This window comes from Netta rufina, assembly GCF_964035555.1.
Source record: "Netta rufina genome assembly, chromosome: 8".
In the NCBI taxonomy this organism is placed as follows: domain Eukaryota; kingdom Metazoa; phylum Chordata; class Aves; order Anseriformes; family Anatidae; genus Netta; species Netta rufina.
The window spans coordinates 2,546,670-2,618,599 of NC_140131.1; the positions used below are offsets into that span (position 1 = coordinate 2,546,670).

Below are 71,930 nucleotides of genomic sequence, written 5' to 3' on the forward strand. Positions count from 1 at the left end.
GATGCACAGCCTCGTGCAGCAGCTGGGATAATCTGCGGCGTGGTAGATGGCAGAACGCTGCAGGACAGAGACAGACTACACAAGACAGTTTGTGCCATAAAACAATTCAGCAAGACAACTCCAAGTTGCCACTTAATATTTAGCACTTAACCTGTATTTCTTTGAATTGTTTGTGTTTCTTATGCTGGGAAATGTAGAAGCTTAACACTAACACAACAGCTTGCTGTTTTGCTAGAAGAGTCAGGGATTTTAGCGTTAATTCAAAATTTGGTCCTTTATTGGGTATTTCAGGCTTACAAATGGCAACAAGTATTACAATTCTGAAGAAAACACACCAACTTACATTTCCAAGTAAAAATACTTCTTCAAAGTACTTCGCCTTTAAAACAGCCTTTACACATATTTAAACAAAACGATGAGTGTGTTTTCTGATTTTCATTAGATCACAGGAATTGTATTACATCACAAACGAGTTCACCTGCAAGGCCAGACACTGTTCACTGAAAATACTGTCCTGTCACAGTTTAGTCCTTGATCTTCACAGATTAACTGACTTTCTTCTGACTCCTACTATTCTTTGAGTCCCATAGTATAATAATATTAAAATATGCCAAAAAGAATAAAAAGTGTAAGCAAGAGATACTGGACACCAATACGGGGAATAAATCCGGCAGCCTCTGTGGAGGACGCACTGTAGCACTCATCAGAGACAGGACGCCCATCAGGGTTACAGAAAGCAGGAACTGTAAGACACAGAATGATGTATTAGCTAGTATTGATTTAACACCTCAAATGAGTAAGCTGCTACTTTCGTTACTTGTGTGCTCTGTATTCTTCAAACTATATACAGATGACATCACAGAAAAAAATTATGGCGTACCTCTGTACTGAGGCAGCATGGCTTTGCCTGTATGAGAATTTATTCAGAGTTACGGATGTCAAACTGGTTTATGCAAGCATTACAGTACCACAAAGAGCTCCAAGTAAGAGTTAGAGGAAATAAAGTTACTTACCAGACTCCTGACAATCCTGGGAAATGACTTAAACCACGAAATGTATCTCTTCAGGAAAAGGGAGAATGGTTTCAGCTGCAGGTCCTCTACTGAGGTCTTTTCAAATATTGAGAAGGAAGCCACGCAGGCCAACAGGAATGCCAGCATGGTCACAGTGTAGGCCAACATCAGGCCATCTTTCAGAAGAAGAGGCAACATACTGTTAAAGCAGAATTACCCAGAAGTGAGTGAGTGCACATTGAGTTACATTCTAAAGTGTATAAAAGAGTAGCAAAAGAATGAATTTATACTTACTAGGATCGGGGAAGAACATATAAAACAACATTTATGGTGTCTGACTCACCTGAAGGTTGATACAAGTAAGAACCACGTGGCCATAAAAGGGATTTCATTTAGGATTAAGCAGACTGGTCTAAAAGGTAGAAGAATAAAAACTGATACACAAACACAGAAGTGACAGCACTTTGTCATCTCAGCCTTTCACGTGGATGCTACGTGCACCATTAACAAGGGCTCAGAAAGCCCCAGACAGGCAGCATCTAAAGTGTTGTGTACGCTGCCCAGGCGCCCTGCTTCCCCCTGCTCCCCTCTGAAGGCTGGGGACACCCTGCCCGGCATGAGGGTCTGCAGCTGGAGATGCAGTGCCAAACCCTCGCAGCACACACCAGCAGCATGCGTGGGGAGCCTGATTAGTGCCTGTTCAACAACAAGACTTCGTGCAGGCTTTGAGGAGCACCTATACTGCAACATCTACGCAACTGCCTGCAGAGATAACAGCAGTTTTCTAACTACTGGTTCAGGCTTCCTTTCAGGCGTGAGCAGGAAGTGTTAAGAGGGCTGCCTCTCCAAATCTGCCTTCAGACACTCCTTCCAGGCGCAGGGGAGACAACCACACACAAGACTATGTGTCTGTTGATTATGGCAGCACACCTTGTCTTTAGAATGGCGCAGGAAAGGCCAGCATGGCTGTATTTATATATTTTCATTTACAAGTTATTCAGAAAAGAAAGCGTGTAGAGTATTTAACATCAGATATATTTGTAAGTGAGAAAGCAGCATGCAACAAGATGAGGAAAAGAAGATCAGAATATATGTACAGAAAAATAATTTACTTACACTGACACTAGAAGAATAGATTTTTCATGTACTTGAAAGGAGAACAGGAAAAATGACAACGCACAACTAACCTTAGAAAAGAAATCAGAGATGTATTAACATATGTGACTGCAATTCAAAGCACTGTTCTAGTTTCTCTGCTGGCACAGTCTTTGCATGAATGTATGAGCTAAATGATGTGATTTTTCTAATTAACTGCTACATTTACTCCAGTGCAATTTGCAAATACACTGAGCTGCTTCTGTAACCACCTATACACACAAAGAAAACCACATTGTTTGAAAGTTTACCCAGAATTACTCATAAAACACTTTCTGTAAAGAGTCCCCAGTCTTGCTTAGTTTTACTGTCAAGAGCATCCCCACTAGCTATGCCCAATATTCACGTACAGTAGCATTCGCAAACTTTGGTAACAGAGAGAACTCATTTTTTTTTGACAAATTCTGTTTGTCATCATGAACAGCCAATACCCCAAAGGAAACAAACTTTTTTTTTCCTGCCAAACAGAAACACACTGGAAGACATGCACCAATTCTTAGAAAGGCCAAATGTTAGCTTTAGGTAATATTGTGATCAATTCTTAAGCACCACTTATGTAAAATTAAAAATAGAAAACTGTGTTATAACTCTTGAGACCTTAGCACTGGCTCCAAACAATTTTGATTTCAAAGCAAAATGATTTTGCTTTTAAGTAACGTGGATGTAAATGTTAATTAATTCAAAGATATAAGGAGACTAAGCAAACGTAAACATTTGAGAAAATAGCATCATTTTCTTTTGGAGGCACTAATGAGCTTACAAAGTCCACCACTGAGCCTTTTTATTGAATTTTGCAGCCAACACATTAAGCAAAAAATAGCACTTTGGAAATTAAACAAAAAGAGGGGAAAACAGGAAAAAAAATCAACTCCATATTAAGTTCTGTTGTGTAAGAAGTCTTCTAAGAACTCTCCAGAGGAAAATAATAAAAATACAACATTAATTTAAAAAAAGGCTAAGGTAAGAAGTCTGGATTTAAAAGGCCAGTCAGACCCTCCTGGATATCTCTGACAGCAAAACAGTTTTAAACCAATCTCTTCAGCAGAAGCAACACGGCATTTAATGCTACACACATCTCTGCACATTGTAGAAACCAAGTAGAATGGTTAGTCACACACCAGCACTCAGGGTGGATGTAAAATAGGGAACAATTAAAAATATACACTTACCAAAGCTAATTTAAATCCTCGTAGAGATGGCTGGACAGTTAGTTTTATACAAGTAGGAAGCAGGCTCAGGAATGTTACAGCAAAACTAAAAAAACATGCAAGAAAAACAGTGTGAATACTTCGTTGATCATACAATCACTTTTGAAATCTCTGTGAAAGTTACAAATTTAATTGTAATTTTCAGAAGTACAAAATCCCTCAAGCAGACTCAATTACAGAAGAACAGCACTGAATGGTCTCTGCCGACATAAGTGCTTTTGAAAAAAGAATAAAGCACTTCCATTACTATTTCAGATGCTGTAAACCTAAACTTGAATGGTTCGCTTATTTGAAAAAAACATGAACTCCCATTTTTAAGAGCATTAAAAAATGTAATTATTCCTCCAAGAGGAGAGTATGTGAATTTTAATTCAGTCTCAACCAACTACATAGTTCAAGTCACTACATAAACAAGCAGAAAATTTTGTAGTCATAAGTATTCCTAACAGTATTTGGGGAAACCCTTATCACTTGGAAGAAGAATACAGTATAAAGAAAGCATTTTTTGAAGATTTTAAATGCCCCTTCCCATAATTCTTCAACAAAAATGACTGATGTTGTGAAAACCCCTGCAGACAAAAAGCTACCTAGCACTTCAGCTATGTCTTACCTGAGTTTGAGCTGAGTCTGAGGTGATACTACATTCTTTATCTTTATAAGGACACTTAAACTGCACCAAATATTGGCTACTTTATCCTGGGGAAGAAAAACAAACAGATAATTAGTCATTAATTGCATTGTTTAAGCTTATATTAGTGACAGCAAGTTGGGGGGAATAGTTGGGTTCTTCTAGCACTGCAAAAAGACTATCGCCAGTGTGTATCATATTCTGAGATGTAATTTAAATGATTCTCATCTTCAATCAAATATGGAAAGTTCCAGGAGACTCAGCTACAAGTCCTGATGAGAAACAGCTCTTTAGTGCAAGAGACTATGCCTTAACTCATGAGACCACGCATTTTGAGAGAGTAAGGCTCTGAAACCACCAGTCCCTAGGAAATCTCTGATTAAACAATGGCAAAATACGAGCCTTTGTTCAAATGTGAAGGCATTCTATATACTGTCACATTTCATTACATACCTGAAAGTATTTAGCTGTGCTTACTGCTTGCTAGCAATGACAGAGTTAACCACTAATAAATCAAGAAGTCTAAAGACATTAGCAGTTGTGCTAGGATCACTTTCAAAATTAAATTTGTAACTACAGCTATCATGCTCATGAAACTCATCCCTAAACAGCTGCTTGAATCACAGCTGTGTAGACATAACAGCAAGAAAGCTACTAGCACCAGCAACTGAGCCATCTTCCTCACATGCTCACTAGCAATACAGAATATGCACTTCAAATCTGCTGAGGATTACAAGTGAACAGAGGGTTTGGCAGCACCAGCAAACACACAAGACGCCTACTTAATAGCTAATATGATTTTACAACCATCAGCATTTGTTACTGCTTCTGTAAATGGGAACCAATTCAAAGAACCTGTTACACGCACCCCAGTATAAATTTACTGCGCGTTGCTTACGTGGACAATTTCTCATTTTATCTACATTAGCATCCAGCAAGTCACTCCCCTGATCAACTTAGAAAATATTTGGGCTAATATTAGACTAAAATCCTTAAGCTTTGTCAGACTCGATGGTTATTGTTTCTTACAGATTTTCAGCTTCGCACTGGATGAAAAGTGTGGTGACCAAAACTATTGATTTATAAAATTTCAGATAATTCCTAAGGAATAGGGTCATTGGTTTTCAGGGAGGTGGGGAGGCTTTTTGTGCATTTGGTTCTTAAAGATTAAAAAAATTTAAGATTAATCAAAACATATATTTGCTTAAATCCGTGTGACATCAATAATTAAAAATTTGAAGTTACATTTCAGTGGTTGTACTTGAAGTCGAGAATTTGCCTTTAAAAGTGCGATACTGAGATTCATGCCTGACTAAGCAAAACACCTACAAATCACTGCTACTTTGGAAATGAGCACCCTTTGTTTTATCAGTGAGGTAAGCGAGTAATTGCTTTACTGTACTCAGGCCGCAGTACTCAGCACCTTGCAGTATGCAAATGTCAGCAGCCTGAGGAAAGGTAAAAGCAGAACTGCCTAAGACTTGGAACATACCGAGGAAACTTGCACTGAAAATACAAGCTAGGTCGATAAGGAAGAACTAGTCTGCACCCAAAATGCTTTTTATATGATTAAACATGTCAAAAAAAGCTGAGCACAAGCAGAGATAGAGACCGAATCTATTAACTTTTAAGGTTTTATCTTCTGACACTGTCAATTACTATGGAATCTATGTCAATGGAAAAATGTATGGATTGAGGTATGGGTTTGATGATGGGATAAGTGTTGTCTACTCAGATAATATTCTGGAAGATGCCAGCTGAGCTGGGGTTAAATACTGGATTAAATAACTGGCAAGAAATGACTGCTGAAGAAGCCATCTCAAATTACTGGTTCTGTGGTGTGTCTCCCACATGAAATCCCTAAAGGTCATGATGAAGGTTTCTCAAGGGATCTAAGAATACAGAACATTTACAGCAGGGCGGGGGAGAAGAAAACATGCATGCCTCAAACAAGCCTCGGTCAATGGGAAAGAGTCTTCTGAGTACTTGCATCATTTGTTCCATGTCGGTACAGAACGGGAGCCAGCACACAGCAAAGGAGGCCACCACTGTCCCTGCTATTTTAGTTAACAATACCAACCTGCAATAAAGAGAAAAGCTTCCATCAGAGAAGATAAATCCAGCTACTCTTAACAAATCACAGCGAACCTAAATCTTTTTTAAAAAAGAGAACTGAAGGTTAAGAAGTCTGAACGAAAAGGGCTACCAGTGCCACAGAAAAAGTTCATCATTCCCTGATTAGTGAGAACAACACAGAGCTCCTGCTGCCCATCTAACCTAACTGCCCGTCACAGCCCACATTTAATTTAGTGGACAGAATGAATAGTGCTGAGAAAAAGACACCGTAATAGATTTTGCTATCTTTGCAGTGGAAACACTTAATGTAGATCTCAACAAGAAATGCTCATTCTACAAGAGAGGAGTGCACTGTGACAAAGCAAGTATCTTGCACTAGAAATTAATTCAAAAATGAGAACATGCAAATAAGGAGAATCACACTCAATGCCAGGCTGTGTGGGTGTATTCTTGAACAAGATAAAATGATTTAAAGCCACTTACCCCTTTCCTTTCAGTCCCTTCTTGAAGCATTTTCCAAGTAAATAGCAAAAGAAGGGCAGAGAATGGTAGAGTTCCATTTGCTTATAATTTAAGGCCAAGCAAAACGCCACTGACCCCAAAAGGTCCCAGTCATAAGACAACCAAAGTACACCCCACAAGGCAAAGCCGAGGCTCACTGAGTTGTATATGTTTTTTTAATGTTAAGGACAAGAGACACAGCTTAGTACTGGAATTAGTAACAAACGCCCTGAGGTACAAGTGTAAAGGAGCATGCAAAGTAAGTATTTCCAAGTTTGTTTTAAAAATACATTGATAGTTGTGACTATTTTCTTCGGATAAATAATTTTACTTCTATTTAAAGCCGATTTTTCAGGCTTGAAAGCTTGCATAGACAAAAAATGAGAACAGATACTGCATTTGTGTTAATTATACATGTAACATATAGACAGTCAACCAAGCTTTGATCTAAACTAGTGAGAGAACCTAGTAAGGTGCAGAGTAACCCCTTTTTTGTTTGTTTTTCAAACAACAGTATTTGAACTGTGTATTTTTTAGTTCAAAGATTGTGTTGTGGGTTTTTTTTTTTTTGAGATTATATTCCACTTGCAATACATCCATGACCAGACCCCGTAGTTGCTAATACTGTACACACAACAAATAGCCACTGAAAGCAACATCATTTCCTTCAGACTTTGAAAACAGGTTCCCTAGTTCAGTGAAGTTTGAAAAGACAAAGATACTATTAAAATGCAACAAAAGATTCGCTTTGTCATTTGCTATTGTTGTTACACAAGGAGAGAAACAACAGAAGGCTTGTATCCTCAGAAATTTCAAAATATTTTGTTTTCCTTTTGTCAGTATAAGTAGCTGTGACAACACATTCAGACTGTTGTTTTCAACCCACTCAAATTTCCCACGCAAGATCACCACATGCACTTGAGATCGCATCAATTTCACATCAACGCGTTGTTAAACCGCAAGGCTATGATCTTTAAGAGATGTGCAGCAGCAGCAAAGTAAATCTTTTGACTTCTGGGAGTCGGTCACAGACAGTAAAGTTATTCACACAGGAGTCACCAGGCTGGCAGAGACTGCACGGTACGTTTGTGCCCTTCAACAGGGTTTGCTGCGCCTGGGCAGTACCTACACAACGTTTGCTGAACCTTGCCTTAACGAATTTGACACGGGAGATTCCACAACTTCCACAGACAACCTATTCCAGCACATCATTGCAATTAAGGTTTAAAATATTTTTCCATGTATTTGAAAACCAAATATTCCCTAGGTTACTTTAGGAACATTTATTGCCCTATCCACCATAACACGCACACGCACAAAAACCCAACAGATTATCACTCTCCTCTTTGTATCTCTCTTACAAATCAAAAACCTGACCCTCAGCCTTCTACTGTCTCACCAGCTTCTCTCATCTAAGATGAACTACGTTCAATCCCAGCCCTCTTCTTGTAAATGATGGCTCCAGCCGACCTCTCTCTTTAAAGGGTGAGGCCAAAAATAGAATTTCAGAATTCCTGCACTGTAACTCCAATATCCAATAGCATTATGATTTTTTTTTTTCCCTTCCAAAGCTGCTTTCTAAGACACGTTGACTTCCAAGTTCACCACGCACTTTCTTGGAAGAAAAACACAAATTAGGAAGTTATTGGGTAATCAAAACTTGATTTAGTAGATGATGAGATTTAATATCCCCTTGAAATATTTAAGTGTCCATGTTTATCAGCTCCGAGATCACGTCCCCCTGCTATGTGGCACCAAGCAGCACTGCCTGGAATAGCCAACTAACAGCATTTACTTGCTGATGTGCAGAGTAAATGTAAGAACAGAGATTTTATTAAAAAAAAAGACCCACCTGTGAAGGTGTCTACCACCAACATTGACTACAGTTAGCTCCAACGACACAGCTTGTATTAGATGCCTAACTTTTAACTGGCTAGGCATTAAGTGAAGTGAATCCAATCTCAAGTAATTGCACAGACAAGACAGAACGGCACATTCTACAGAAACGAACATTTTACACTACTCTGCTTGACACACTCCTCTGCCATCTCAAGAAGATCTCAGGTGACTCCTTCTCCAAACACAAATCACAGGAGCACAAGCCATTACTCTTTTCACTGTTGTACTACCGTTGACGTCTTCTGCAATAAAGTGACTGACAGAAATATGAGCTGGAGGTGCAGAAAGAATGCTATTCATGTTTGGATTGATTTGTCCCAATAGCAGCTCTTTATCTCCCATATATTCTAGACTTCACGGTTTTCTCTAACACTTCTGCTTCGGGGTAGGCAGAAGCCCCTCAGATGCCTTCATGTACAAAGGTAACCTTCCCCCCAGCTAAAGGCAAGTAACAAAGAAGAGTGTTACTTCATAAATGGAAATTCCTTTCATTGCACAGCAAAACAAGGATACTGGAAGTGTCCATGGTCAATCAGAACGAGACCTGGGTAAAGCAGTATACAGAGAGCGCTGGAAACCTGGAAGGATCAAAACAGAGAGGGAAAAATAATTATTTGTAAATTAAACATCAGACATGGGAACTTATACTATTTCTCCAACAGAAAAAAATGCCCCTCCATCATGCATCCTCTCCAATTAATCTTCCGTCAGTAACATTTTAAGGAATAAAAATAGATAAGAAAATACTGAAGATGAGCCTACCCTTCACCAACCAGCTCAAAGATCACCCACACCCATCTTAAACTTCAAAAACACCCCAAAAAAATCAGAAGACAGTACCCCAGAAGAGTATTTGTTCTACCATAAGGAGTGCATGAGACAGAGCAGCTCCTAGATTCCCCCATGTCACATCACAAATCTTGCTTTTACTACCCAAGTAATAAATTCAGAAAGAAATACAATTCAGGAGTTCATGGCTACTAAACTTCAGTGCATCCTGTTATTGAAGACATTAAAATAATTGCTGTAAAATAAGTTGTTTTTTTTTTTTTGCCTGAGAAGTCTTTCATATAACGTATAGTGATCATCATCAGTTTTACTTCAACTGAAGCCATCACGATGTTCTATACATTAATTAACTCTTATCCTGTTAAATTTCTACTGTTTTAACAGTATGGGTTTTATGGTTTTTGCTTTTTAATTGCACACACATCAGATACTCACCTGCTTTTTAGTAGATGTTTCCTTTAAGGAACAACAATATAAAATAACTGCCGGAATATAAATCAGCAAATCAGCAACAAACACTGAAAAACAAAGACCACCTTTATATTAGAAATCTCCCACACACCTCTTAGTACAATTTGTGCTGCATATTTATTATTTTTTTTATTTGAATTGAAAATTTTTGCTTACAGTTTTAGCCTCCTAACACTCCACATCTTGGTTGTGTTTTGTGTAAAAACTCAGATAACTACAGTGTTGGATAACTTTTTACCTCTCTGTTGAACGTGGGCTTTGCAGCTGTATCTTGACATGAAAACTTCATTTTAGTCAATCACCTCAACCAAAGTTCAAAAGGCAGGTGGTCACAGTTTCAGCTGAATACACTTTTCCATTGTCTTATGTTACGTTACCGTAGGTACCATTATTTTAAAAGATAGCTCAGGTTTAGCAGTTACAACGAAGCTATTTTTTCCCCAGTTAATTTTGGGGAAGACAAAGGAAAAATAAAGGCAAATAAACATTAAAAATATCAGAAAGTCCTTTGTTAGAATAAACTAGGTAGTTTCACTTTAAAGGACAAAAAGAAATAGGTCTACAGAATTTGATCTCGTTAATGTTTCTAACGCTATCATTTCTGATGTCCAAAAGCTGCTGCTTCCATGTGTTCAGCTGTTTTGACTTCTGGCACAGCCTCAGTCAATAACAGAGCGTACACTAGTTCCTCACATGCCAAAACGAGAGAGGCATTCTTAATTCTCAAAAGAAATCAGCTATGAGAAGATCCATGCAAGGTTTTGATTTTTTTTTTTTTCCTTTCAACAGAATGTATAGTTCAAAGGCACAAATAATTAGCAAGTTCTAAGTTATAATCAATTTCCAACATATTTTTGTGGGAATTACCAGTGATGTGGTTAAATAGACTAAAATTATTTGGGTTTGATCATCTGTCCATAGCACATACATGTAAGAGGGTCAGTGAGAAAACAAGAGCCAGCAGGTTCACCTGCCTACAGCTATGTCAGATCCTGCTTGCGCTTAAACCACCGGGTGAATTCTTCTTGAGCATTGCCTTAATAGCTTGTGGAAAGTCTCAGATTATTTCTATAAACAGATCTCAGAAAGCGTGCTGTTATCACAAGATAAATACCCATTGCTTTTTTGGTCATGGACTTTGGAAGAAAATGTTTAAAGAAATCAGTTATTCAGTATAATGATCATTTCGTAAGCTTAAGCCACAATTAAACAAATATGGCCTAGGCATTAGCAAAACAAATACACTGATGCTTTATAAAGGTGTAACACCAACAGCTGACACTGAACATTCTGAATTATTTTAACGCGTTATTTTAATGGTTATTGTTTAAAAAGTGTTTATCATTCCTCCAAATCCATCAGTGGCTTGTCAAGTGAGTTGATTTCAAAATTAATAAAGACCATTTCAAGGATAATTAAGTTCTAGAGATTTTTTTGTTTCATTTCAATCAATTATAAGAGACCAGAGAGGTTTGGGAAGTATAGAAAAAAAGCTACTGATGAACAACAAATCCTGCCAGTGTTATCAGGAAGCATTTGTGGAACTCTATCCTGTTACATGAAGCAAAAGAGAGATTTAAAATGAAAGAAAACAGTAACAAGATAACTTGGCATCTGCCATTGCACAGAGAGCAGAATTTCACTGGATACATTGTTTGTTGTCCTACTTTAACAGCTAATGAATTAAGTTATTTACATGTTTTTAGCACTTGTTTTATACCCTTTTCTTTTGTAGAGGCAGTTCAAAATAATCAAATGGCTGGAAGAGTGACCACAAGAAAATGAGACTTAGTATAGAAGCAATAAAATACATTTTTACTTTTTGTTAACTCAGGTTTATTTCCAGAAAGTAGCAGCCATTAAAAAAAATAACATCTTTAAAATATTGAATATGTCCCTTTTTCAGGTAAGGTATAAAGCTCACAGTAAGGATCCTTCAGTGAAGGCTAGTCTATGTGTGAAATATTTTTACCATAAATAAAAAAAAAAAAGCTAAATTGAACGTAAAAAACATATCCATTGGAGTGAAAGGGAAAAGAAAATTTTAAAAAATGGTTGTAGGCTACCAAAAAAAGTAGCCTTGTTTTAGAGTTTTTACTGATTTGGCTTGGTTGAAAACTTCTCTGCACATTTAACACTATCAGCTTCACAAGTGACAGCAAGAGAGAAGAGAACAGAGGAGGTTGGTCTGTAACACGTGGACCTGGCCAAGCCACCCAACCGATCAGAAATTGGTGAAGACAGAGAAGATGCACAAAATGAAACATACTAGATTAGTAAACCAGACAAATCTGTGTAATCTTCCTAAGAAATATTTTTCCTACCTGTTGTACGCATAAATAACTTATGCAGCTGACTCTCATACCCCCGAGAAGTGTGGAGAGCAATCCAATCAGGATTTATTAACTTTGCACTGTAAAACAAAGTACAGGCACATCAAAATGTGAGATAGTTCTCATTTCCCTTTACACTCCTTTCAGCAATAAAGATGACATGCACAGGAGCATATTCCAAGAATTAAGATGAATGAGGAGAAATATTTCAAAGAGCAATAATGATCAATGAAAGGCTTTCCTCACTTCTAGACCTGCTTATACTATAGAATTCAGCGGCTAATTCACAATTAATAAAAACGTTTGAGAAAACAGAACACAGCATTTATGGGGACAAGATAACTACCTTCAGTCCAGTTCCACTGACTTTTAAAAAAACAATTGTAAATACTTCTCATGCTTAAGTATTAAATATAAACCATTTACAGTTCACATAGATGCCCCACATAACTGTGCCTGTGCACTTTAACCTACATTCTTATTCCATAAGTCTCATTCCAATAGCAGTAAAGCTCTTGTGGAAAAAGTATTCCAATAACAGAATTCTATTTACATGATATCCAGTCATCAAATGTCACTCAGGCTCCCAATACAAGAGAAGTTTCCCATGCTGCGCACTCAATTCCTACGACACTTTTTTTTTTTTTCGCTGATCCAGCAATGACTTACGTGAAAAACTAAAAGCTAAGTCACATATAAATCTGCTAAAATTTAAGGACCTAGCAGAATAATTTAACCCTTCAGTCCCCCTTACAGTAAATATGAAGCAGAAAAATAGTAGTATTAGTTTTAAGTGACAGGGATACTCAAAATTTATTTCCCTAGCTTTAAAGTAGCAAACAATACTTTCAATTTCATCAGATCAGTGATTTTTAGCTCCTAGTTTCTCTCCTCAGGCAGGAAAAAAAAAGTCAATTTGGTGTTTTCTGTTCCTCCCAGTAGTAAATACTTCAAACAATGAACTTACATGTAAGCACACAAAAAGCTGTGGTAGGCAGTAAGAGGTGGATAATCAAGGCCCCAGTACAGGAGGTTGTTATCACTTGTATTGAAGTACCTGAGAAAAAAATACATATACATGCATAAATATATTGAAGAATCTACCTTTCTAGCTTTGTTTTGGCCCAAGGAGAAGGCTGAACAGTAAACCAAATATTTTTACCAATGTACTCAAAATTCAAAAGGAAGTTTGCAACTTCTTTACCTGACTTATTTTACTTTACAAAAAAAAAACAAAAAACAAAACAAAACAAAAAAAAAAAAACAACTCAAGCAACATAACAAAAGCAAAAGGTATTCCGAATATACTCACTTGTATTTGCAGAATAGATGATTAAAAAAAAAAAAAACAAAAAAACAACAACTGTTAGAACTTACCTGAAAGGGAAAAAAATACTTTATGAGAACCACATTTGATAAAAATCCAGAGATTAATACAAAGCCTGCACAAAAGCAGTATCTACAATAACTCTAGATATTTATGCGGAAAGCTTCAGAGGTCCTCACCTCCATCTACAAACAAAACCTACATTTTAATGTCTGTCAATTACCCCAGAAGACAGCACTCAATTTGCCAATAAGGAAATAGAAATAAAGTAGTTAAATTGAAATTTTAAAAGAATGGGGATTCACTAGTTATTTTCCTTATAATCATCCTAGACTCCTTTTTTTCTGGACTTGGAAGGTATATTTAATAAGCAACAATGATTCCTGTATAGTTAAAATTTACCTGTCACTCTTTTACACTGTAGTTTACCAAGCTGTGGACTGCTGCTGTTTGAAAGACCTTAATACAAAAGTTTTGAAAAAATATCAAAGGAAGTTACGCTGCTGAAAAGCAACTAAACAGAAGTGAAAAAAGGTGACAAAGGTATTACACAGACAAACAAAAAGCAATGTAGGGGGCTAAAAAAAAGTTTCTTAGAAGCTCCAAGTTATCAGAGTTATGCCTCCTGAACTGCCAACACAAGTCATGAATCTCCACCAGTTATGTCAGCCACAACCCCTTTACCTTTTTCTACCTCAGAAGAAAACTCAGGAGGATGCGAGAGACAAAGGAGAAGGATTTTCCCATCTGTAATTCCATCGTGTCTGTATTTCTACAGAAGGCTGGCAGCAGTTAGAATTAAGTCACCTCCAAAGGAGGAACAGAAGGCTTTATCCAAGGAAAACAAAAGTTACAAAAAGAAGGCATCAGATCCGTTACACCACACAGTGAAAAAGACTGACTAGTCTATTCTACCGCCAAGGGGCACACTCTTGGCTTTTCCAGTTTCTCCCTTCAAATGTGGTGAATTTTTGACATTTATTATTGTAAATGATGTTTCTTGAATTCCTTATGAGCTGTCTGAAGTACCTTATGAACTCATGATAAATCACAGTTCTTTGAGCTACATCTCCGCGTCTTATCCTACCATTCAACATTGCTCGTGCCAAGGCAGTTCAGATTTTTCACATGGATTTTAATAGTCTGCAACTTCGTAGAAAGCTTTCCAGTTATGTTGTGGGGTGTTTATTATTTTATTTTACCTTCCATATACTTGTAGCTCCAAGAAAACCAGTAATACTTAGCAAAAAAAGCCTTCACAGTTCTAATTAGCAGTATAAGAAGAAAGGATGTCTTTTGATACATCCTCTACAAGACTCTAAAAAAATATATATTAGAACTACTTAAATTCTGGCCTCTGGCTCAGAGAAAACTCTGAAAGAAACTAAGTACCAACCATATTGTGGTTTACTCCAGCATTTAAAAAAAGTCTTTTTTTCAGGTCAACGAAACCATGCATGGGATGTGCAGCTGTATTACCTACGCAGAGCTGTTTAACAACAAAAAGTCTGTGAAAAGATCGGGAGATCCAGAGATCTTCCAGGACTACGTCCTCACAAGAAAACTGCTCTCTACATTTACCTCGACAAATCCACAGAACATGTGCTTGCTGCCTAGGCAGCTTTTCTAAGCACTAAACAAATAACACTGGAAACAGTTAGAATCTCAGCTTCAGACCTGAACGCTGTCTCTAAGTACCAGAGTATAACATCTTTTGATATTGCAAATCTGTATAACACAGGAGGCGAAAGAGATCTCAGCACTCTACCAAGTAATCCCTCCTATGTCAGCTGAAATGTTTCTTTCCAAACTCCCCAAACCAAGTACGACCTCAGCGGAGATTCAATTCCCAAAGCAGACCCAATCTGAAGAACTCCTGTTATAAATAAAACGAAGAGCTAATACAACAAGACCGAGAAGCCCAACTGGCAGCCCATAGGCTAAGCACAGCCTGCAGTACAGTTTCATCTGACCCCTGGGAATTCCTAGAAATAATGACTGCTATAACTCTTAATTTTAGGTACATACAGTTCTGCGTAGCAGAGGGGATCGAAGCTGCCAACTCTATTATTACGTCAGCTCTCCATTATCCCACCTCTGGCACAACGAGAGGTTTAGACATCCCAGAAAGAGTGAAACAAAATGGTAATACAGACACTATATTGTGACTTCAGATCATCCCGTAGAGTCATCTGCAAAGTTCCACACAGTGCCAAACTTTCAGGATTGGCCCCACATATTTACAGAAATAGTTGAATTAATATTTTCTTCTACTCTAAAGTACATCTGTTCCCCTACAGAGAACTGAGGGGAAAAAACAAAACAAAAAAAAGACTCCACAAACAGAACATAACTATACCTGCTGAAGGATTAGCCAGAGTTTCAATTTGTTCTGGGTTGCATTGTAGCATATATACGACTAAAATTTTACTGTTCCATGCAAGTTCTAAGGAACATTACAAGTAATATAAAAGTAAAGATATTGGGAATAATTTTCCTACTAAGTGATCTGTAGAAATACTTTCATTATCCTTACATCTATATTCCAAGCACCCCCAGTTTAAAATCTATATAAAGAACACAGGTGTGAACAAAGAATTCATGGGTGTAAAAAACAAACTGTGCCTCCAGCACAAGAATTCAAGCCTCTACGCTTACTGGCAGGCCCCTGCCTTTCAGCTTCAGTGAGATGAGCAGAGCTGTGGTTTCGTCAGTGCCGATAATCATGAGAGCTTCTGTGCAGCAGAGAACTGGTTGACACTCAGGAAGACAAACTGATTTCTTTTGAAACTGAGTAACGAGGCTTCTCTCATATACGCTTACTTAAAAATTGCTTCTTGATTTTTCCAGTCAATTCCAAACAAAGTTGGAGCTTCACAACAACACAGTTACCTACCAGCCAGAACGTCCCATTGTACTAGCTAATACCTAGCAAGTCCAATTCCAAATTTTAGCGTGTTTATTTTGTGAAGAAAAAAGTATTTCACTCTACGTACAGGATGATATTGTATCACCGCAAAAGGATTTTTAGAATAGTTCTGGGAACAGTAAAAGATGTTGCAGAGATCTCAGACAAATGTATATTTAAGTAAGGCATGACACAAAGTTTCATTACATTTACCCCTTTGTAACCTGAACCACAACAGCACTACTTACCACTGTCTGATGGGTAAATTGTAAGTAACTTCTTGCCAGTGTCTCTGGGCTTCATAGTCCCCATACATAGGTGGTTTTCCTGCACCTAAAAAAGAGGTTACGGTATTCATTAATGTATTCTGTTTAAACAAGTTGCTTTTCCTCAAGATATTTATTTGCATAATTACATAAGACTAATTTTATTCTCCATTCCTCTATTATGTTCGGGAATAAAACAGAGACCTCATCTGCTACACTGTCTAACAGTTAAAAAGTGTTAGACATTCTTTTGGCTTTCTGGATATTTCTGTGATAAGCATTTATCAAGATATTCCACTGTGAAGAATGGCTTCCTCATCTGACAAAAAAAAAAAAAAAATCATTACCAAGTAGAGATGAAAAATGTGGCACATTCTCTGAAATAAGAAAACATACATAATAGACATCTCACGCTGATTTTGAACAAACTCTGCTCTTTCAGTAAACAATAATTGACAATATTCCCACTTGCACTGCAGCCGTGTCATGTGGTACCTCGCTATTGTAATTAACAACCAGGCTTATTTTTAAATTTGCTTAGAACTAGCACCTGCCACAAGCCCCCAGCTCCTCTCCCTTTCCTCTGCTGCCTGCTCTGCCACTCTAGCAAGAACACGGCATATTCTGCCCCTCTCCCCGTGACTCTTAATAGAGTTAGCACAAGCCATTTCCTAAAACAGGCTGTCCGGTACACAGAATAGGTTCAAAAGAAGAAAAAAAATCTTGTAATCTACAAAACCTTCTAAATAATAACTGCTCCATTTGAGTTTACAGGAATTCTCTCTCACTTTTTTTTTTTTTTTTTTTAAACTGAGTGATTGTTATGTAGCAGTTTGCAAAGGGAATTATCTTAAAGGACACTTTTCCACACATGCATACATAAGTCTCTCAGAAAACTAAAGATTTTTTTTTTTCTTTTCTCGATGGAAAAAAGCTTTATCAATACAAGTACTTCGGATGTCTACTCAAAAACAATTCCTTAACATAAACCGAACTCCGATAAGGGCAGTTTGTTAAGCATCTTCATCACAGAGTTTATTTACTTCTATTAACCTGTGCTTATTGAGAACAGAAACTGGACTGATAGTGCTTCCAGTAAAATATTGACGCTAAAGAGACAGAGATTTAAGAGTTTCCTTAAAATACAGGGAAGCCATCTATAATTTTTTCCCTGTGATCTATGTTTGCGGGAGACACACAAGCTCCAATATCTACTATTTATTCCTGAGTAGTAGAGAGAGTAGATTACCTCCACTAATTTATTCCTGGCTAGGTGGAAGAACAGATTATCTTCACAGCGTACAACATTTAACTAAAAGTTTCCCAAATAACTGAGGTCACTGGAGAATAGGAGATTTATCAGGGTCCATTCTATAGCTAAAAATCAAGTGGAACAAAGAAACCTGTCATAGCACTGCTGAAATACAAGAAGGCGTTATCCAGGGGTACCATACACACACACAGATTTTATTTCAGCTTTATCCCTTCTCAAAAAAAAAAGAGAAGAACAAAAGAAATTGACTTCTGAATGATAAAATGAGATCTTAATCCAAAAGTTCCATTTCTAGAAGCCAAATACAGAGATTGACACACTTCAGTTAGTTTGAGAACTGGTATTTTGCTCCCTTCTGCAGCATGCATCAAGTATGTAGACAAAATAATTCAGAATTAATAAAAAATTGATTTTTTTTTTAAAGGTGTCACAAATGCTCTAAATTTACAGTTGTCTCAATCAGTTTCAGTATTAACAGGAAACAAATTTTTAAAGGTCTGAAGCTGCCTTTCAACACAGGTATTTAGCAGGAGCTTTGTAACGCGTAATAAAAAACTCAGATCTACGAAGCCTAGTTTTTCTCAATAATGAGGCAAAACCAACTAATCTAAGGTCATCACAATTAGTAACCTTGCAAAGCCAGGTATTCGTGTTCTGTTTTAGAATCATAGAATAGAACCATAGAATTTTTGGTTATCCCCATCGTGACCTTAATTCTAGAGACAGATCCTAAAGAATGCTAGATAGCAAGCAACAACAGAAGGGAAATGATACAGGAATCCAACCCTATACAGTAAATTAGGGCAGAATTAACGTCCTCACATCTGGCCATCCATGCCACACATGGTTTCAGAGTATGCTGAATCAGCATTTCTACCAGAGCCTGCGTCGGAGAGCGATGACTACTTCTGATCCTTTGCTCAATTATACTGCGCTGAACAGCCGTGAAAGCAAAAAGGGACCGTGTCCGTTTAAATGCTGCCCTGACCAATTTTTTTCTTGTCCCAGTAATTAAAGATTTATTACATCTGAAGGAAATCAAATCGGGCAGGGAGAAGGTTCTGATGTACTTCTGCATTTGACAACTCTAACATTCAGATTTGTCTTTTTTTTTCCTCCAGACAGCTAGAGCTGAAAGCCTTAATAATTTGTTCAATTGGATCAGACTTTGTTCTCCCTGTTCCAAAAGAAGTTATATGGTTGTTCTATATGAAACAAGCGTGTGAAAGAAGTGTGCGTGCACACGAAAAAAAACATTATTTTAGTTCAGGCTTTATTTTAAGACTCTTTCAGAATCTGGACTGGTTTGAAGTTTATCAGCTTAAAAAAAATAGTTCGCAATGTAAATATAAATACGTGCAGCGCAAAAATTTACTCTCTTTTGGCAAAAGAGAGGCTGTTTTTCTGTATGTGGGTGGATAGAAGAGAGCCTCAGCTATTGGTAGAACGGATCTTTTATGATGGCATTTTCAGGAAGCGAACTAAAAATAACTATTTAAGAAGGTACGCGTGCAATTTATCTTCAAGCAAACTACTTCATGTAAATAAAACCCAGGAGTAACCACTTTAAAAATCCTTAGAACAGTACTGAACTGCTCCAGCTGCACAGGGGATGAAGATCCCAATTGCCTTTAAAAAAAAAAAAAAAAAAAAAAAAGCTGAATTTGACTGAGCTTATGATTCTTTTAGCTGATGGAGACTGAATGTAACAGTGCATTAGAAAAAAAAATCCACAGAGAGCAAGCTTTGTGCAAGTCTGTGCTAAGCGTAGCACTACCACTGAGAGGTTTGAAAAAAAATTTGGTAGTTCTTTGCAAGTATTAGGAGATGGGGAGGAGAAATACTCATCTATTAAAAGAATATAGCTCCCGTTCGCGCTGTAAACAATCTGAAGCAAGTCCAGCTACGGGGCACAACATAATCACTCACTCCATGTCACCGTTGTGCCATCTTCATTACCACCAGTACAGTCTTATCTAAAAATAATTTAAGGTTAAATCTGCTACAGAACTTAAAGGATAAGATTAAACAAATATATGACAGGACTGTGGTAACACTGCAGCTACAGCCAGCTGTTCTCTTGCTACTCTTAAAACATTACTGACCCTGCCTCCACCCCTAAGTCATATTTTTTTTTCAGCATTTTGTACCAAATGACTGTGAAATTTAACATTGAACGCTCCAGAAAAATAAGAACAAGGTACTATACAAACCTTAGGGAAATAGGCCCTAAAGCACAACAACACTTGAAGTAACATACCCCTTCCTACTTGCATGATTTTACATGCAAGTTTACTTTAATTTAACACAAGCTCCACAGTTCACCTTCATGTGGTTATTTTACAGGCCACAAACAAGTATTACCTGAGTAAGAACTCAGTGATACAGTCCAGCGTACGGTAAGGGCCAGTAAAACAGTAACTGTCATTAAGCTCCACTTCTCCATTGCTGGTCTTTGTAAGAAGCCCAAAGGTACCTGAAAAAAAAAAAAAATACCAGAAACATTGCTATGACACTGTCTGTGTTTGTTTCTTAGGCATTTAATGGCAGTAGCAATGATTTCTCCCGGTTCTGAGCTATAAACTGACCAAGCATCTGACAAAGTTTCTAGAAACATACATAGGCTTCATCCTAATGAGCGCCACCAAATTTGTTACGCAAACAGCACTTTTCAACATGAAGTTGTTAAGTATCTTTAGTAGCTTGTGAACTTGTATTTGAGAAGAAAAATGTTTTCAAAGAAATGTTGAGGAACATGCAGCTTATAGTAGTGAATGAATGCCATGGTATTTGGTCAACATCACTTAATTTCTGGACTAAACACAGCGCAGCTGAGTTATGGAAAGCGTAGATGGGATTCCCTTCTGGTTTAAATTTATGCAAAAAGTTATATAAATGTTAGCTACGTGTAACAACACAAAATGTTGCTACATCCGCCACATGCAACCTTGGGACAAAGTAACAGGAAAACACCGATGTTACCCCATGCCAAAGCCACTAAGAACAGAAAACGCAAAAACTCGACCCAGAACACCAAAACTATCTCGCTCTGAGTTAGAAAAGAAGAAAAAAGACGAAGAAACAGCTCCAGGCTCGGCAGCAGAGCGCAGGGGAGCACCGCCCTGCGCTACACCTGTGCCTGAGGGGACCGGGGGGGGAGCTTATTTCCCTCAGGTAACCGCTGGCAGGACCCAGGGGGCACATGGGGCACACCAGGAACACCCCACGGGGCACACCGGGCACACGAGGGGCACACCGGGCACACGAGGGGCACACCACACGGAGCACACCACACGGAGCACACCACACGGAGCACACCACACGGAGCACACCACAGCGACGCCCTCCCCTCAGCGCCCCCCGCCCGCCCTGAGGCAGCGGGCAGCGCCCGCGCCTCTCTACCCCCCATACACCGTGCCCCGCCCCTCCCCGGCGCGCGCCCCCTCACAGGACCCAACGGCCGCACCGCGCGCGCGCGCGCTTCCGCGTTCGACGAGGCCGCCGGGCGCGCGGGGCGGGGAGAAGGCGAAGGGCGCCGCAGCGCGCATGCGCCCAGGCCCGCGCATGCGCAGCTGGGCCCGGAGCCGGGCAGGGGGGCGGGGCCCGCGTCCTGTCAGCGGCGGGGCGCGGGGAGGGCGTGAGGGGGGATCGCTGCGCGGGGGTCGGTGCTCGCCTCAGGAGAGAGCCCGGCTCGCTGCTTTATTTGTTTGTTTTAACAAGAGGGAAGCGGCTGCTGCAGGATCTGTGCTTCAGCAGCGACTTGGGGAGGTGCTCCTCAGACGTTGAGTGTGGGTGACAACGTCCAGGAGCCGGACTTGAGGCGCCGGGGGCTGCTGCCTGACGGCCTTTTTCGGCTGTATTTCTGTGGTGCCCCTTCAGGTGCTGACAAAGTGCATAAAATAAAGTGAACGAGCCCACATCAGCCTCACACAGCCCGTACCGACACCAAAAAGTGCGGTCTCTGTTCTTTAGATTGATGTTTTTCCTCAGTTTCCACGTCTAACTGAGATCAGGACATCCAATTTAGTAGAAAACTTATATATATATATATATATACACACACACACACACACATATATATATACACACATATATATATACATATTTAAATCAACACCACATACTCAGACTTTCGTGACTTTCCACAACAACTGGTGCCCGTGCTCTCCTTGGGCTGGAATCCCAGGACGGAAACTTTTAAGGGATTTAGAGTAAATAAATAAATAAATAGATAAATAAATACTATTAGTTCAGTTGGAGGGGACCCACAGAGAGTCCGACTGCCCGACCAGTTCAGGGCTAACCAAAAATTACGGCGCAAACCCAACCTGTTTAAAACCAAGCGCTGCAGAATGGAAGTGTGGTCAAGAAGCACCTGATCACTTGAAATATTAGGGTTTAAAATTAAGAGATTGTAGGAAAACAAAATTCTCCGTAGATTTTTTTAACATTTACGGGTTATTTTCAAAATATACGGATATCGGACAATATGATTATTATGAAATCGGGTTGAGTACTGCGTGACACCAGAGATCGCTTTTTTCCCTTCAGGTTTTTCCAACGCAACGAGGTCGCAGATTTCCCTAACCCCAGCTGTTTGCCAACTGAGAGCAAATTTTTAGAGATGTCGGTGTCTCTCCACCTGCAGTCACCTCAGCATTTGGGGAAATTTCCTTCCAGCGTCACCCCAGCAGGGAGGGATGGAGAGACGGGGAGTTCGGGGGGTTGTGTGGGCAGCAAACCCAAATCCCCCTGAGCTGACCGCCCTCTCCAGATGCTGGGAGCCCCAAACCTGTTAGAAATGCCCCGTTACTGTCCTCAGCTGTCCCCATCCCTGTCCCCGTCCCGTCCCCGTCCCGCACCCCCATCCTCCCAGTTATCGCAGCCCGCCTGGTCTCGAGGTGCGATCGTTCCCTTCCCGGGAAAAAAAAAAAAAAAAAAAAAAAAAAAAAAAGCTTTTTTATCGAACGCCCCCGAAATACTTGCACCGGGTCGCGTCGCCTGGAATCGAGTCCCTGTCACCAGCATTTCTGCGGTGACTTTGAGCGGATCAATGGCTGGGAAAGGCAGCGCGGGCGCATCGAGCAGCGGGGCAGAGCCGGCAAGCGGCTGCCGTTCGGCTCCCGGCAGCAGAGAGAAGCCGATAAGGAGCGGACAAACGCCTTTCCTTAACCCTTTGCAGGCAGCTCAGCCGCCTCTTTGCCTTCCCTTGGCTCCTGGGGTGATGGAAAGCCGAGTAGAGGCGAGGCAAAGCCCCCCCGGCACTCCGGATCTGCGGCCGGAGCAAAGCTCCCTCCCGTTCCCCGATCCGAATCGAGTTGCGCGGCGCCCGCTCCCCGAGCCCGAATTCCTGAAGTTTGCTCAGCTCTTCCAACAGACGAAATGTCACGTTTTAAACGGGAGGGGAAGGTTCTGCCTTGCTGACCTATTTTTCATTTCTGATTTAGGAAAAAAAAAAAAAAAAAAAAAAAGGCGAGATTAGCATGGATATTGCATTTTCAAGGACCTCGCCACTATTAAATAGACTGTTAAGTGCATTTTATGGCTGAGGAGTCTGTTCCCAGCTCAGTCGGGGAGACGTGCTAAGTTCATCTCTACCTGCTACATTGAACATTCACTGACTTAAAATACTTTCGGTGGGTGTAATACCTATGCTCTGTGTCTTTTAAGTACATAACGCTTTATGTTTTAGGACTGCCACAACGTAAATTCACCGCGAGTCCCCCGGAACGCCGCCCTGCTCCCTCCCGGCTCCGAGGACGCTGCGGCGGCCGGAGCCGCGGGCGCGCATCTTCCGCGCATCTTCCGCGCCCTCCTGGGGCGGCTCGGGGGGGTCGCACCGGGTCCCTCCGGCCCACGAGCTCCCACGGGAGGTGTGAGCGGGGTCTCGGCCACCCCAGCAAAAAGCCACGGGGGTCGGGGCCGGGGTTGAGCTGTGCGGAGGGCGGCCCCCCCCTTCCTCCCCCGTGCGCCCCAGAGCGCACCGGCGCTCGGAACATCCGTCAGCGGTCAGCGGCCGCGTCCAGTTTGGCCACACGGGGCTGGGAAAGGAAAAGGAAGAGAAATAAATAAAAAAAATAATTAAAAAAAGAAAAAAAAAGAAAGAAAAAGGCTTTCTGCTGCCCCCCGCGCCCCGCCGCCCGCTCTGTGCCCGGGGGATGCCCAGCCCGGCCCCGCACCGCGGGGATGCTCCCAGCTCCCCGGAGGGGGGGTCCCGACCCCCGGGGGAGGTTACGGGGGGGGCTCCCGGTCCCCGCGCCCCCTGCAGGCCCCGTGCCGGCACTGCACCCCCCCGGGGAGCCCTCACCTGCCCGCGGGGCCCCGGCCCCGGCAGCCGCCGCCGCCCCTTCCCCGCGATGCTGCGGCACCGGGGGTGCTGCCGGCCGCTGTCGGGAAGGCGAGGAAGAGGGGACGGAGGTGCCGGGGGACGAAGGGCAGCCGGGGAGGGAGAGGGGGACATAGGGTGCCGGTTCTGCCGTCGCCGGCAGCGCCGAGCAGCTCCCGCCGCCGGGCCCGGAGCGCAGATGCCGAGCCCGAGGTATTGCTGCTATGCGCGGAAATATGAGCGAGCGATTTTCTGAGCAACAAAGGCTCGGGAATGGAATGAGCCCCTGTTATCCAGTGTCACTTGGAAGCCCTGGATCAGCAGCTTCTTGAGCCGAGAAGCGAATTCAAGCAGAGGCTCCTTCCTCTTTTCCCAGGGGGATCCGCTAAATATAGCAATAACCCCCGCGCGTGTTGCCCACATCACGTACCATTTGCTGTTTGTGTAAAACCGATTAGCCAGACACAACTGTGAAACTCCCCGCGACTTTTATGGCCGCAGCACGCCGACGGCCCGCGGGGCTCTCCCGGACCAGGGGGGCCCCCCCCGGTGCCCGCTCCGTGCCCGGTCCGGCGGCTCCCTGCCTGCAAACTTCCAGCCCCTCCTTTATCTGGGAGCATATATGCAGAGGTGTAAATATTGACTTAGGAAAGAAATAATATTTACTCCTCACCAGGAAAGCAAGGACTTTTTTTTTTTTTTTTTTTTTTTTTGCCGTTTTTTTGCCCTTTTTCCCCCTTTTTCCCCAAGCTGCGCTCTCGGCTCCTCTCGCAGCGCCCGCCGCCCGTTCCCCCCGCAGCCGCAGCCGCTTTCTAGGGCCCGAACAAAATCCACCGAGGCTTCCAGCACCGACGAAACCCAAACGTTTCGCCAGGGAGAGAATAAAGCAGCGAGCCCGGGCAGTGCCGAGCGCCGAGGTCTCGCCTTCCCTTCGCCAGCCCGAGCCCCTCCGCAGCCGGGCTTTAAATCCTGCAACGCTGCGGTTATTTTCTCCTTTCGGCGGTCGCTGTATTTTAGCCACGAAAACGCCCAGAAATGTACATTTTTCGCAGCCGCCCTCCAAACTTAGTTGCCGGGATTTAGGTGAGAAAGGCCGTTCCCTGCCGCCGCCACGCCGAGCCGCTTCCCCAGCACTTCTCCCTCCAACGAAAGAGCCGCGCTCGGACCCCGCATGGGCACGGCTTTTCGTTTTTTATTCTCCCCCAAATAAATCCTAGATTTATTTGGCTCTCGGATGGCCCCGGCGTTTTATTTAAAACCAATTCCCCCCCAAACAGCCGCGAAAGCCTCCCCGAAGCGTGCCTGTGCCGGCCGGGAACGGCCAGCATCCCGCCGCACCGCCGCGCGGAGCCGGGTCGGGCACGAAAAAATTCAAGAAATTTTGGGGGAAAACAAGGCGAGGCCGGGAGTCAAAGCACGGGGGAGCCGCGGCGATGCCGGCCCCGCAGCGAGCGGTGGGACCCGGACCCGGCTCGGCTCGGCACGGCTCGGAACAGCTCAGCCCGGCTTAGCACGGCACAGCTCGGCTCAACCCGGCTCGGAACGGCTCAGCCCGGCTCGGTTCCGCTCGGCCCCGCAGCCGCCGCCGCCGCGCCTGTCAGACAAAGCCGGGCAGAGCGTTTTAAAAATTTATTTACAAAGTTGTGTACAACACGAAGGGATAACATTTAGAATACATATATTCATTCATATATAAACAGACTTCTATAATAGAATGACAGCGTTTTCCTCCTTTTTTTTCCTTTTCGTCTCCAATTTTTTTTTCTCGCTGTTGCTGCTGTTCGTTCGTTTAATATTTAAAATTTCCCCCGCTTATTTCTTTATACATTTTTTTTCCCGTTCTTTTTTTTTTTTTTTTTTTTTTCGTTCTCTCGCTTATTTCGGATAAAACCGCTCGGAGCGCCGGAACCTTCAAAAAAAGTGAAAGCCCGCGGCTGCTGGTCGCGACCGTCCTTTCGCCTCTTTAGAAAAATAAAAAGCCCGAAAAGCAGCGGCAGGCGCTGCCGGCAGCGGTCTGTCTGTCTGTCCGGCCGGCCGGCCGTCTGTCCGTCCGTCCATCCATCCATTCGAGGGGCACGGCGGGGCTACCGGGCCGGCCGCTTAGGCTACTGGGCCGGCCACCTTGGGGCTACCGGGCCGGCCACCCTGGCTACCGAGCCGGCCACCCGGGGGCTACCGGGCCGGCCACTTGGGCTACCTGGCCGGCCACCCTGGCTACCGGGCCGGCCACTTGGGCTACTGCGCCGGCCACTTGGCCTGCACGGCGGTGGCCGGGGCAGCAGGCTGCAGGAACTGGCCGGCGATGATGTTGGTAGGCACGCTGAGGATGGGGGCGATGGCCGCGGTGGTCCGGGCGAGTGCCAGCGGCTGGTGGGCCACTAGGGCCGACTGCACGGTGACGGGCGGCCGCAGGAAAGTCTGGGCTCCGGCCGCCGAGCTGGCGGCGGGGCCGCCGATGATGTTCTCGATGCTGAACGACGGGCGGCTGCTGGGCTCCGACTTGACGATGGAGCCGGCGGCTCCCAGGCTGCCGAGCTGCAGCTGCAGGCTGGGGCCGAGCTGCGAGTTGAAGGCTTTGCGGCTCAGCTCGCTGGACGGCAGCAGCGGCACGGCGGGCGGCAGCATGGGCCCGACGGGGGGGATGTAGGGGTACTGCAGCGCGGCGGCGGCGGCCGCAGGGTGCGGGTAGGCGCCGGGGTGCAGCCCGTAGGGGCGGCCGTAGGGCCCGGCCAGGCCGTAGGCACCGAAACCCTGCATCATGAGCGCCGTCTGGTCCCGCAGGTGCTCCTGCTGGTGCCGCTTGAAGCGCTTCCTCCGGCGGAGGAAGCTGCCGTTGTCGAACATGTCCTCGGACTGCGGGTCCAGCGTCCAGTAGTTGCCCTTGCCCGGGTTGCCGGGCTCCCGGGGGATTTTGACGAAGCAGTCGTTGAGCGAGAGGTTGTGGCGGATGCTGTTCTGCCAGGCGGGGAACTTCTCCCGGTAGTAGGGGAAGCGGTTGCTGATGAACTCGCAGATGCCGCTCAGCGTCAGCTTCTTCTGCGGGCTCTGCAGGATGGCCATGGTGATCAGCGCGATGTACGAGTAGGGCGGCTTCACCAGGCTGCTCTTGGGCTTGCTCTGCCCCGCCGCCGCCGCCGCCGCGCCGCTCGCCCCGTCCTCGCCGCCGCCGCCGCCGCCGCCCCCCTTGCCGCCCTCGGCCGCTCCGCCGGGGCCCGCCGGGGCCGGGCTGCCGCTGCCGCTGCTGCCGCTCTCGGCTCCCACCTCGGCGGGCAGCGCCGGCTCCGCCGCCCCGTCCAGCGGCGGCGCCCCGGGGCTGCGGGCCTCGCCGTCGCTCTCCTTGCCCAGCCCGTCGTCTCCCTCGCCCACCACGTCGATGTCCACGTCCTCCGCCGCCAGCGCGCTCTGCCCGGCCATGGCGCTGCCGCCTCCCGACAGGGTCATCCCCGCGCCTCCGACGGGGCCCCCCGCCCGCTCCCGGCGGCGGCGGCCCCGGGGCGGCCCCGGCGGCGGGCCTCCCCCTCGCCTCCCCTCCGCGGCTCCTCCGAGCGCCGCCGCCCGCCGCTACACCCGAGCGGCCCGGCTGCCGCCCGCCGCGCCGCCCCCGCGGGGCATGGGGGGGCCGCGCCCGCTCCTCCTCTCCCGGCGGCGGCGGCGGCGGCTCGGGGCCGCCCTCGGGGCTCCGGCGGCTGCGGCCCGGTCACCTCCGGCTGCTCCCGCCGCCGGGCATCGGGGCTCAGGCGGCTCCGCTGCTCCCAGCCGCCCTCCGCGCCGGGTGCCCGCCGGGCATGGGGGCCGCCGGGGCTCTCCGGGCGCCCTCCGCTCCACCGCTCCTCTCCCCGCTCCGCACCGCTCGTCCGCGGGGCTGCTTTTGCCCTTCCTCTCCCCCCTTTCTCTCTTCTTCTTCTTGTTTTTTTTTTTTTTTTTTTCCTTTCTCCTTTTTTTTTTTTTTTTTTTTTTTTTTCGGAGGGCGGAGGGAGGGAGGGAGGGGACGGGGGGGCGGGAGGCAGCTCAGGGAGGCCGGAGGGAGGCCGCGGAGGGCGTCGCGGGGCCCTCGCCGGGCAGCGTGGCGGCGCGGCGGGCCGGACTGCCTGATCGATTACTTTCCCGTTAAAGATATACTCGGAGGCGGCGCCACGTGACCGCGTGACGTCACGCTCCCCCGCCGTGACGTCACGCCGCAGCCCGCTGAGCTCACACCGCCGCCGCCCGCCCCGTCGGGCCCCGGCAGCCCCCGGCAGCCCCCGGCTCCTCCTCGCCCTCCGCGGCCGCCGATCCCGGCCCGGAGCGCGGGGACCCGGCGAGCCCGAGCTCCGGGAGCCCCCCCCGGGCGCTTTCCTTTCCCTTTTTCCTTCCTTTTTATTTTTTTATTTTTTCCCATTTTTTTTTTTTCCCACCGGCAGCACCAGCTGGGAGCGGAAGATCAGAGCGCGGCTATTGATTGATCCATCCCATTAGGTGCAGGGAGAAATAAAAAAGACGTAAAATAACAAAGGGAAACTATAAATAAAGAGGCTTTTAGCCGGCTCCTTTTTTCTTCTTCTTTTTTTCCCCCACCTTTTTTTTCCCTTTTTCCCCCCTTTTTTCTGTCTTTTCTTTCCTTTTTTCCCCTTCTTTTCTTTTTTCCTTTTTTCCTTTTTTCTTTTTTTTTTCTTTTTGTTTTCTTTTTCCTTTTTTTAATTTTTTTTCTTTTTCCTTTTTTTTCTTTTTCTTTTTCTTTTTTTCCTTTTCTCTTTCTTTTTTTCTTTTTTTCCTTTTCTCTTTCTTTTTGTTTTCCTTTTTTTTTTTTTTCTTTTTCTTTTTTTTTCCTCTTTTCCCGAGGTGTTAACGACTTAACGGTTGCGGGCGTTAGCATAAGAACACGTAGGAAATGAGGCAGTGCGGGTGAATGCGAGGAGCGCGGTGCCGCGGCCCCAGGTAAGCCCCGGCCCGGGGAGCGGCGCCCGGCACAGCCCCCTCAGCCCCCCCCCGGCCCGGCCTTTCCCCCCCTTGTCTCTCCCGGACGGCTTTGGGGATCCCAATAAATGCAAGGAACTTAGCACAGAGCTTCAGGACAGACCGTTTTCCGATCTTTTTTATTTATTTATTTTCAAGGAAAAATAAAAAAGAACAGCCCCGACAAGCCAAGCACCACCGGCACCCCCCAGCAGCCCTCTCCCCCCCCCAGGAAAGCGCACGGAAGGCTCCGCCGTGCCCCGGCCCCCCCCGGCAGCATAGCCCGGAGGAGCTGGGGGGTCCCAGCGCGGGGGGGGGGGGACAGCAGGGCCGGGACCCCCCCAGACCCCCTCGGGGGCTTCCCCGGTGCCCTTTTCAGGCGTTTGGCGGCGCAGCCCCCGGGGCCCTTCGGGGGCAGGGGAGTGCCGCCCCCCCACACCCCTACCCCTGGGCCCCTCTTCATTTGTTGAGCATTTCCTCGGCACGAGAAAAGTCTCAGTAATTAATCGGTGCCGTTAATTACGGCGAAGAGAAACTCTCCTCCTCCCTTAGGGCTGCGTTGTGCCAAGTCCGGCCCGACGGGGCGCTCCCCCTCCACTCCCCCCCCCCCCGGCGCCCTGCAGGGCTTGGGGCGAGAAGTTTGGGAAAAAAAGTTTTTGGGAAAAGGTTTTTGGGAAAGGTTTTGGGGAAAGGTTTTGGGGAAAAGTTTTGGGGAAAAGTTTTTGGGAGCCCAGCCAGCCAAACCCGCACCCAGAGCAGGGGCGAAACTGTCACGCCGGGCATCATCCAGGAGCAAATCCCTCACATAAACCCGGGGAGGGGGCTCGGAGCCCCCCAGCAGGCACATTTCGGAGCTTATCACCGGCAGGGCCAGTGCCCTGCGAAGCAAAGAAATAATTCGGGCTGCGGGAGCGGAGGTGGCGACCCCGATAATGACAACGGCAGAGCTGGAAAGTGGGCGCCCATATAGACAGATAGATTTAGCGACGGGAGAAAAACAAACTGTATGGTCCGGATCGATAGCGAGTCAAATAGAGACACGGCAAGCGCCAGGGCGAGGGAGGATGGAATAAGTTATGGTAGAGAGGGAGAAATTAATTACAGCTCAATTGGGTTCTAATATGGCCAAGCGAGAGCCTGGCTGCGGGGCGAGTTAAAAATAAAGCCGGAGGGTGGGGGGGATAGAGGGGGAACGGCAGCGCCGGGGCAATTTCTGCTTCTGTAATCGTTTTAAAGGAAGGAGAAACCAAAGGTGTCCCCTTTCAGCTCCTTAAGCCTCTTACTTTCACTAAGGACTTCTATAAATCGTTGACCTGACCCGGCTCACACCGGCCCCGCCGGCTGGGGCAAGCGCACCCCGGCACGGGGGTCTCGCCGAAGATGCGCGTTTGGTGACCCTTTTCCATGTCCCCCCCAACCCCTTTTTCCTTTTTTTTTTTTTTTTTTTTTAAATTTTTTTCTTCAAGGCCTCTATCCGCACGTGTTCGCTTTCCTTTTTTTTTTTTTTTTTTTTTTAATCGCAATAAATCGCCTGGAAAAGCGGCGGAGCTCGGTGTTAAAACGAAATCGGTCGCGTTTCCAAAGCGCTTTCGGATTTATTTGGATTGGAAATGTACAAACATCCATTCCGGGAAAGGCAACACGTTTAATTAACGATGAGAGAGCAGTTAGGGGCAGAAAGCTAGTAAAATTGTGTGATAAATTTATGGCATTGTTAGCGTGCTTTTAATTATGGCTATTATGTTAATTATTTCACATTAGCATGGAGTTATCAGCGGCATGTCAGATTTAATCAAAACGAGCCTTTCTCTCGAAAATTGTGCTTCGCATTCGCCGCCAGCAGAACGGGGGGTCCCGAGCCCAAGCCGCCCTCTCTCCCCCCTCCCGACACTTCTTCATTTCTTTAAAAATAAATAAATGGAGGCTTTTAAAAGGAGGACTTCCCCTGAAAAGAGCGGCTGGACGTGCTGCGGGCTGGTGCAGGCGGCGGATCCCTTTAGGCTACGGAGAGCAGCGCAGGGAGGCAGAGGCGAGAAGCGGCTCGCTTGTTTTTTAGGAATTCACCATTTTCGCCCCCCTCCGGAGAAGGCACTTTATCATTTCGGATCCCTCTGTCAAACAATATGATGTCGCTCGTTTTTATCCGTCCCGTTTTACAAAAGCCCCCGCTCGCCCTGGCGGCCAGGGCAAGGCGCCTGAGTACAAAAGGAGAAAAAGGGACGAGGAGGGAGGATGCCGGAGGGCTGCGGGGGTCGGCGAGGGAACGAGGAGGAGGTGGGAGCGGGGCTGGGTGCGGGTGCGGTGCGGGGCTGTGCGGTGCGGGGCCGCTCGGAGCCCGGCGCTGCGCCCAGGAGCGCGCCCCTGCTCCCGGCCCCGCACCGCAGCCCCCGTAGCTCCCCCCGGGGAGGCGACCCAGCGGCTCCCCAAGCCAAAAAAAAAAAATAAATACATAAATAAAAAAGGAAAACAGCAACATCACCAAAAGCCGGGGTGGGAGCAGGCGGCGGCGAGGCAGGAGGCGAAGTTTTGGGGGGGGCCCCATCCGTGCCCGGGTGCGGAGCTGCCCCGCACAGCCCCGCGGGACCGGGGGGCTGCGGCCGCGGCAGCTGCTCGCTTATTTTTAGAGCATTTCCATTCCTCCGGTTAATTTTAGATCGATTCATTATTTAGCCCCAGTTCGCCTTCAGGGAAACCCAAGCTGGGGGGAGGCCAGAGCCCCGCGGGACTGTGCGGGGCTGCCCCCAGCCGGGGCGCTGCGGGACTCGGTGGGTGCGGGCAGCCCTGTCCCCAGGGAGGGGGAGACCCAGCCTCTGGGATGGGGTTTGGATGGCGGGCATGGACACGGAGAGAGGGAATGGATGGGTATGGGTGGGTACAGATGGGTATTTTGGGGTATGGATGGTTATGGGTGGGTATGGATGGGTGTAGGTGGTTATAGGTGGGTACAGATGGGTATCGGTGAGTATGGATGGATATGGATGTGTACAGGTGGGTATGGATGGGTATGGATGTGCCCCCCATCAGGGCCAGGCACCATGTCCCTCCTCCCACAACACTGCTCTCACACCAAGCCTCTGCCTGCTCCCACCCCGCAAGTGCTGGCAGGATCTAAGTGTCAGCCAACAGTGGTATATGAGTAAAATCATGAATCCAGCACTCGTTTTCCTTGGGGTGCTTAGTCCCATCGGCTCTTCGCCTCCTCTCTGCCTTCCCATGCCCTGGGAGCTGAATGCCACAGGTGGGTGGATGCTGGCAGGGGGTCCCGGTGGTGCTGGCCCTGCTGAGCTCACAGGGGGCACCCCGCTGGTCCGTGCACCCAGAACTTGGGTATTGGTCTCAGGCAGGGACGTCCCCATGACCTGGCACAAGCAGGTGGCAGTGCTCAGGTGTCCCCACCAGGATGTAGGCTCAGGTTCCCAGAAGACAGCCTCCAGGGATTCACAAAATAAAGCCAAAATCATCAGAAGGAAGAGCGGAGCCCAATACTGCTTAGAGATTTGGATGCTTCACAAGCAAGGACAGAGCAAAGATCATTGAATAAGTCAAAGCACCAAAGCGCTACTGGGCAAACTGGTGTGTGTGAGCAGAGGAACTCTGCTGCCTTTTGTGGAAGATGGTTGCAAAGTTAGCTGTGAATTGGTTTGGGGAAAAAAATAAAAATAAAGACAGTTGGCAGACGTTCAGCCAAGATTCATTTATTCTTCAGATTTTCATCTTGCAGCCCCACCCTCTAAACAGATCAATAGGTGTCCCCAGCTTGCAGCCCGTGGGTGCCCCATGCATCCACCAGCAGCACTTCTCAGAAGTCTCCTGCTCATGTCCCTCTCAAACAAAACACCTGAAACTCATCCTCCAAGCACCCTGTCACAACACTGTCCCTGCAGGAGGCTCCTGTACCACGAGGCATAATAAATACACAGGAACAAAAAGAGGCAAGTCTCAAAAATGCCTTGAAGCGCGTTTTATCCAACCTTGCAAAGGAAAGGGCCAGCTGGGAAGGGGGGTTCCTGGCCAAGCCCCATATACAGGGCCATGACCAAGTGTGACATCCTCACCCACAGGCTGGGGTTGGGGACATGCTCCAGCCATCGTTCCTCCTTCCAGACCCAGGGTTTGCTTCTCCGTGCACAGAGGGAGTGGGGAGGCTCAACCAGCTCGGGAAGGAAGTTATATTTTATCTGAAGACACCTTTATTTGTCAGAGGAAGGGGAGTAAATCAACCTGACATAATCTTTTTCCATTCATCTATGCAGAAACTGCAGCCCAAAGGGATGGTGCGGGCACTAAATATTTGGTGGAAAACATGGGGATGCAACCCAAAAAGAGGGGATGAAACCCAAAGTGAGGGGCTGCAAGAGGCTGCTGGGGAAGCCCAGTCTAAGCCCTCGGTGATTTGGTACTGACTCTGCAGGTAGGGAGAAGGTGCAAGGAAGGCACAGCGGTGTTTTGCTCAGTTGTTCCCCCTGCCAGCAAGATGCAAATTGTGCAGAAGGAGCTAAGAGGATTCCCAGGGCTGTGAGGAAATCCCTGTGCTGGCTCCATGCGCTGGCCCCATCCTCTCCGAGCACGAAGCCAATGCCTACGAAACTCCGAGATACTCCTCTGAGATTTTGCGTATCATGAGAGACCCCTGGGATCCCTGAGCTTACTCAGGATTTATTTTTATTAACCAGCACAGCCAGGACTCTCGTGCTTCCCCGGGTGGGAGGAGGAGGCTTTGTTTGTTTGTTTTCTTTCCCGGATAGTTCCGCAAGCCGCTCCTCTGGCACACGCGTAACACCCTCGATTCTCTTTAGTAAGCACAAAAAGACAAGTGGTGAATTAGCGCCGTTGTTAATAAAACCACTCTGCTAATATTTTTCCCCACCAGGTTGAGCATCATCCATCGGCGGCGGCTGAACCCCTTCCGCGGGCGGCCAGCACAGGGCCAATGCATCACCGGAGCGCCACGTGCGCCACGCAAATGGTGCCTTGGTGGGACGTAAGTGGTGCGCGGGCCTTTTATGGGCCTTCTGCAGAACGGTGAATTTTACCCAAAATGCAGGTTAAAACCCATGCTAGGTATTTATGCAGTCAGGTCCATAATATCTCTTCCAAACCTTCCCCAAGCTGCTCTTCACCTGCTGAACCAGGTAGCTCCTTATCTGGAGAGCGCTGTATGGCATTTTAGGGGATTATTTTCTTTTATTTTGGCAAAGAAAAGCCGTGCTACAAAATCCCTCTGTGTCCTGATGTGGTGTTGCCAAGAGCCTGTCCCAATGGACAGCCTGTCCCAGCAGTTTCCTCCTCCACCTCCTGAGGAGAGAAAACAGCACAATTCTTCGTATAAATAGTGGGTGACCTCCACAAATGTCTTGGAAAGAGAACTGACAGCTTCAGAAATTGAAATTTCTGCTAGTTTTTGGCCAAAAAACTCTTTGAGGAGCCCAAATCTTTCCTTTCCTTTTCTTTCTTTCTTTTTTTTTTCTTTTTTAGGGGCCAGATGGAGCACCACTCAGACCATTTCCAGTCGGACCGCTTCCTGCCATCCCTCCACAAAGCCCGTTGGTGTGACCATTACAGTACTCACTAAATTCAATTTAGATCCTTCACCTTATTAGAAGAATCTTTATTAAACATTTTATTAAAGTATTTTAATGCCTTCCCAGGAACGCCATAAATCCCCGCTGGTTTCAAAGCATCTTTGAGGAGTTGCAGATAGCGTGGGGGGCCTGGATGAGCATTTCCAGTGCTTGCATGATGAGAGCACACGTGGGCAACACTCCTTAAACCACATCAACATTGTTTTTGTGTTGGTTTTCCTGCCTTTGCCCAGGTGAGAAAGGAATCCTGCAGGATTCACCCTCCTGGGGGCTGTGCCATGTCCCCCTCATCCATCCCTGGCTTTTACTTCTCTGGAATAATGGCTAAATATCCTTCCTCCTGGAAACCCAAGAGGAGTCACCCATTGAGATCCATTTCCACGTATGTGCCTGCAGCTCTGGGGTCTGCCAGGGCCCTCCTGGAATCCCAGGGATAAACGAGGAGGCCTCCTCAATGCTCTCCCTGCCCCAGAGCCCGTGCTTCCAGAAATACTCACCTTAGCATTTAAACCTTGTAAATTAATGGGACTTAAATATATGCTCCGAGTTAACTGTATTCTAAACCTGAACTAAAGCTTCATTTTCCAAGCTAAGCCTTGTTAAAATTTGTAAGGTAAATTCTCATCTTTGTGTAGATGAAACACGATCGTCCTTCCTCCCCAGTTTTCTCTTGACAGTTTTTACCGTTTTATTTCCATTTCCCAGGGAGCCTCAGCCCAGAGCAATGGTCATTCCTGCATTGAAGCTGCGGTGAGGGCAGCTCCTGAGTATCCTAAGCAGCAGTGAGAAGGTTTCTGCAGGGCCCCTTGGTGTCAGTCAACATGTGGCTCGCCAGAGCAGGCACACGGCTGGGACTTTGTCACAGTATCCTGACATTTTGGCTTCTACCATTAACTAATAGCCCACTCCTGCATCCCCTGTGTGCTCAAAAAAGGGAAATTTTCTCAGAAAGCTGGGCCAGATCCTGAAGGGCTTTACTCATGAGCTTGCTTCCATTGCAGTCATTCTTTGCACGCATCCGCTCGAGTCCAGCAGGATTTTGTGGGCTGTCGTTCTGGGAAGGACATATGTCCAGCATAGCTGTAGCTAACATGTCCTGCATGTTTTACATGTTTCTTCTGTGTGTGAAATGTAATATACTATATGTTTTGGAGTCATGTATTTAGATATGATCTCATATAAGTTTGGCAGATAAATATGCTCATATCATATAGCACGGGCGTATTTTTCACTCAGGACTGCTGGTATTCAAGGACTTCTTCTGTGCCTGGTGGAGCCAGCAGGACCCTTGGCATTGGCAGAGCTGGAACACAACTAGGTCCAAATCTTCCCTTCGCATTGCAGCCACTCCTTTGGAAGAAAAACGTGAGACTAGACAAGCCTCTGAAGGAGGAGCAAAGTTTTGTCTTCCACTCAGGACACCTCAGCAACCAGTCTGTGTTTCCTTTGAAAATGGAGAGGTTTAGAAAAACTCCCAAGGAGAAATTAAATAAATAAATGTGAGGTATAGAAGTCAAACACACACCGTCCGATGGAGAGCAGGGCTTTAATGGCATAATTAGCAACCAATCCTGCCGAAAGGTCTCTGCGCCCACTGCCCAGTGCTAACATAGTGCCGATTTACCTGGTGCTGCGTTTGCTCCTGGCTTCTTCTGGTACATCTTACAGACACAACTTTAAAAACAGGGGCAGCTCTTCTGTAATTAGCTGTTCCCCAGTCTACTGCATGAAATTATGCCCCAGCCCCACGCCTCTCTGCTAAACGCAAGTCAGGTGAGAGCTTCATATTTAGTTTAATAAACCATAATTTCCGACAAAGGTAACTGTCACCTTTTGTTTCATTCTGCGCGTTTATTTTTCAAGCACCACAGCTGACCTCCGAACTCAATCTGCACTTGCCTATTGATGCATAAATATCTGTAATATCACAGTAAATTAAATTCAGTTTTAAAGGGTTTCTATTTAACAATCTGTCAGAACTTTCACAGCGTTTGATTTCTAGTTTCCTCTGTCCACTGACAGGTTTATCTCAATATGGCTTGATTAATGAAACCTTTTATTTGGAGTAAGCATGCCTATTATTACCATAATCTCTTAATGCTTGCTTAGGCAACATTGTACTCTGACAGCAGGGCTCCAAAAACTCCCAGCCCCTACAGCGGGCTGCAGGGCTGGGGAAACGCAGCCAGGCACTTGCAGGGGCTCTGAGCAAAATCAGGCAGCTTTCCAGTGTAATAGGCTTGGCAGCCCTATTTCCACAGCCGTTGGTGTTAAACGTGCCTTATTACAAAGTATTTTTAGTGAAGATCAGCAAATGCACACTTCATTTGTGATGGGTGTTATACCAGGGAGGATATGAATGTTGTGAAGATGTGTTCTTATGAAGAATTCGTTGAATTTAGGGAAAAGTACTGTAGCTTAACCTAGAAAACAAACAAACAAACAAACAACAAAAAAAAAACTATATAGATTTGGATATTAGTTACTGACTTCTAGTCCTTGGCTTTCCTGTCTTACAGCCCTGGGTAAATCATTTCATCTGCTGGTGCTTTAATCCCATTTCACCAACAGCCACGTGTGCACAGAGCTGCACCTGTGTGAACGGCAGAGCAAAACTGCTCTGGACAGAGAGGAGTCAGGGCAAAACACCTCCTTTTTCTCCACTGAGCAGGAAAAATAGTGCTTCCTTGCTGCACGGGAGGGCGTGCAGGCTGGGTGCCCAACCTCCCGCACTGCCAGCACGCAGCGTGGCTGCTGCTGCTACCACTGCAGCTGCGGGGTGAAGCGCTGCGGTGCCATTTACAAGACAGAAGCAAGGAAGTGACCAGCAAGCAGCCTCCCTGGATTAGGAACAGATAAGGACTGCGCTTTTCATCCCCAAGAGATCTTTCCATTGAGGCCAGTGAATGGTAACAGTGCCTTTTCTCAGGCTCCCCAAGTGTTAAGCTTCTTCCCAGCTCACATAGGCACTGGGTGAACGCGCACCTGCAGGGCGCAACAGGAGCTGCGACACTGCCTTCAGCTGGACCAGGGTTCATGGGGAGTTTGATCCCATTTGTGTTCTTATTTACATTTTTTTCTTTCTTTCTTTCCTTTTTTTTTTTTTTTTTTTTTTTCTTTCCTTCAAACAGCTGCGATTTCTTCGTTCAAGAACTGATGGTCAGGCTCTGTTAGGATCTGCCAAGTCCAGTGCTTCCAAGAATGAAGACCTCATCTCCCAGCCTGACTGCCTAGAAAGGGACTGAATAACCTCAGCGGGCCCTGACATCTGAGTTATCTACAGCTTTGTGAGGACACTGTTTGCTTCTGGAGCTCCTGAAGTCTCCGTCCCGCTGCAGTCGGGGACAAAGCCACCACCAGTGTCAGCAAAGGGCTTGTTGCCTCCACGCCAGCGCGGGGGCCACATGTGAAATGTCATGTGTGCTGTGTCACTCTGGACTCACATAGTGTTTTGTGTAGAAAAATAAAGAACTACCATGTCAGCGTTATGTAACTCTTAAAGACGAGAATAATTATTAAGGTGGTTTGTGTGCTTGCTTCTGTGGAATTAAAATATTTCAAGACACTTACTTCATTAAGACATGAATTGGCATCAGGAAATATATTCTCTGTTCTGCATTAATACCCTGAGAGGCTCTGTCATTCATATATAAATAACTCACATACGAGGATATATTTATCTATCAGTGTGTACACACAAAGAGCACAGACAACAACATACACAGCACTTTGCACATACATACTCAATCACAGAATATATTCACGGATAAAAAGTTGGAGAAACTCATTAGAAGCAAATTGTATATTTTCAGTCAATAAATGCAGTATGGTTCAATGGCATTGCATACGATGTGTGCTTCTGCAATACCAGGAGCAATACTCTCAATAGCCGAATGCTTTTGCCTGTCATAAAAATGTTTATTTGCTAGAAAGTACAGACTGCTGCTCATGAAATCCTCCTTGCAGAATTATTATAATTCTCCAACACGTTTCAGACTTTTTGGGTTGTTTCACACTCTGCTTTTTAACCTTCAACAACAAATATTGTTGTATCATGAAGACAGCAAATCCAAACAATTACATATGTAGTCCAAAGGCATACACAAGAAAATCAATATTTGACATCTTTGCAACTCCCTCTTTGGAGCAGCGCTCAATAGCTCTTATTCATTATACACTTATATCTCTTTCAGATTCGCCTTTGTCACCAGAAACCCATTTTTTTTTCTCCTTTGACTTCCACATAACTTCTTTGCCCTGTACTTTTACAGATGCCTTCTGGCTATAAATACTAATGAAATCTCTTTGCTTAATTCAATTTTGCTGGTACACTTACAGTTATGACCTAACTTTCCCACGAGAGAGACTGATTGAACATTCCAATACCTTATGGATGGGAGCAAACACTGCACAGAACTGGACTGACAATTTCCATAATTATAGAATTCACAGCCTAATGACCTTAAAAAACAATAAAAAGATCTCTTGTTAATTCCATTTCTGTTACTGACATTCAAGATATTTCATTTTTCACAGGACAACAAATTTACTTTTTATTTTCAAAAGAGCAGTCTATCCTTTTACCCTAGATTAAATTTTCTGAATATTGAAGGATTTCATTGAATATTTAGCATTTCTTTGTCTTTTAAAAGTTAGAATATTTATGATCCTTAGAATGCTTCTGACTGATTTATAGCAATCAATTATAAGAGTGCGTTTTCAAATAGCCCTTTTAAAAATGAAGAATAGAATAATTAAAAAGATCAGAAGTCCTCCCTTGCATATAATTATTTCATTATTTCATTACAGTGCAGAAATTGTTTTTGCTGACTGCGAACAATTTTAATTGAGCAAAATCTGTATTAATATACGATAGCAAGCAGTTCTTCCTAAGAAATAAGATCGCTAATTGCCTAAATTTTTATTCAGCACAGTGAGCCTTAAAAGCCACATTGCAATATAAACCTAATCACCAGGTACTGCGGCTACCTATGCCTTAGTGGAGACGTTCCCCAAGCATAACCTTGCCGTGCAGCTAATTTATTCCTTCAACAGGTTTATTGCCACCTGGAACATTTCCCTGGGGCTGGCTGGCCGACGGCAGAGCAGGGCTGGCCATGCCACGTGGGCCTCGAGCTGGCCCGTGCCATGGGGTATGACTCAGGGGAGCTGGCAGACACACTTGTCCCCAGATTTTGGTGGGGACACTGCCATGGGTGGCCACGCTCCTTGACAATGTTGGTCTTGTTCCCCACGTACCCATCATCAGGCTCCTCTCCAGCTGCTCTGGGGTTTCTGTCTGCTCAGTGGAGAGAAAGAGGAACACCAACGGGAAGAAATCAGTATTGGGAGCCTGACTTTGGTGTCTCGAATTTGGTGGGCTGGCTTTGACCATCTGGAGATAAGGGAGAAATTTTTCATGGTGAGGGTGGAGAGAAGCCAGAACTGGTTGCTCAGAGAAGCTGTGGGTGCCCCAGCACTGGAAGTGCTCAAAGCTGACTTGGATTGGGCTTTGGGTAATCCAAGCTAGTGAAAGATGCCCTGCCCAGGGCAGGAGGGTTGGACCAGGTGGTTTAATGGTCCCTCCAACATAAACCACTCTACGGCCTTTGCAGCAGGCACCAGCCCTCAGCCTGCTCGTACTGCTGCTGACCTTGGTGTCAGGTGCTGTGCTCAGAGGCACCCCCACGCTGACATTCACCTGAGAAACCCCAAGGAGGAGCTGAAGAGTGCTGTAATATTCCTGAGTGCCAGGCACAAGCAGTTCTTCTGTTCACCTCCCAAGTACATCAACATCCCACCTGAGCTGACGGTGCAGACCAAAAAATAATGGTGAGGTAGCTCAGACGCCTTTAGCTTCATCTGAGATGCTTCCCTGGAAGGAAGAACAGCCTCATTCATAGAGCCTAACACCTCAGCAAGGGCAGATGGCTCACGGTGTCTTTTGCCTGCAGTCTCCAAGCACAGCAAGAGAAGCATTGCAGGTCCATGCAGAAGCCCGCACAGTGCCTGGCAGTGCAGATGTGATGTTTTCAGGAAGCGGTGGCTGCAGGGGAGGCCTGGAGATTGTCTGACGTGCGGGAGTCTCCTGTCACTGCCCTGCTGCTTCTGGGGTGCCAGGGGATGCAGCAAAGGGGCTGCTGCTGGTTGTGAATGGGGCCCTTTGTCAGCGCCCAGCCTGACCCCTCTGCTCGGAGGCTGGCTGGAGCCCATGCAAGGGAGAGAAGTGGGAAATTGGAGATAAAACTCTGGGCCAATGCAGCAGCCTTAATATAGTGTCTGAATGGAAAAGATTTATAATTACCTCGAACCGAGGCTGGAATTTTCCTCTTGAGCTCATTGCTTTCCCGTAAGCCTTAAATGCAGCTTTGGTGGCGAATTAACATCATCGTGTTAAAGAATGAGCAGAAGCCCCAGTACCAGCAATCACACACGTCTGTGTCAGGGCTTGCCTGGCAGCAGGCGTGATGTATCCCCCTGCTGTCCTGTGGTGGCAGCCCACAGGTACGGAGTTATAATTCCTGCGAGGGGCAGGCTCTGGAGATGACAGACAGAATAGTTGCAATCTATCATGAAAATTTTTCAAGGATGAGTTAATGATTGTGTGCAATTTCCAGACCAGTTTGTGGAAGCTGGATTCTCCCTGGATTGCATCTCTCCAGGACGAAGGTTTTCCTCGTGCCTCAGTTTCCCCATCTATAAAATGGGGAACAGCTGCTGCACTGCTCACCCAGTGGCTTGGTTTCTCCAAGCAAAAACTTGGGGGCAATGAAGAAGTTCCTGCCTCCAAGACAGCTGGTGGCTGGGCTGGCAGGCTGCTACGGTGTGAACCCCAGGCCTCCCTTAGAGCCCTGTGCCCAGAAGGGCAGCTCAGGCATGGAGAGGGACTGGTGCTGCCTGCACATCATCCTCAGGGAAAAGAAGCCAAGTTTCTTGGTGATAACTTGATGATAAACCAGAAGTTCTATCAAGAACAACAGAAATTTCACCATGGCCTTTTCAATCTGTACACATCAGGCAAGACGACAGTGAGAAGAAGCAGCCAGGCAAATGTGGAGCGAGAATCCATGGTTTTTAAGTGTGGGGAACAACTCAATAAGTGGCCTGAGTTTTTTTTCTGGCCATTTTAAAATTAGTTTTTGAATTTCTCTGAAAGCGGTGCTGGTGTTTGAACAAGATTGTCTGTGCATGTGATGTGAGACTGTGGGATGCTCGCAGCTCTCCCTGGCTTTGAGGGCCAAGTGCTGGCCCTGCCCTCAGCTCCATCCCTGCAGCAGGGCCAGACCCTCAGTCTACACTGCAAAACCATTTCTGCACCACCCACAGACACACACTGCACTTCCAAAGGCAAAAGCCAGACTATCTCTCTTAGAAAGGCTCCAAAAAATCCACTTTTCTTTTATAATAATATTTCCACAGGCCAAGCAATTGATGGCTGGAGCAGGGGAAAACATACATCTTTGCTCCCAAGTAATAGGCTGCAGATTTGCAAGACTAAATCCTTTTAAAAAGCCAGAATCACATCCATCCAGTCCGTAAAAGAAAAAGAAGTCTAATTTGATAACGTTATATGTAAAGCGTTTTCTTGACTGAGATATATTTTAGGTGTGCCAGTTATATAACACAGAACAAGCAGGGGAAAGGAGTTGATCACATTCAGATGATACTAAATTATCTTATGACACAGGCTGTATCTTTTTTACAACAGAAAATGGAAACAACTGTGTCCTTGACCTTCAAAAAGGAATTGACTTCCCTAGCTTAACTATTCAAACAAACAACTGTGTACTCTCTTCAATTCCTGTGATAATTTTGATTTACTGTAAATGACTGAATTTAATGAACTAAATTATGCTATTTAAATGCATTTTGTGAATGGTATTGTAGTTTGTTACCAAGCATTATGTCTATGCTAAAGTGTGCTGTAAATGATATGATATGGAACATATGTGCTGTATTCATAATTTAACTGTTGCTATGGAGTGCCTTCTTCAATAGGCTCCTTTGAAAAACGAGTTCTTTATTTACCTGGTGAAATGAAGGTGATTTCTCAGCAAATCTCTAGGTCTCACTGACCTTGACAGAATTACAGTGCTAATATTTTCACATGGATGAACTGTTCTTCAATAATTTTTCCAAAATAGATGGCACAAATAGGTTTTCCATTAATGCCGGGACATATTGCGTGTTTTCTAATCTCACTTTTCTTTTTGTTTGAACAAATGTTTATTACAGCTACCGCAAAATGACTCCCCTCCTCATTAGTGATAACAGGTTTCTGAGCTCAGAGCTGGATCTCAGGGTCTCGGACATGATTTCCACAAATGCCTTCAGCCTGATGCCGCGGAGACAGACGGCGCGTGGCTCCCGTTGGCCATGCAATGTGATGTGAGCTGCTCTACTTGAGGAAAGTTTGGCTGTGGGGAACAGAGAGAGACTTCTGGCCTTGATGAGCATCCCTAGCAGCCTTGGCGGGGCATCAGCACTGTGCTCAGGTCTGCTCTGAGACTATTCGTGACTTTTTTGGGGATACAACCTGTCCTTGTGCTGCTGGGCAGGCACTCCTTGCTAGCGAGTCCTCCTTGTCCCACCTCCCCTTCTGCAGCCAGATGGCAAAACCACCCCTCTCTTTTGGGAAGGAACACTGTAAATTATGAACTGTACACAAAAACCCAGGAGGTTGATAATTGTTTATGATTCTAACCCTGTGTTTGAGCCTTACTTTCAGGCATGTCAGTGATCACTGATACATGGTTAATACCCAGTAATCATTAGGCAGGACGCCACTCACAAAAGACCAAATCCCAATCCAGCAAAATCCTGCAAATTAAATAGTAATTGGATGCAGAAAGAATGCGTTTCTTTAGCTAGTGTGATTGCTTACTGGAAAATATGTGAAGTTTGGTTAAAAATTTAAACAAAATGTGCAGCTATCCAAATACCGCAGCACAGTGGCAGGTTGCATTTTCCTCTGCATAAGATGGATGTGTCGTTTATGTCCCAAAAGCCAACATGTTCTTTGGCAAGTTGGAAACTGGAAACGAGAAACATTACATATAATAATTCATCATGCTTAAAGGGAAAAGGCTAGCAAAACAGATACTTCTGATACTGCGAGTCACAAATTTTACTCTGTTTTGTTGGTATTGTTACTTTTGGTGCTTAAAGCAGCTTCAGGAGAGATAAATCCAACTGTAGTTGATCTCACAAATGTTTGCAAATTTCCTTTAGCCACATACAGGGCCACATAGCTAGCAGGTACAAATTAAGGAAGTTATATACAAAAATAATTCTGATGTTTTCAGAAAATGTTGTTGGGAATTTGAGTAAAGCCCCTAGAATTTCAACAGATACTTAAAATTTTTGCTTTGACACCTAATTAGCCTCATTTCAGATTTTGCACATTCTCTTCCTCTTTTGGAAGGGAAAATAGTAATACTTTCTTACAGCAAATACAAATGCAGGAAAATTCTGGCAACAACAAAAGGGAAGGTTTTTTACAATATCTTGGAACATATCAGTCTTCACACAATGGGCATTTCATGGGTCAAATAAGGACACTTTCTAAAGTACTGGTGAAACATTGAGCCATTTATAATACCACCTTTTAACTAATTTGAGCATTGACAGTAAATTATGGTTGGATTTCATAACTGTTCATCAACCATCAGCTCCCAAGGAGAGCAGCCGAGTTTTCTGAATATCGGCTCCTTTGGAAAAAGTGGCCAGTTTTAACTGCACTTTGTGTGCTACCATTGCAAACAAATGTAGCAAATACTGTAGGTTTTTTCTTTAATAGCCATATTTCCAACAGCATATATCACTGTTGGCATTTTTATATGTACAAAGGCTCCTCCTGGAGGTCAGTTGTGTTGTTAGATGCCCTGCTCCACTGCTTAGCATACTCAGGTGGATCTTTGCAGACCAGCCTGGCTTCCTGCATATTTTAGAAAAAGTACTTGAAAATCAAACTGGCAAAAGTATAAAATTCAACATGTGTGCATGCTTATGAAACTTGGGCTGAAAAGCTTGTTCCTAAATGCTTGCTCACCAGGTGGTAGTGGGTCTGTCAGTCTGGATGTGTCTACAGAGGAAGAAAAACCCGAAGGCAGCTTTCTATTTTCACTTTCTCTTGGAGAAATGAATGGGAAGACTTGCTGAAGGAACTGGGCTTGCCCCTGTAAGGTGCATGAACACCTTCCTCCAGAAGGGGATAAGGCTTCCCAAGGCCTGTCTAAAATGGGTACCCCCAGTGTCTCCTGCTGCGGGGAGCCTGAGCACACACCCAGCATGTCCAGGAGGACGAACAATGCTGGAGGCTGAGCTGAAGCTCAGGTTTTCACCTTTCCAAGTGCTGTGGGATCCAGGCTGAGGCTGTGGCTTAGTGGGAGCAGGCTGGGACCCCTGCCCACCTCCTGTGCAAGCACAGCTCCGCAAGGGGAGTTCACTCTCTAGCACTCTGTCAGCGCTGTTTTTATTTTGGGTTAATCAACTGCAAACCAAAATGATGTGCAGAAAGTGGATGAGGCCTCTTGAGCCAGGAATTACCATGGCATGAGCAGTCTCCCCCAGGTACCTGCTCTGCATTGTGTACCATAATTGTGCGAGAGAGAAGGAGCTATTTTTCAGCAAGTGGCTATTGGATACTTCCTGTGCTGCATATCAACAACCAGATCTTGACCCAGAAATGTCAGTCCCCGCTCAGAGCAGACAAGGAAGCATAATTAGAGATGCTCTGGCAACGTATTTTAGCACTGACGGTGACAATGTTTAAATTTTTAATCAGGCATGTAACATAAAAAGCACATAACATGAAATGTGAAAAGAAAATTGGCAAATACCGACGTGCTGTTTGACACTTTATTCCACTGAAGGAAGTGAACATCAATAAACATTATTTATCATAAATGACAGAGAGGAAGGCGTGTTTCTAATAAAAACCTTCACATTGCAAGGGGTGAATCTCATAAAAGCACCCTTATAGGACTGTAAAAGCCATGCTGGTCCAGATCACAAAGGAAACCCGGAGACCAACGTTGTGCAGCTGTAGTGTGCAGCCAGATGTGCTCCCCAGACAGCTGGCCTTGGGGGCAGAGCAGACCCCCAAGGGTCCAGGACCCTCCTCCTACACCTGCCATGTCCAGATGTGGCACAGCCCAGGTAGCCTCTTGGTGTTTTTGCAAAGCCTTTCAGCATTAATCTCCTTCCAGCTGTCAACATCTCCTGCCTAACCCCATCCCACCACCAGGCTTGTTCCAGGTGGGCTCTGCTGGCCAAGGCCCTGTGGTTTCCTGAGCCCAGAGGGGCACGGAGCTCGCTGTACATGAGTAGATGAATGCACCCCAACTGGCATGAGGGAAGTGCTGATGTGCCAATCCAAGTATGATGAAGCTAGAAGAGGCCTGATGTAGGGCTATTCTTGTCGCCTTAATTTGTCTCTGTCGTACATGCGAATGGAGTCTCTAACGGAGTGGTTCCAACCTCTGCAACAAAAGCAGTACAAACCTAGAGACAACAGCCCATCGTCTGCCCTGTGGCCAACAGGGTGTGATGGTTTCTGAAGCCCACATGAACACACACACACACACTGCTCATGTCCCAGTGTCTGCAGCTTGAAAATTCTCCCACTTTAAAATCCCCTTCTCACCCAGTCCTCACCCCTAAGCCTTGCCTCCTTGCTCCAGGTTCCTGTGTTTGCCTCCTCACTGCCAGGTTTGACTCCTGTCTCTGCTCCACAGTAATGTTTTCCTGGTCTCTGCTGTTGGGATGTAGTGGGCAAAGACCTTAGGGCACAGAAGGACCCGCGTTCCTGAGCAGGAGAAGTCCTGCTCAAGTACCACAGCTGTGGGCTGCTTTTTGCTTGCTTGCTGTGAGTTGCTCAGCTGCCTGGCTGAGGGAGAAGACAGAGTCTTTGGAGGATGTAGTTGCCAAACTCTAAGATCTCTAGTGAGGTTATGTTTCTTTTATTATTATTTTTTATTTTTTAACTTGACCAAATCCAGACAGATTTTGTGGGAAGAGTCAAAGGTTCACTCCCAAAAGCAGTGAAAACCCTGTGGCCAAATTCTAAGTCTAAACCACACTGAAGCAGGGTCTCTTCAATGTGATGGCTATGAGATTTGTTTTAATGTGGGTAAACCAAATTCTTTTTGCTTTATGCTTGTTTTAAGGAAGATGTGAATCCTCTCTTCTTCTTTTTTTTTTTTTTTTTTTTTTTTTTTTTTCCTGAACTTCTGCAAGACAAACCAGCTTGAGGCGGACAGTTATCATGGGACATTTCATCTCCAATGGATAGAGGCTGGCAAGGATATGGGCAACTGGAATCAGATTTATACAATGGGAAGTGTCAGGCGAGCTTAACTGTAGGCACTGATCTGCCCCACTTTTCATGGTATTCATAATGGTGCTTTTCATGGGAGCCTGCCTGGTTCACTCCTGGATGGTCACAAGTCTGCATGCTGCTAATAATAACATCATTGACTACAACATCTCCGTATTTACTGAATTTTGTGTTCCAAAATTGTGTCTCTGTTTTGCTCTGCTTTTCCTCTTTTGTTTTCCATTCCCGTCATGCTGTTACACTAATATTTTCTATGTTGGTTCCAAAAGCTGCCATCACTAGCTTCTGCACCACGTGAACATTTGTGTCTCTCCCTCAGACCTGTGAGGAGGCTGCTATTGCATGGCCAGCTCTTGTGGCAGTGTTTCCAGATAGCAGATGGTGACAGCGATGAGCTCCAAGGTGAGTTCCCTCGCTTGGAAGCAGGCACGGTGGCTGGGGCATGTGTTCAGACAGGGGCATGGCTAGAACTGGTCAGAAAGTCTGGGGAATTTGGGCAGAGAAGAGGAATTTCTCTCTCTCCCTCTCTCTCTCTCTTTCTCTGTCCTCCTGAAAAGAAGGCATTCTGCATTTGTTTCAAATTAAGGCAACTGATAAAACACTTTGATGTCCCATTACCCACCAGGAGAAGCTGTTTCTATTACCTAGAGATGTTATTGCACAGTACCCCCAAGCTCAGTCCCATCCCATGGTACCTGGTAGCTATTACGAAGGGTAATATTTGGGTAATGGGAGGAACAGAGATTTTGTGGACTGGTAGTCCTCCTATAGACTCCACAGTCCCTGCTCTAATTTCCCAGCTGAAAGACAGCAGTAATATTTCTCTGCCCTACAGAAGACATGCAGTGAGTAATTATTTCATATTTGTGGGCTACTTTGGGAAGAATGTGTTACGTATTGCTGACACATTAACTTCTGGATTAACTCTAGGATGGAGCTCAGTGCTTCTGTGCTGTGTAGTCCTTGCCACACTTGAAATCCAAGAAATATTCAGAGGTTTTGACAGGGAAAACTCTCAGTGATACAAAGAAATCCAGCAAGATCGGTGTGTTTGGCCAGCTGGTTAAAAGAGGTGATTCTCCTGCTATAATTAGCATTGGAGGGGCCTCAACTTGAATATTGCATGCCATTCTGTGTTCCCCATTAAAAAGGGATGTTAAGGTCCTTGAAAGCATCCGGAGGAGGGCAACAGAGCTGGTAAAAGGGCAGGCAGGCATGTCCTGTGAGGAGGGGCTGAGGACATGTGTGTTGTCCAACCTGGAGAAGAGCTTTTGGTTAGCCCTAAGGTAGTCAAGCAGTTGAGGCAGATGAAGGTCTCTTATGACTGAGCTATTCTATTCTATTCTATTCTATTCTATTCTATTCTATTCTATTCTATTCTATTCTATTCTATTCTATTCTATTCTATTCTATTCTATTCTATTCTATTCTATTCCATTCTATTCCATTCTATTCCATTCTATTCCATTCATGGAAATCACGCAGAACTATCAGTATACAGCCTGTCTCCTTGTTGCAAAGTGAGTGTGTTTCCAGCCCAGATAAAATCCCTACTTAGCTTGTCAGATGATTTTGTGAGTGTGTTGGAGAGGGCAGGAGCACACCAGGGTAACTGAGTCAACGTGCAGAGAGGCTGTACTCAGATATCCAACATGTAAAGAGTGGTCAGGATTAGCATGGACAGGGCATGGGGAGTGGTGAGGAGAGGAGATACACAGAACAACAAGTTAATGCAACACGGGACAAATCTGAGCCATATAGTTATACAGCTCACACCTCCTCTCCCCCTAGTCACATGTGTATATATTTTTCTCAACAGGGATGAACTTACAAACAGACTTCATCAAATCCCAGCTTACTATTTTAGAAATGAGGGATACGTCTTGGACTGATCATTCAATCCTCTGAATGTGTGGTGACAAAATTTCTTACTAAATAAAGCATCCCTTTCTCTGAATGTATGGCTGTACATATATGTGTGTATGTACACATGCCTGTGTGCACTCAAAATTCTGTTAAATGGATGTGTGTTATGCAGAGCATGAAGAAACAAACACACAACTTTTCGTATCATGCAAAGAAGCCTTAGGCAACCCATAGGGAACAGTTTGGTAAAAACATTATCCGCTGCAGCACGCATCCACTCTGGCCGTGCTGCTTCATATTTTGTCTGGTTCCTGTTCCTTTTCCTGTTCCTACTTGGAAGCAGTTAGGTATCGAGCCACCGAATTTAAATTTTTGATCTTTTTATAGCTTACAATGAAAATCTTGACCTGGCTTCCTTTGAGACATTCAAAATTAAGTTTTTATTTTATTTTTTCCTTTTCTTGTTTTTATATCATTTTTGATAATTTCCTCTTGGCTTGTGCTATTTTAAGATGTTTAACTAAGTAGCTCCAGAAGAACCATTTGCAAATAGTGTTGATCTGTGTTTTGAAAGTTTAACATACACTATCCAACGCACATTTACATACACCACCGAAATCCGGCATTTGGGAAATTAAAACAACAAAACTTGATTGCATATCATGATTTCATATTTTGCAGATGTTAATATTTAATCATATGCAGAGCCATTTAGCTTAAGTGCATTAATGTAACTCATTTAAAAGAGGCCAGTAATTGTCCTATTAACTCCCAGCCTGGATGTTATCCATGCTACCCTGCTGGTAAGGCCAGAGGGAGAGTCTCCTACTGGCACCCACAGAGATTGCTCTGATCTGTTGAAAATCCTGTTAAAATCTAATTACTTAGGAGAATAGGCCAGGGAATATCTAATGAGCTTCAGGAAACCCACTGAAAGAAATTCTCTTTTAATACAGACTGAAACATCTTCTGTGTTTCAATTACAGTGATACCACACGAACATAATTACACTTGTATAGAACGGGACTCTTCTTTGTTATTTTAATTATATATCACCAGATTTTTCTTAGTCATGGAAAAAAATAATTTGATTCCCCATAAAGGTTAAATGTTGGTGAAAAGCTTAGTGTTAAAATAAATGTAATCTTTGTTTATGATAATTTCTTCTTTGTTTTGTGAGAAAATGTTAGTAAAACCAGGTCACCAAGGGAAGCTGACCAAGCAAACACATGCTGGGGAAGCCTGCAGGCTCTACCTATGGGAAAGCTTTCAGAGAAGGGCATTCACTACTTTGCCTGCACAAAATTTGGCCATATTTTTGTTATGGTAATTTAATCTTTTGACATTTAGTCAACAGTAAAAGCTCATAGCAGCAGCAAAACAGACTCCTTCCAACAGGACAGTGCTTGTGGTTTCTTCCATGACTGGGCTCTCAATTCGGTTCATTTGAACATTTCCTGAATTTCAAAATTCATTTGAAAACTAATGTGACCAGCACTGTCACTGACGGCTCTCTGCAGTGCTACAAAGGGCACTAGGAAGTTGGTGAGGCTCTGATGCCTTGCCCCATCAGGAAAGGCAGAGCATGGGACTACCACTTGTGGATTTATCCTGTTTGTTTGTTGTGGCTGCCGAAAACCCCAGAGCCAGAGCAGCTGATCCAAACAGCCGTGAGCATTCCTATGGACGTGATCACCGGGCTGTCTGGGTGGAAGCAGCTCAGTCCCGCAGAATGCGACAGGACAAGGCCAGGAAGAGATGGTGTAGGCCCAGACGTTGTAGGCTGCCATGTCTGCCCACCTGAAGAAATGATCCAGGCAGTGGAGATTTCATCCCAAGGAATGTTCCCCCCAGATATTTTCACCTCTGCACACTGTCAGACTGGTCCCATGGCAGGGACAGTAAGGATGCCAGTGACATTGAGCATCCCTGTCCCTGTCCCTGTCCCTGTCCCTGTCCCTGTCCCTGTCCCTGTCCCTGTCCCTGTCTCCACACCCAGCCCAGGCCCCAGGGTCCCCTCACACTGCTGTGAGAGACAGCTGATGGGTAGCTCTGTACTTTAGCTTAGTTTTTCATCCCTGAACGCATTTTACAAACATGCCTTTCTCACTCTTAAAATAATCTAATACTAGAACAGCTACAGAAATTTGTGCTGACAGAAAACATTAACAAATTCCATTCTGGATGACTCCAGTAGAAGTCTTACAAATGAGATGTATCAGTATTTTCTTAAGAAGTTGGAGGATGAAGATGAAGGGTCAGAGAATAATTTGTAGGGCCAAAAGGCAAACTCTCCAAAAGATTTTTCTTAGAAGTTTAAGTAATGAATCTTAGTCTTACTCTTCATAAATACATTTACTGGATTTATTCCTCCTGCTATCAAATTTAGCTGAATAGGATTGCATCTATTTGGTATCACTGGAAGTGAAGTATCCAGTACTTCATTTGACTGTATCCAGGAAAAAACAAATGTGCTCCCTGAAGCTGAACTCCTACTCATCTGCCCAGAATTTGTAGGCCAAGAGCCTTAGAAGTCCCTTATAAAATCTATCTGTAATATTCCTCAGTACGTCTTTCCGTGTTCTGCATATACAATTAGGATGCTCATTTTGCAGAGAGGGGGAAACAAGCTCAGGGAAAATACCATGATTTGGCAGAACTGTAAAATCTGTATCAGGAAATGATCCAAACTTTAATTTTGCCCATTAAAAAAACACCAAAATGGATCTAGATTCTGAACAAAACATTCTGAAACTTTGAGTCCCAATTTGGTGTGGGACTACTGAGTTCTCAAAAATCTGCCTCTCAGGTAGGAAAACCCTTGGAGGTGATACTGGCAAAACTTGAGTTATTGTGAGAACCAGAGGGAGCTCCTAGGCTCTGACTGAGTGATTATTGTTAAAACTTCTGCAGTCTCCTTCCTAAATCTCATCCCCAAAATGTTTTGCATAAAAATGGGGATATTTCACCTACAGAATGATCAAAGGGATTTTGAGACTACAGAGACTTATGGGAAGATGAAACTCAGTGACATGAGGGAAAAAAAGAAGGGTCAAGAGTAGAGAGCAGGGAAGAAAATGGCTACCACGAAAGATAGTTAAAACCACTTGAAATGTGCCCACCCCCACCCAGCATCCTGGCTCCAGCTCTGTGTTAAATTGCCTCTTTGGAAAAAGAGCCAGTCAGAGTACATTCTTCCTCAAGCCTGAACGTGTGCATTATAAAAATGTAGAGTAGCATGTAAATCATTCATGGAGACAGGGAAATAAATAACCCTTTATGCCCGTATAAATACTGATCAGATGTTCATAAGGGGAATTTACATGGAGTTTTATTCAGTACTGTCAGCCATTCCTCAGTCTTCCATCATTCCTGCTGTGAAGACAATTCAAAATATGGCGGTGGAGAGAGCAGCCTCTCCACCAATTGATCCTCAGCACATCATGTAGAAAGCTCTGAACTTGCCCTCAGTACTGCTGTTATTTTTATTATGGCTCTTAGCCGAGTGAGATCATTCTTCCTGGTTTGCCTCCCAAGAAATAATGGGAAGCAGTATGTTTAGTCAGTGGATTGATTCAGTGATCTATTAGTCTAATCCTGACTCTGCCAATCATCTGCTAGGTGACTACAGGCAAATCACGTCACTTCTTTGTGCCTCTCTTTCCTCTCTGACCTTCTGTCTGTCTTGTTTATTTGGACTGTAAGTTATTGAGGGCAAGGGCTACCTCTTGCTGTTTGTATGTATGTACCATGCCTAGCACACTGGGACCTCGGTGATGTCTTAAGCTCTGAGTGGTACTGCATGTAAATAACAACATCCAGCCCCTCCTCTAGGAAGTCACAGAAAGAGAAGGAGTTGGGAGACAGTTGTACAATCCAGTGGCTAGAAAGAAATGTGGAAGAGCCTCTAACATTTACTCTGTGGTAAGCAAGCACAGAATGGAATGATATTCCCTGCCCCACAGATCATGGTGTAAGGCTGCTTTGGCCATGGCTAGCTGTCCTGAGCTCTCTGAGCATGGATTCACCACTTCTGGGCATTTACCATGCATTGGGAGCCTCAGGGACTGGGCCAGATGTGGTCACGGGCTCCTGCCATGTGCCAAATGGAAACTAAGGTGACCTTCTTGGTCCAAATTAGGCTAAGCTATGCGATGTTATATTGCATCTAGTGTGGACAAGGAGTACAGCAGAGCAGCTCCTGCAGGCCACTTGGAAAGCTGTGGTAACCCAGCCCTGGGTTGTACAGGTGAGCCCTCAGTTTATGTCTATTCTTTCTAGAAGGATTAGGTTGAAATTCTTTTACTTCAGAGGAGCTCCCATGTGATGGCAAGATCCATGCCCCTCAGAAGGACTGTATCAGGAGTGGTTTTCATGTGTGGCAGTAGTGCTTCTTCTGAAGAATCCTTTTAGCTGTTATTCTGGTTTTGAAGCCCCTCTTTTAGGTGCAGGTAAGCTTTGGCTGTACTTGGTATTCCCTCAGTAAAATCTGCGTACCAGCACTTCTCGCTTTGTCTACTGTAGACAAGGATACCTCAGGATGCTGTGGACAACTTGCTCATTATTCATTTAATTATTTATTTATTTTTGATAGCCGTATGCTTTTTCAGAGACACATAAACAGATAACAGATTCTGGAAATGTTCTGTTCTGGTGGAAATCAGGCATGGAGGTTAGGCAGTGAGTTCCAGAATGAAGCCTAGGATTTTATTTGGTACTGGCTGACTGCCCTCTAATCCTTGTAAAAGGCCATCAAAAAGATCAAAAAAAAAGAGGATGATCCTGCATTATGCTGCATAGATTTGAATATGAAATTCAGCATGTTGCTTTTTGTCCTTAACACCAACTTTTGGAGACTCATTTTAATCTTAAATATAATAGTTAAAATCAGCTTTCTGGGGGGTGATTATCCAAAGTTACTTACTAGTGATGCTGAAAACTAAACTTGACCCATCAGATGCAGATAAATAGCAACATATGTTCTTTTGTTAAAAATGAAGTAAGAAAATTGAAGTGATAGATCTTGTATGATACTTTCTTAATGGGATGATTCATTAAAAATAGAGTTAGGGGATGTCCAGAGGTAAGGGAAGAAGCTCCAGGCTTATGGACTCATTTCTCAGTTGGACAGTCAGAGCTGTTTTGTAACAGAGAGAGAACAGCAAGCTGTGTTTACCCTAATGTAGAAGTTTAAATACAAACTGGTGATTTAGGCAGATGTTGTGCATCAGTGTTAATGGCCATTTCAAGGGGACACAAAACCAAACCAAACCAAACCAAAACAAAAACAAACAAACAAACAAAAACAAAAACCAAAAACAAACAAACAAACAAACAAACAAAAAAACAACAACACTTAAGATGGATTCAGTTTCAGTATTCAGAAGTATCTCCTCAGAAATGCTTCCTAGAGATGTGAACAGCAACAACTTTTGCAGTTATTTATAAAGAACACAATAACCACAGTTATGCATTCTCCCATAGCTCTTTATACGAGATCACCTTGCATCTATGAGGAGCACTGCCCTGTTGTATGTGATGGTGAGTTTCTGGAATCATAGGGTATAAGTATATTAAAGAGCAGTATATTTTGGGTAATGTTGTAATCCTGATGAATGGGAATTTATTTATGCAGGGAATTCCTACTAGTTTTAATGTGAGTAACATTCACAAATCCATGTGCTTCCGGAAGGTGAAACTAAGCGCTACAGTTTTAATTATCACTTACGACATCTTTTTATTCATCAAGCACTCTCCTTGGCACTTGGTAAGGGAGTCTTGGTACTAGCTCGCTCCTGAGGCCAGCTGGTGAGGGCTTGCAAGGCAGCGAGTGCCTCTCCTAGGGACAGATAAACTTGCTGCATACTTTCTGACAGCCACCACCAAATTGTGTGTGTCCTCCACGAGCCTTTTTCAAAACCAGTATATGGAATATTAAAAAAAATAACTGCAAAATTAGAACACGTGTTGAGCTAAAGCTTTGGTGAGCTAACCTGCCAGTGCAAAGTATTTTGTGGCGCAGTGCCGCAGCATCTGGAGCCATGCACAAGGTGGTACCAGCGCTGATGTCCATTGCCCAGACTGGACAGGCAGACTGGAACAACTCAGGCTATAAACATAGCTGCTTCTGTTTCCTTTAGTGTAAAATAATATGTGAAAACATCCTCAACTTGCACACACCAGGAATATTCCATTCACTAATTTCAGCTTATTAATTCAGTTGAATTTTATGGTGCTACATGAGTTTACTCTGGTGACAATCTGCCCCATCACTTTTTTCAGTTGCTGAAGAATGACAGTTCAAAACTAACACACGCATACTATGTGTACTGTAAAGCAGACATACAGAAAAACAGTTTGGAAACAAATGATTTGAAAGTTAAAGCAAATCTAAGTGCCTGAAATCCAAACTCTGATTAAATTTTAAAAGGTTTGATAAATAGCTTTTAAATTAATAGTGTGTATATGTCTCTGTGTGTATTTTATTTCTTGTTATGTTTTCTTGTAATGTGCTTTGCCAAATATCTGAAATAATTATTACCTTTTTCTGAAATCTGTGTATTTTCCATTTTAGTTTGGGTTTTTCAGAAAAGTAAATCAGACAGAAGCATAAACATAAAATACAGTGGTTAAATATAAAAATTTAAGTACCTTGAATCAAAAATAATAAGATCATTGCTATGAAATTAGAAGAGACTCATCAAAGTAAAAGTAACTGTGACTAAGGACTATGAAAATATAAAGGGATTAACATATGTGGTAATAGGGCAATTAAATCCTTAGCTTTTTCACTGTGATGATTTTATAGCATCTTCTTACTGTTGCCAGTTTGGAAGCTGCCAGCAAATATTTTCTTAATTGCAAAAGGAGACAATATGTGTCCCACTGTTTCATTCATAACATTTGATTAAGTTAAAGAGGCTGCACTTCTGTTTGAGAGAACAAAGAGTTTGAGATGGAAATAGCAAAGACACATTGTGCGTTTGAAAAAAGATCCCTGGAACAAATGATTAACCAGAAATTTTACAGGAAGAAAAAAAAAAAAAAAAAGTCTACTTGTCTTGACAGAATAGCCTGATCCTGTAATAAACCCTCCCAAAGTCAACAGTTCATAAAGTCTTTTGTTCTAGTAAAAGGGTCTTTAATTTTTAACACAAACTCACACTTTGGTATGCATGAGCTTAAGTAAAATTAGAAGACATGTATATAATAGGATTTAATGGATTATCATCTGCATTTTCCAAAGATGTCAGCTTCTCTCGGCTCTGATGGAGTAGCACTTAATGTAAATTTAATTTGAAGTGATGTATGGAGGGCTTGAGGTGGTACTCTGTGATTCCCTAACTGCCTGGAGAGGCTCTGTGGGTAGCATCTGGATTTGGCTGCTCCACATGCCCAGCAGCATCTACTAACTAGGATTAATGAGGTGGCCTGTTCACCAGTGATCCAAAGGAGGTATGCTACATTTACTCCCAACAATATGAATAGGAGGGCCAGTTTCCTTTGGGGGCACACTGTTTGATGAAACTTAATGATGGTCTCGATATTAGGCGTAATAAATATACTGTATAGAAAGCACTTCTGCTTTGTCAGATTTAAATGTTATTTAATCATAAAATGGTGTTTGGCTTAGCAGGGCTGAGTTAAAGAGCATAATGGCCTCAGATGATGTCTTCAAAGCTAATATTTTGCCTAAGTTGGGAAATAAAGTACCAACTTAAAAGATCTAGTATTTACCTTTGAGTCATTTTTTTTTTTTTCACTTTGGGGAAGAGGGGATAAAATCTCTGCTTGTTTGTAAAGTTATGAGACTGTCTTGAAAAATATCTTTGCATTTACCTCAATCTGTTTACGTAGAAATCAACAGCTATTAACTTAGGCAAAACTTCTCCATGTGGTCTCAGCCTCATTTAGGCGTCAGAATTGTATTTTGCCTTTGTGTCTAACTGAGCATTGAATGAAATCTCAGCTAATTTCAAATTCCCTTTGTCATCATGGTTTTCAGCCAAAAGTCTATAATAAATGGTCAGAAGATGAGCTGAGACTGAATGAATAGTGAGTGGTATTCATCAGCCAAACATAGAGTCCAGATCCAATTATATGTATTCATTAAGTGATAATGATATCATGGTCTTTAACTAGGAAGAAAAGAGTGTAATTGAATAATAACAGTTGTACAATCCCAGCGGAACACACTTTCCATCCCAGCACAGCGACCCTCGGGGATGATGCAGAATTGATGGAATTCTATTACTCTTTGATAGATTTATTATGAAGGGCTGAGTGGACTTGCTACTCCACTTTGTCACTCACACTAATCAGTATCGTAAGGCCCCGAGCGTGCAGGCTTTTGTATCCCTTTGACAAAGACAAGGTTAGGGGAGGATGACAGACACCCAGACCTTTACAAACCCATACCGCAAGATGAAATGGGCCAGCTGAGCTCTGAGCTGGGACAGAATTTTAATTTGTTTATCAATGGCTCACATGTGCAACACCATAAGGATATTTGTCAGAGTAGTAACACTGAAGCTAAACTCTTTTGTTTGGCAAGTGGAGCTTGGAAAAATATTTATTGAACTGTAAAAAACAGGGTAAATGAAAGGAAGGTGAAAAGTCTAAATGGAGTGGAAAATAACTTGCATTACTGTGCATAAAGTATAAGGAGGAGGGTTATCTTTGTCTATTTTTGTTTGTTTCGGTAGAAAGAAATTTACTCACAAACTCGAGTCTGATCTCTTGTTGATTTAGATTCTAGGGGGGGACTCAGACAAAACAGAAGTGGGGAAAATGATTTTCATGTGTTGTTTTTTATTGTTGTTTATTTATAAGAAGCTTCCAGTTCAGACAGATGGATTGCCCTTGTGCTTTTTCACCATTGAAAAAACAGCAAAGTAAATAAAATACCCTGGCCTTACAAGCTGAACTTGTAAATACAGTCGGATTTATAAAAGCAATCTTGTATGTGTTCAAGTGTAGCTGTTTCTACTATTCATCGTTCCCATTCAAATGCAGGCAATGGGCTCTGTCAGCATGGTCACTAGCTATCAGAGCCTGCTGGATTCAGGGAAACAGACAATTTGTTGTGCTTCTGATCCGAACGGAGCTGCAACCAGCGCTGGCATAAACAAGGCATTGCTTAGGAGGCTGCTGCCAGGGTTTGTTTTTTTGTCAGTGTTGTTGAATGATAGATATTTCCATCCCTTTCTTCCCTCTGAATTGCTTTTCTTTTTCTCTCTCTCTCTCTCTCTTTTTTTTTTTTTTTTTTTTTTTTTTAGCCTAGCATTCTGCATTCTAAGAGGGACTTGACAATTCAGAGCCTGGGTTCAGTGTCCCTGTCCATAAAAACAAATAACTCAAGCAGAGCTGCTGTCCTGTGTGGATTCTCCATGCCAGCTCCTCGGTCTCTGGTTGGGATTTCAGTGTCAGAGGCAGCACGGTCAGCTGTGACTGCAGCAGCAGTTGGCTCAGCTGGCTGCAGGGTGAACGCTTCTGTAAGGCAGAAGCAGGGTTACCAGTGACCAGAACAGAAAGCATTTAGGAGAACATCAGTTTCCCACATTCTGTGCTGCGGGGTCTCTCCAGGGCTTGTCTTCCACAGAAACTTTTTCTTTTTCCTCCCCTGCAGCTGAAGGCAGAGCTGTGTGGATGTGTCTGTGAGGCTTGGTGGCCCTGCTGGGTACACCTGAATGGCAAACTGGGGGTGCAGCTGGAGTGGGGAAGACACGCCTGTGCTGGTGATTATCCTGCCAAAAAAAAGGGGGGAAGGGAGGATGACGTGGGTTTTACCACATGCAGCAACCAGAGCCCGGTCACTGGCTGCCTGGTGCTTGGTTCTGGAGCCTGGTGCCGCATCAGCACCACTGATGTGTGATTTTTGTTTTTTTACCTCTTGTTCCCCCCACACAAGTAATTCTGAGGCCTGGCATCGGACTCTTGCTCTCTTCCAGGAACAGCCATGTCCATAAACTCTGTGCTTGCCGGGGTTCGGTTACGTTTATTTGGTTAAAGTGCCAGGGACTGCCTGAAAATGTCAGGACTGAACATGGCTGTGTGCAGCACCAACACGAGCTGCCCTGCCAACAGCCCCCCGCACGTCTTCCTTTGTGTGGTACAGCTGTGTGTTTCCCTTTGGGCCCGATGGAGACCGCTCACCCATGCGGGCATTTTTCCCCCATTTCTTTGCATCTTGCACAGTCACCATGAGCAGATGGTAGCGTTCTGCATCTGTTTCACAAGGTGGTGCCTGGAAAATCGGGTTCTGTAAATGGAGCGCAGGAAGGGCAGTCCTTTTCAGTGCCATGCGTTGTGGTGACAGCACGGGATTTCACATGCCTCTGTCTCTTTCTGGTCTCTCCCAGGGGTGGCTGTGAATGGCTGCTCCTTGTCCTGCTCTGCTTTGCTCCTCGGCACTGGTGCACAGTGATCCACAGGTGAAATCGGTGGAAGGGGTGTGTGGCACCAGCGCTCCCACAAAGGCCGGCTTCCTGCAGAGCAGGTGTCATCTGCAGTGTTTTGCTGCCTGCCTGTGTCAACCCCTCTGTGTCTGGCCACGGACTGCCCGACGTGCAGGCGGGCATGGTGCCTCCCAGACAGATGGGCACCAGCACAGGCAGGCCAAGGACCGCATGTGAGCGCGAAATATGTTGGAGGCGGGCAGGATGAGCAGCCAGGAGCGTTGCAGTGTCTTTCACTCCTAACACCTTCACAAAAGTGGTGAGATCAGGCACAGATTAGAGGCGAGTTAACTCTTAGAAGCTGAAAAGGGGTGGCATGGATGAGGGAGAGCATAGGGACAGGCAGCAGGGCTACTTGGAAGAAGAGTTTTAATGATGCCACCGCTCCTGCTACAGCTAATGCAGAGGAGTGTGTATAGAAGAGGCCAGAATAAATGTTTGTGGTTAGTTTTGGTGATTTGCTGAGCAAAGTTATTGCAACAAGAAGAGATGTTCACATACCTAAGCAGACATTGATAGAGGACAAGACAGTAATTGCATCAGGAAACCCAGTGTTAAAGCTGTTGTGAGTTCACTGCTGTCAACACAAATCCACTCTCTGCAACATTTCTCTTGTGATTCCAAATACTGAAATATCCCGCAATTTAAAAAAAGTATTTATTAAATAAAAAGGGTCTAGAATAAGAAAGCACAACTTACAGCCAACAGAAAAGGCCAACAGTGCCATAAAAATGTTTTTAATAAAATCTGCAGTACATCAACTTGAAAAAAATGATGTTCAGAGAAGGAAGTCTTGCTAACTCTTTTCTTATCAGGTTTTACTTTCAAATGGAAGATCATTTTCCATGAAAAAACATTGTATATATGCTTGTCATATTTTGATCCACTGTGTTGGCAGAGAACTCATAATTACATGAACCTCATTATGTGAGTAGCATCTTTGTATTGCAAAGTGGGAATCGTAAACCAGGATGCTAACTCATGCCCTGTGCTACCAGCAGTCAATGGATTGAGTCTTTGGGCACTGATACCAGTGGAGCTCCACTGACCTCAGAGGAGCTACCCCCAAATTCTCCACTGGAACTGAGAACAGAATTAGGCTCCCTGTTCTCAGGTTTAAATCAAGGCAGCATTTACCCCTGGATATATATGTCATTAACAAGGATAGCAGTGGGGGTCATTCAGTGGGATAATTTTTCATGGGAGATATCAAACTAATGATTTTATGTTGACCAGATATTTTGTTACAGATGATACCAAGTCCCTCGTGCAGTATGCGTAGGGACATGGTTTGGTGGTCAGTGGCTGGACGTGATCTTGGAGGTCTCTTCCAGGAGCAGTATTTTTATGGCTCTGCGTACCAGTGTGTTCCTCTGAGCTCTCCAGACTGATGTAACTGCAGAGCCCAGCACTGCTGGCATGGCTGATCTGGAGTCCTGTGCTGCAGCGAGGGAAGTGGACGCTTGCAGTTCTGCCAGTAAAATGCTGAGGAACCTGTTCCTGTGTGTGTCCTGGGATTTACTTCCCACGAGACAGTATAGTGTACACTAGCTGACTTATCTGTGAACCATGGAAACATTTTGAAAAGGTAAAGCAGACAGTACACTGAAGAATCATTTGTCACAAGTAATTGCAGGCAGTCAGAAAGAGCAGGGAGAGTATATGAATCATGACGTAAAAACAGTGAAGGGCAGGCATTTAGTCTGGTCCGTGGCTATAAGTGCAGTGACACAGGTTAGTCCTGGCATGATATACAAATGTTATGTGCAGAGGGACAAGTACAATGAATAAAGAATTCCCGTTTTCTCATTATCTCATGCAGCAGAGAGGTTTTTTACTTCACACATAACTCATAACTTTTAGTAGGCAGGAGATGGCTACATTGAATTAGTGGGAACATTTTGTTTCCTGAATTTAAATATTCTCGCTGTGACAATTTATTTCCAGTGTAAAATCCTGGTAGAATGCACAGAGGCAGGGAAATTAGCCCGAGCAGCCATTGCAGCTGGCCAGAACTGGAACAACTGTGTACAGCAGGTCCACCAGCACCAAAGCACCAGATGCAGACAGGGTCGGGCAGCTAGGCTTGATAATGCTGACATACGATCTGACATCAGTGCACAGCACAGGTTAGGTTTTGCAACTTCCTGGTCTATAAGCAGGTAAAGAACTCAAAACACACATCATCAGAAAAAAAATTGCAAAAGAAATAGGCAAAAAACAAGACAATTTTGTTTTTATAACTTTTGCTTCACACATCGGTGTTTCAGTTCTGAAATATCAAAACCAATAAATCCCATATAACACAGATAAGGAGAGAGGTAGATTTGGATCTCGAGTGAAATCTATCATTCAGAAAGGAACAGCTGAGAAGTCATGTACAATGCTATTGCTTATGAATTTGTTATAAAGGCAGACGATAGTAGGAACTTCTGTTCTTGTGTCTGCCTCAAGAATTTATTATTTATGGGCAAACACATGCATGATACATAATAACTTTTAGTTGTTCTGTAATTCTCTTCACTCATACATCTCAAAATGATCTGTAAATGTAGGTAGAATTACTAGCTCCATTTTAGAAGAAGAGGAATTGAGACTACGCTGCCAGCCAGCAGTTGTCCACAAGGCATGGCTGTTTGGAGGAGCCCAGGTAGCACCTCGATGTAGCAGGGCTGGGCCATGGGTCTTCCAGGATGGGATACGTTGATTTCTCTTGCTCCAGTCTTGCACCAAGGTAACAGCATGGGTTGAGACTTCTTATTCACGGTCACATTTGGATTTAGTCAAGGCAGTTGGAAAGGTTATCACCAGTATTTCTCCCCCACTAACAGCTGACAGTCAATTTTCAGCCTAAAATACTTGCATAATCATCTGAATAGCAAAAATTCACTGGGCTGTGAATGGATTAGCTTGAACAGACACAGCTTGGGGGCAGGAACCTGGTGGTGAGAGTAGTAAGGACAAATGCCATTAGTAACTCTTTAAACTGCTCCAGCCTAATTCAGCAGAGCTCGCAAGGGTTGCACTCTGAGTTACTGGCACCTAAAGTGCAAGGAACTCTGTGAAGTGTGGAAGCCACATCGCCCAGTGGTCAACGTGCTACTTCACCCTGGCAGGCAAGAAGGCTCAGTGTAAGCAAGTTATACAAAAATGCAGATTACTTGCTCCATACAGCAGAAATTCCTTGCAGCTAGTGTTCTCAGTACATGAAACACTGAAGGCAGCACAAAACAACTGATTATTATGTTTGATGAAGTACTGAAGACACTGACAGCTCTGCCTGTTTTTTTGTCCAAGTATTTTCTTGTGTCACTCCATAGACTTAGCCACAGATCAGTCTATAGATTGCATGTCTGTCTGTAAAGAAGTGACAAAGTAGTTAACAAATAAACGCAACCTGGCCTAACCTTCTCTTCCTCTCCAGCCTATCAAATAATAAGCTATATTGGTTAGTGGCACTAGGAAATGAATGGCTCGGCCTGATACCACTGGTCATAGAGAAGTCCATCAGCTTCCCCTTTTCTGCTGACAGCCAGTTGTGCCAGGGATTCACATAGATGAGTAACATAAGCTGAAAGTTCATGTTTTCAAGTGAAAATAGGAGTGGAAAAAGTTCCCAGAAAGTTAAAATACCATGTTTTGACATTTTCTGTGCAAAAAGTGGAAATTTCGAACATTAAAATTACTTTTTAAATATTCAAATTCTGTATTATATTTAAATATTGTGAAGAGATAAAAAGGTCAAATTCTAAAAGGCCATGTTAGAATTATTATTTCAATTTTGCTCTCAAACTATTTCCCACATTGTACAAATTTTCCTCCATTGAAAATTTCAGGTTTCATTTCTGATCAGAACAAAGACAAATGTTCAGACTTCAAAATCCAGTGCTCAGCTCTACCAAGCTATCTGAGTCACAAGAAGCCAAATTTATCCAGTGGAAGCAATCAGGAATTTTTAGGAACCTAACCATGCCATGAATCAGCCTTTTGGGAATTCACAAAAATTGATGCATCAGAGCTTTTGGCTGATGGATAAAATAAAAAGTAAATACTGATCTTTTTCAGAACAGACAGGCAAAAAAAAAAAAAAAAAAAAAAAAAAAAAAAAAAACACAACCAAACTCTTGCATTTTTCTATATACCTCCATATAATGAGGCCAGATTAGGAGTGAAGTATCTTTGTAGAATTTTTGTGCATGTTTGTTTTTTAAAGCTAGTACAGATAAAACTGAATGTCTGCTTTCATAAACCAGGGTTCCATTTCAACTCTTCAGATTATAGACATAAATTGTTACAGTTTTCACCTCCTTTCCATGTCTGGAATCAGTTGTCACCTCTTCAGTCCTGTCTTCTGAAATTTGTATTTTTTTCTTGTTGTGTTTGTTGTTGTATTGGGTTATTCTCTAGCTATTTTTGTACTGGCTTACTGTGGTGGGGTAAATCAGTGCCTGCAATAGAAAAGCAAAATTCTGAACTTCAGTGGAACTAAAATCTCACCCTTCTTGCTCTGGGTCTGCAGTCTCTATAACACTTTGTAACCCATTTGATTTTTTTCTTCACGTCCATCTCATGTTTCTCTTTTGTTAAGCAGTTGGGGTAGCCACCTTTGAAGTGAAGGATCAAGCTCAAAATCTTACTGTTTTGCAAGTGAAAAGAGAGATTTGGAATGGAGTGTCTTTTTCAGCCTTAACAGTAACATCACTGCCAGCAACTCTATAACAAGGACTGTTATACTCCCACTCCTACTTAGTGGCAGAAATTGGTCTGTTTTATGTTCCTGCTCAGACATTTCCATTCATCTCTGCCTTGCTTTTAATGGCCCAATCTGTACCACTCTCGTTAGTCAGTGTTTACATTCATGGTCCATTTGGGTGGAACGATTTCTCACCTGAGGATTGCACAGCCATCGCTCCGTTTAGGTTTTGTGCACTGATTTTATTTTATGCTGAATCTGGCTATGGGTGGCCTCGTGTTTTACAGTATCAGTATGTCTGAGTTGAGTGCCGTTGTGACAAACACCAGCTTGGCTAGCATGCAATAAATGGTATAGGATCCCATATCACAGCCCTGTTATTATACCCTGCTTGTGAAAGGGTCCCTGTTGCTGATCTGGTGCTATACACAGAACATAGAGCAGTGCACTTTTCCCTCCAGGACTTCTCTTGAAGGGGCTCTGTAGGTAATCTAGACAGCGTATGCTACAGAAATAGATGAAGGTTACCCTAGGTATCAGAGGTTTCAGAATCTCCCATCTCTGCAGGTCTCTAGGAGAGGTTCGGGAAGACAGCTGGAAGAAAAAAAGGCAGAAAAAAAGACTTTCTAAGCTTATTATATATATATATATATATATATATATATTTTTTTTTTTTTTTTTTTGAGGCTGCCAAGCACTTCTTCCTTTTGAACTGCTGAGTTTTTCAGCCTCAGTCTCAGCTAAATAAATGAGTTGACACTTTTATTGCTGACAAATAGCCTATCAGAGGAGATGACTTTGGAAGACTGTCAGAAGACAGTGTATTACCCACTAACCAAAGGGTGACTGAATCAGGCATCCCCAACCTGCAAGAACCTCAGTGAATGTAACAGATGAGCAGCTGAAACCATTTTGTTTAAGTCAAAACCTCTGTAAACAGCTGTTAATTTGAAGTGACTTGGTTTTTTTTTTCTTTTTTTTTTTTTTTTCCTGGTTTTGTTGTTGTTGTTGTTTTTTCTTCTTTCTGTAATTGGGATGTTTCTTTTGTTGCAGTTGGTTTAAATTATGCATCTCAGCTGCTGATTTGATTTAAATTTAATATGAGTTATTATAAGATAATTAGATACCAAAGGGTTATTAAGAATGCTTTTAAAATTTAACAGTGATACTTACTACACATCTATATACATACTTTTAATAATCAATTGGTCTTTAATCACAAAATTTTCTTGTGAAACTTAAATCTTACTCAGATAAAATTTAAACTGAACCAAACAGATACTCAAATACCTGTTGCTGTAAACCAGCAATTTGTCTTGCGTACCCCATCCTACATGAGTAGTGGCACACAGCTTTTGCAGTACTACAGCAGCCTGGTGGGGTTTTATGGACAGGTTTGGACTCTTGAGCCTGTTTGGCCTAGGTGTGTATAACAACTACGTGTGCCGGCGACTACGAGTAGAAGCCAACCTTGTGTAGTGCCTGTCTGTATCTCAGCAAGCACGACATTTTCAAGGCAATGCAGAGGATGTCGGTGCTTGGTTGGTCCTGATTTTGGTCTGTTTCACCCTACAATTTTTTTATACAACAGCTTTTTTTTTCTTTTTTCTTTCTTTCTTTTTTTTTAACGTGCTGTTTATATTTTTTATTCCTGGCAGTGGAATATCACAGCTAGGTGGGAACTTCTCCTATGCTTTTTCTGCAGTGCAGGACTGTATGTCCTTCCTAGTGCTGCCAAATTCCCAGTCTTAATGGGATTTCAGTACAGTACTGGGGAAGTTGGCCACCATTTAATTAGCTGGTCAGAAGTGAAAAGAGAGAAAGCCTGGAGTGCTGAATTTAGTTTCTGTTTCCTTCTTGGCTTCTAGACTAGCCATGAGCATGTTGTGTGCCACCTTTTCCTACCAGAAGCAGCCTCTGGCCAGCTGACCCTCGTGTGCATGGGCACAAGGCAGCTTGTTCATCCTCATTGCTTGTTCATCCTCCAGCTGAACTCAAGCTTTGCCTGCAGACCTTCTGTGCGAGCTGGGCACCTTTATTTGTCTGCCATTGACTCCTGGCACAACTGGGGAAAACATGTATTTTGCATTTCAGTTGCCCACTTGGTGAATTTTGTGAGCAGACAGTGTGTTACTGCATATATATTCAACTCTTTCTATGCTTAGGTCTCTGCTCAGCCATGTCCTCTAAGTGGCTTTATAGTGCTGATAAATAATAGTAAAAAGGCACTAAGGGCCAGACCCATTTCTGGCTTTTTTCCTATGTTGTCAGTCTGGAGGCAGCTGTGCTATTACCTTTTTCATGGCTTTGTTCTTTTCTAGTAAAATTATAAGGTGAAACTGCAGTAGATTTATTGATGTTTAATTTCTGTAAGTGATCTAGCATCTACTAAAGTAAAAGGCAAATCCTGTGAAGGGGAGCAAACCAAGCTCAGAGTTGTCATTTATCTACTTCTCTGAGATTAGGTATTATTATTTTTGATTAAGGGTCTGGATACCAAATGTAAGCTTGTAAACTGTCTGTAGCCCCAAATGTGAAGTCCATGAAAAAATTCCTACTACCTTCAGTTAAGAACTTGGAGAACAGGCCCCAGTTATTACCGAGGTGTTGCCATGTTTGTGAGAGGCAGCAAGGTACCGTGCAGAGTTTCTCAGCCATCAAAAGGGTCACAAAAGACGATCAAGGAGGTCTGAAAATGGAAAATGTTATTACAGTTTGAGGCAAAAACTCTTCCTAGCCTTCTATTCTCTCATCCTTCATGCTTAAGTATTCCCTGTCAGCTTCGTAAAACACATGCGTGAGTACATTACATTGACTTACTGTTGTTACCCTTGGTACAGGGGTAGTATCTTACTCTTATCTCTGTGGTAATGTTTTTATGTAGCATAAACCTCACCAAGGCAGATAGGTGAGAATGATCAATCATGTGTGGTTGTCCCTCTGCTACTACCTTAGCCTTGCAGCCAGCGACAGTACCTGTGTTAGTATCTTGGGGGGTAGGCTCAAAGCTTTATATATTTTTATGTATTGAATATATTCTGAAGAATATTTTTATATTATGTAGAATTTATTCATAAGAAGAATTTATTCATTATGAAGAAGTTATATTTTGAAGAATCACTGGGTCTGAATTTGTATGAACTTGAATAAGCTATCTCAGGATCTGAGGGCTCCTACAAACGTGACTGATCTAGGTTATGATAGCTGCTTCCTCTGCAGGTTATCAGCCTCAGCTATGACAGCACAACCGCTTGGGTAATGAGTCATTAACCCGGCTCAGTCAGAAGTGATCCTGTACTAAAGGTCTGTAAGCTAAGCCAAATCATTTGACAGATCTGGACTAACTAGTGGCTACCTGAAGAGTTACATTGGCTGCTCTAAGGAGGAGAACGTCTCCAGTGGATGCTGTGCAGTAGGGAAGTGGGGAGCTGCTATCCTCTAACCTAGTCCAGCTACTGCATCCTGGTGTCATGGTAAGTTGCCCCATAGCTGACATCCTCATTCTTTCCTTCTGTACCAAGCAAAGAAAACAAGCTGGTCTCAGGATGTAGCAGGGACTGGCTGGTTTGTATTTATGCTGCTTGCACATCACTGCCTGAAGGCTATATTTATTCCAAACCAAATGCCAGGCTGTTCTTGAAGTGAAGGGGTAGCTCATGTCCTGCAAGATGCACTGTCAGGCACTGCGAAGAAGGAGTATTAGAGGCAACAAACACTTTGTTGTCTCTAAAACTGGGAGGATCATTGGACTGCAGCAGGGAAAAATTGGAAGGTTTTAGCCTGTTTTACAAATGAATTTACACATGACAAATGGTGACATTTACAAACCATTGCAGAGGGCCCTAAAATAAAGAGAATGGAGGTTTAAAATATGAAGACCAGTCTGGAAGGAGATCAGGAAGAAAGATATTAATAACAAACCCCTCCCTGAAATGCGGAGAAGTAATAAAAGAACTCCAATAATATTCCTATTAGTAGTTTTTTTTTTTTTTTTTTTTTTTTCCTGTGACCCTTCTCAGAACACTTCATTTAGTTCTGCTGCTTTACTAAACATCGTTGTCACTCGGCTGGATTGTGCATGACTGCAGGAAAAAGGGCAAAGCTCTCTAAAACAAAGCCTCACAACTCAAGGTGAAATCCCTCTGCTTTCAGAGGGGTGCCTTTGGGGCACACCCAGCAAGACCCAGTGGTTTTATATCGAAAGCCAGTGCAGGTTTAGCACATTTCCTCCATGGCCCTCCAAGACCATAAATATGGAGACTAATCACTACTTAGGCAGCAGGCTCCAAAGCAAGGAACAGAGGATGGTTCTGTTTTGAAAAGATTATCATGGTGATCAATGATTTCACCCTGTGCATTTGGCATAAGTGTGTGGCCTTGAATAAATGCATCAGCTGGCTGTGCAGTACATAAGAAGGAAGTCTTACGAGAAATGAACTGGATTCTCTGCCTCCTTCTGCACCTTTAAGAGGAGAATTTTCTAACTTATCATTATGAAGACCACCAGTTTTATAAACATACTTGTATGTGTGTGTATATATATACACACAAGTATATTTATATATAAGTACACGTACATATACACATAAAACCCTGATGGTAGCTGGTAGCACAATACTTTAATGAGAAAGCAAAGGAGGACTGGTCATAAGGAATGCACAAGAAGACAAAACTCCATCTTACCTTCATAAGCAGAATTTGTGGATGTTACTTTTTTTTTTTTTTTTTTTTTTTTTTTTTAACATAAGCTTTTGATTTGAGCAATGCCAAAATCATCCAGTAAGCATCCAGTAAACATTATTAAACATTAAACTTCTTAGGAGAGAATCACAAAAATTGCATTGAATTCTAGACATTGTTAATAGTTATTTAGTGTAATAATTTATTTAACGATTTATTTATTTACTAAAGCAAAAGCATTTCAGTTATGGCTGAAAATCTCTGCGATTCTGACTGGAGAAGGGATGTTACTGACTCAGGGGTAGTTGTCTTCCTTTCTGCAACTACACTGTCCTAATATCCCATGGTACTACAAACAAATGCTGTACAGGTAGCATGTGTTAGCTTGAAATGTAAAGTCAAGGTCTTGAAAACCTGGGGGAATTAAATATCTTTTGATTTTGTTTTAGATAGCCCAAGCATCTTGGTTATAGCTGGATTATTCCATTCACTCTTCCTGCATTCTGTTTGAGGTCTCTGAAATACATTTTTCACTTTCCCTCCTGAATAGCTGACACTATTGTGGTATCACAGTATGCTGCTAAATAGCTGATTCCTGCTACTCCATATGTGGCTGTATTTCTGAGGAATCCCAGATAAATCTTCAAACAGAAAATGTGCATAATGTCAAATTATCATTATTATTACCTCTGGAGATTCCATTAACACTATTGTAAACCATCAATAATATGTCTGGGATTCTTTAAGGTATAAAATAAGTCATTTTTCAAAGGGAAGTCACTCTTTGGCTTATGTACCGGCTTTCAAGAGAGAACCATACACCACAGTCTTTTGCTGTTTCCAAGTAAATCCTTTTTCCTTTGAAATTTGAGTGTGGCTTAAATGGCAATTCTCTGTAGTTTCCTAAACCTGTAACAATGTCTTCTCCCATTTTAACAACTCTAATAAATCATAACCTGGTGTGACTTGGGAGCCTTATAGCTATGGGGTTTGTGAGCACCCCAAAACTTTCTTCACTGCTGGTTAGCACAGATGGGAGCAGAAGCAATCCAGAGCATGTCAAGAATCTCTGCCTCTCGTGCATGGATAAGCTTAATAAGGCAAACTCGTTGTTGAGGGAAAGCACTGAACTGCTTCCAGAAACAATTAGGAAATACAGCAAACAAATAAGCCTTAGTGATTTGAATGGCTGAGGTGATCCACCTAATTGATATGGTAATAAGCACGTTTTCCTTAGTTACAGACTTGCTATTGTCTCACTGATCTGGAGCAAAAGCTTTCAGAAAGTCACTGCCATTCACTCATCTTAGGAAGTGTTCAAGTGGATGTGCATAAGTACATTAGGACTGTCGGAAGAGGTGGGCCAGCTTTATTAAAATAGAGTGCTAAAGAGTTTGGATGCCCAATTGGAACAGTCCTAAAGGAGACTGATTTTTTAATTTTAATTTTAATTTTTATTTTTTTCCATGAAGTGCCAAGTTCTTATTTTCTGAAATGTAGGAACTGTGAAGGTGCATGATGAAAATCTTTGCCAGGTGATTTGGCTGTTAGCTAGTGCTCATGTAGAACTTTTTAGCTTTCTCTAAAAGTTTTCTGAGCTCTTTATGGGTTACTGCTGTATGTGGTGTGATCAGTGCCTCAGGCAGGAAAGAGAAATTTGGAGTCATCTTTGCATTGTGATAATACTACAGAGAAGCTACCTTGGCTTCATGTTTTGTTATTAGATCCTACCTGCAGTTTTATATGAGATAATCTGATGAATTTATGCTTCTCATTCTTCTTAACAATGATTTGTGTTAATATATATATACAGCAAGGAAAAGGCAAATGGGAGTTGCATTGTCGGGCCAACAGACTGCACTGCTGCCAATTCTGCGGGTATTGCTTGAGTAACCAGAGACCTAAAATGATATTACACAGCCTTAATTCAAGATTAATCTACTTTAAGGAAACAAGCCACTTGATTTTTTTATTACAGCCAAAATAACAGCCAACCCTACATTAAAAGGATATTAAGGGCCATGCAGTCAGAAGGTCCTGCAGAAAAAAATGGCAGGCAATTATGTTACTAAATGCTGTGCTGCAATATAAAAGGGAGCTAAATTAGAGTTATGTGAAGTAAACTTAATTCTGATGTTCCTGAATGGGAGTGTTGGTGTTTGTTGTTTTAATGTTGGTTTTATTTGTGTTATTTCCTCGGCTGTTAAATAGACAAACATGGTCTGACTGCGAAAATCTGGTATGAAACATCACATAGCTCCTGTTTTAGATTGCCTGAAGAGCTAGTATCTTTAGATTCACTACAGTGACTTGGCTGCTGAATTGATGGATTGATTAATAACAGAAAGTGTCATCTTGATGTGTGAACCAGCACAATACTGGAATGAGACATACTTTACTACTGGATTTCACAGATGCTTGCCGAGAGTGGAGGAATTTTGACATGCAAGAAGCCTGGTTTTCCCTCATGCCTCAAGATATGGTTGCTCTTTTCACCTGACTCTCTCATTTCAATCTCTTCCACTTCTCTACTTTCTGTTTTCTTTTTGGATGAGTCTTGTCTCTCCCACACATTTCTTGCTTCTTATACATTATCCCTTCCTTATTTTCTCCGCTTTCTCCCAGTTTCTTGTCCTTACATGGCAAATGTTCTCTAATTTAGTCTTGGTTTATCTCTTAATCTCAGCTAACAAAGTTCTTCATCTGGTATTAGTCACCCCTACTTTCCCACCTGCTCGTTTCTGCCAGTCCTGTGTTCCTTGCTCCACTTCTCCTTCTTCCAGCTGTTAGGCCGAGACTTTCACCACCTCTCCATGTCCTGGTCTACACCAGATGATGGTGCCCCTTTCTGCAGGGTGTTTCCTGGGTGTATCACTTCCTTTGGCTGCCTGAGTGCTAGGATTAAAATAGCTGATGGCAGCAGAAGGAGAGAGAGAATCTTTGTGCTGACTTCATGATGCTGGATTTCAAGTCATATCTAGAGGATCTGTGAAATGCTTCTGTCTAGAGGATATCTTTTTATTTCTCTGTTTCAGTCTTGGCCTAATGTCAAACATGTAATGGTTCTGAAGTCTAAACATACTTTGGGAGAGGATGAAAACATGACGGTGTAAGCTGCCACTGGGGAGAAGACGTGGGTGGGATGTCTCCTCTGGCAGACAGCTGTAATCTGGGCGCTAACCAGGAGGGGGGAGTGTTCTATGTGCTC

General features: G+C 43.9%; 2 protein-coding genes across 2 annotated transcripts; both read right to left on the minus strand.

The window, feature by feature from the left end:
• Positions 1–286: 286 nt before the first annotated feature.
• Positions 287–20,556, minus strand: ALG6 (ALG6 alpha-1,3-glucosyltransferase). Its single transcript, XM_084290857.1, has 14 exons — positions 20,212–20,556; positions 16,557–16,641; positions 13,041–13,130; positions 12,065–12,153; positions 9,705–9,787; positions 8,994–9,058; positions 6,564–6,749; positions 5,949–6,084; positions 3,987–4,072; positions 3,338–3,422; positions 2,130–2,200; positions 1,357–1,425; positions 1,014–1,212; positions 287–743 (listed from the first exon to the last, which is right to left on the minus strand). Exons 1-14 carry the CDS (start codon positions 20,462–20,464, stop codon positions 546–548), a joined length of 1,695 nt encoding a protein of 564 aa, XP_084146983.1. The 5' UTR covers positions 20,465–20,556; the 3' UTR covers positions 287–545.
• Positions 20,557–26,304: 5,748 nt separating this feature from the next.
• FOXD3 (forkhead box D3) lies at positions 26,305–27,745 on the minus strand. Its single transcript, XM_084290958.1, has one exon. The coding sequence runs from the start codon at positions 27,611–27,613 to the stop codon at positions 26,408–26,410; it is 1,206 nt and encodes a 401-aa protein (XP_084147084.1). The 5' UTR covers positions 27,614–27,745; the 3' UTR covers positions 26,305–26,407.
• Between the last annotated feature and the right edge of the window lie 44,185 nt (positions 27,746–71,930).

Coding starts and splice junctions, on each gene's coding strand:
- ALG6 (XM_084290857.1), bottom strand. CDS start 20,464: ATGTTTCTAGAAACTTTGTCAGATGCTTGGTCAGTTTATAGCTCAGAA. Junction 6,750..8,993: donor ATTGACCATGGACACTTCCA/GTATCCTTGTTT, acceptor TTAAAAAAACAT/ATACAACTCAGTGAGCCTCG. Junction 1,426..2,129: donor TCTATTCTTCTAGTGTCAGT/GTAAGTAAATTA, acceptor TCTACCTTTTAG/ACCAGTCTGCTTAATCCTAA.
- FOXD3 (XM_084290958.1), bottom strand. CDS start 27,613: ATGACCCTGTCGGGAGGCGGCAGCGCCATGGCCGGGCAGAGCGCGCTG.